Below are 70294 nucleotides of genomic sequence, written 5' to 3'. Positions count from 1 at the left end.
GGTGGTGAGAGGGGACCAGGACTGTCTCCGTGGCGCAATTGGCTAGCGCGATCGGCTGTTAACCGAAAGGTTTGAGGTTCGAGCCCACCAGGTGGTGGTGCGGCACTTTTTTTTCTTTGGGCTGATAGCTTTGAAGATATGTTCTGATGGTGGTTAGAGTGGAGCGCGACTGTCTCCGTGGCGCAATTGGCTAGCGCGATCGGCTGTAAATCGAAAGGTTGGAGGTTCGAGCCCACCCGGGGATGGTGCGGCGCTCTTTTTTCTTTGGGCTGATAGCTTTGAAGATATGTTTTGATGGTGGTGAGAGTGGAGCAGGACTGTCTCCGTGGCACAATTGGCTAGCACGTTCGGCTGGTAACCGAAAAATTGGAGTTTCAAGCCCTCCCGGGAGTGGTGGGTTGCTTTTTTCTTTGCGCTGATAGCTTTGAAGATATGTTCTGATGGTGGCTAAAGTGGTGCAGGACTGTCTCCGTGGCGCAATTGGCTAGCGCGTTCGGCTGTTAACCGAAAGGGTTGAAGTTCGAGCCCACCCGGTGGTGGTGCGGGCTTTTTTTCTATGGTCTGATAGCTTTGAAGATATGTTCTAATGGTGGTGAGAGTGATGCAGGACTGTCTCCGTGGCGCAATTGGCTAGCGCGATCGACTGTTAACCGAAAGGTTGGAGTTTCGAGCCCACCCGGGGACGGTGTGTCGCTTTTTTTTCTTTGCGCTGATAGCTTTGAAAACATGTTCTGATGGTGGTGAGAGTGGAGCAGGACTGTCTCCGTGGCGCAATTGGCTAGCGCGATCGGCTGTTAACAGAAAGGATGGAGGTTCGAGCCCACCTGGGGGTGGTGGGTTGCTTTTTTCTTTGCGCTGATAGCTTTGAAGATATGTTCTGATGGTGGCTAAAGTGGTGCAGGACTGTCTCCGTGGCGCAATTGGCTAGCGCGTTCGGCTGTTAAACGAAAGGGTTGAGGTTCGAGCCCACCCGGTGGTGGTGCGTGCTTTTTTTCTATGGTCTGATAGCTTTGAAGATATGTTCTGATGGTGGTGAGAGTGATGCAGGACTGTCTCCGTGGCGCAATTGGCTAGCGCGATCGACTGTTAACCGAAAGGTTGGAGGTGCGAGCCCACCCGGTGGTGGTGTGGCACTTTTTTTCTTTGGGCTGATAGCTTTGAAGATATGTTCTGATGGTGGTGAGAGTGGAGCAGGACTGTCTCCGTGGCGCAATTGGCTAGCGCGATCGGCTGTTAACCGAAAGGTTGGAGTTTCGAGCCCACCCCGGGACGGTGTGTCGCTTTTTTTTTCTTTGCGCTGATAGCTTTGAAGACATGTTCTGATGGTGGTGAGAGTGGAGCAGGACTGTCTCCGCGGCGCAACTGGCTAGCGTGATCGGCTGTTAACAGAAAGGATGGAGGTTCGAGCCCACCTGGGGGTGGTGCGGCGCTTTTTTTCTTTAGGCTGGTAGCTTTGAAGATATGTTCTGATGTTGGTGAGAGTGGAGCACGACTGTCTCCATGGCGCAATTGGCGAGCGCGATCGGCTGTTAACCGAAAGTTTGGAGGTTCGAGCCCACCCGGGGCCGGTGTGTCGCTTTTTTTTCTTTGCGCTGATAGCTTTGAAGATATGTTCTGATGGTGGTGAATGTGGAGCACGACTGTCTCCGTGGCGCAATTGGCTAGCGCGATCGGCTGTTAGCCGAAAGGTTGGAGGTTCGAGCCCACCCGGTGGTGGTGCGGCGTTTCTTTTTCTTTGGGCTGATAGCTCTGAAGAAATGTTCTGACGGTGGTGAGAGTGGAGCACGACTGTCTCCGTGGCGCAGTTAGCTAGCGCGATTTCCAGTTAACCGAAAAGTTGGAAGTTTGAGCCCACCCGCTGGTGGTGCGGCACTTTTTTTTCTTTGGGCTGATAGCTTCGAAGATATGTTCTGATAGTGGTGAGAGTATAGCAGGACTATCTCCGTGGCGCAATTTGCTAGCGCAATCGGCTGTTAAGCGAAAAATTGGAGTTTCGAGCCCTCCCAGGAGTGGTGTGTCGCGTTTTTCTTTGCGCTGATAGCTTTGAAAATATGTTCTGATGGTGGTGAGACTGGAGCACGACTGTCTCCGTGGCGCAATTGGCTAGCGCGATCTGCTGTTGACCAAAAGGTTGGAGGTTCGAGCCCACCTGGGTGTGGTGCGCGCTTCTTTTTCTTTGGGCTGATAGCTCTGAAGAAATGTTCTGACGGTGGTGAGAGTGGAGCACGACTGTCTCCGTGACGCAATTGGCTAGCGCGTTCGGCAGTTAACCGAAAAGTTGAAGGTTCGAGCCCACCCGGGGCCGGTGTGTCGCTTTGTTTTCTTTGCGCTGATAGATTTGAAGATATGTTCTGATGGTGGTGAATGTGGAGCACGTCTGTCTCCGTGGCGCAATTGGCTAGCGCGATCTGCTGTTTACCGAAAGGTTGGAGTTTTGAGCCCACCCGGTGGTGGTGCGGCGCTTTTTTTTTTGCACTGATAGCTTTGGAGAAATGTTCTCGCGGTGGTGAGATTGGAGCACGACAGTCTCCTTGGCGCAATTGGCTAGCACATTCGGCTGTTAACCGAAAAATTGGAGTTTCGAGCCCTCCCGGGAGTGGTGTGTCGCGTTTTTCTTTGCCCTGATAGCTTTGAAAATATGTTCTGATGGTGGTGAGAGTGGAGCACGACTGTCTCCGTGGCGCAATTTGCTAGGGCGATCGGCTGTTAACCGAAAGGTTGGAGGTTTGAGCCCTCTCGGGAGTGGTGTGTTGCTTTTTTTTCTTTGGGCTGATAGCTTTGAAGATATGTTTTGATGGTGGTGAGAGTGAAGCAGGACTGTCTCCGTGGCACAATTGGCTAGCACGTTCGGCTGTCAACCGAAACATTGGAGGTTCGAGCCCACCCGGTGGTGGTGGGGCGCTTTTTTTTCTTTGCGCTGATAGCTTTGGAGAAAGGTTCTGACGGTGGTGAGATTGGAGCACGACAATCTCCGTGGCGCATTTGGCTAGCACGTTCGGCCGTTAACCGAAAGGTCGGAGGTCCGAGCCCACCCGTGGTGGTGCGGGCTTTTTTTTCTATGGGCTGATTGCTTTGAAGATATGTTCTGATGGTGGTGAAAGAGGAGCAGGACTGTCTCCGTGGCGCAAATGGCTAGGGCGATCGGCTGTTAACCGGAAAGTTGGAAGTTCGAACCCTCCCGGGAGGGGTGTGTTGCTTTTTTCTTTGCACTGATAGCTTTGAAGATATGTTCTGACGGTGGTGAGAGGGGACCAGGACTGTCTCCGTGGCGCAATTGGCTAGCGCGATCGGCTGTTAACCGAAAGGTTTGAGGTTCGAGCCCACCAGGTGGTGGTGCGGCACTTTTTTTTCTTTGGGCTGATAGCTTTGAAGATATGTTCTGATGGTGGTTAGAGTGGAGCGCGACTGTCTCCGTGGCGCAATTGGCTAGCGCGATCGGCTGTAAATCGAAAGGTTGGAGGTTCGAGCCCACCCGGGGATGGTGCGGCGCTCTTTTTTCTTTGGGCTGATAGCTTTGAAGATATGTTTTGATGGTGGTGAGAGTGGAGCAGGACTGTCTCCGTGGCACAATTGGCTAGCACGTTCGGCTGGTAACCGAAAAATTGGAGTTTCAAGCCCTCCCGGGAGTGGTGGGTTGCTTTTTTCTTTGCGCTGATAGCTTTGAAGATATGTTCTGATGGTGGCTAAAGTGGTGCAGGACTGTCTCCGTGGCGCAATTGGCTAGCGCGTTCGGCTGTTAACCGAAAGGGTTGAGGTTCGAGCCCACCCGGTGGTGGTGCGGGCTTTTTTTCTATGGTCTGATAGCTTTGAAGATATGTTCTAATGGTGGTGAGAGTGATGCAGGACTGTCTCCGTGGCGCAATTGGCTAGCGCGATCGACTGTTAACCGAAAGGTTGGAGTTTCGAGCCCACCCGGGGACGGTGTGTCGCTTTTTTTTCTTTGCGCTGATAGCTTTGAAAACATGTTCTGATGGTGGTGAGAGTGGAGCAGGACTGTCTCCGTGGCGCAATTGGCTAGCGCGATCGGCTGTTAACAGAAAGGATGGAGGTTCGAGCCCACCTGGGGGTGGTGGGTTGCTTTTTTCTTTGCGCTGATAGCTTTGAAGATATGTTCTGATGGTGGCTAAAGTGGTGCAGGACTGTCTCCGTGGCGCAATTGGCTAGCGCGTTCGGCTGTTAAACGAAAGGGTTGAGGTTCGAGCCCACCCGGTGGTGGTGCGTGCTTTTTTTCTATGGTCTGATAGCTTTGAAGATATGTTCTGATGGTGGTGAGAGTGATGCAGGACTGTCTCCGTGGCGCAATTGGCTAGCGCGATCGACTGTTAACCGAAAGGTTGGAGGTGCGAGCCCACCCGGTGGTGGTGTGGCACTTTTTTTCTTTGGGCTGATAGCTTTGAAGATATGTTCTGATGGTGGTGAGAGTGGAGCAGGACTGTCTCCGTGGCGCAATTGGCTAGCGCGATCGGCTGTTAACCGAAAGGTTGGAGTTTCGAGCCCACCCCGGGACGGTGTGTCGCTTTTTTTTTCTTTGCGCTGATAGCTTTGAAGACATGTTCTGATGGTGGTGAGAGTGGAGCAGGACTGTCTCCGCGGCGCAACTGGCTAGCGTGATCGGCTGTTAACAGAAAGGATGGAGGTTCGAGCCCACCTGGGGGTGGTGCGGCGCTTTTTTTCTTTAGGCTGGTAGCTTTGAAGATATGTTCTGATGTTGGTGAGAGTGGAGCACGACTGTCTCCATGGCGCAATTGGCGAGCGCGATCGGCTGTTAACCGAAAGTTTGGAGGTTCGAGCCCACCCGGGGCCGGTGTGTCGCTTTTTTTTCTTTGCGCTGATAGCTTTGAAGATATGTTCTGATGGTGGTGAATGTGGAGCACGACTGTCTCCGTGGCGCAATTGGCTAGCGCGATCGGCTGTTAGCCGAAAGGTTGGAGGTTCGAGCCCACCCGGTGGTGGTGCGGCGTTTCTTTTTCTTTGGGCTGATAGCTCTGAAGAAATGTTCTGACGGTGGTGAGAGTGGAGCACGACTGTCTCCGTGGCGCAGTTAGCTAGCGCGATTTCCAGTTAACCGAAAAGTTGGAAGTTTGAGCCCACCCGCTGGTGGTGCGGCACTTTTTTTTCTTTGGGCTGATAGCTTTGAAGATATGTTCTGATAGTGGTGAGAGTATAGCAGGACTATCTCCGTGGCGCAATTTGCTAGCGCAATCGGCTGTTAAGCGAAAAATTGGAGTTTCGAGCCCTCCCAGGAGTGGTGTGTCGCGTTTTTCTTTGCGCTGATAGCTTTGAAAATATGTTCTGATGGTGGTGAGACTGGAGCACGACTGTCTCCGTGGCGCAATTGGCTAGCGCGATCTGCTGTTGACCAAAAGGTTGGAGGTTCGAGCCCACCTGGGTGTGGTGCGCGCTTCTTTTTCTTTGGGCTGATAGCTCTGAAGAAATGTTCTGACGGTGGTGAGAGTGGAGCACGACTGTCTCCGTGACGCAATTGGCTAGCGCGTTCGGCAGTTAACCGAAAAGTTGAAGGTTCGAGCCCACCTGGTGGTGGTGCGGCACTTTTTTTAGGCCGATAGCTTTGAAGATATGTTCTGATGGTGGTGAGAGCATAGCAGGACTGTCTCCAAGGCGCTATTGGCTAGCGCGATCGGCTGTTAACCGAGAGGTTGGAGGTTTGAGCCTACCAGGGGACGGTGTGTCGCTTTTTTTTTTCTTATCGCTAATAGCTTTGAAGATATGTTCTGATGCTGTTGAGAGTGAAGCACGACTGTCTCCGCGGCGCAATCGGCTAGCGCGATCGGCTGTTAATCGAAAGGTTGGAGGTTCGAGCCCACCCGGAGATGGTGCGGCGCTCTTTTTTCTTTGGGCTGGTAGCTTTGAAGATATGCTTTGATGGTGGTGAGAGTGGAGCAAGACTGTCTCCGTGGCGCAATTGGCTAGCTCGATCAGCTATTAACCGAAAGGTTGGAGGTTTGAGCCCACCCGGGGACGGTGTGTCGCTTTTTTTTCTTTTCGCTGATAGCTTTGAAGATATGTTTTGATGGTGTTGAGAGTGGAGCACGACTGTCTTCGTAGCGCAATTGGCTAACGCGATCTGCTGTTGACCGAAAGGTTGGAGGTTCGAGCCCACCCGGTGCTGGTGCGGCGCTTCTTTTTCTTTGCACTGCTAGCTTTGGAGAAATGTTCTCGTGGTGGTGAGATTGGAGCACGACTGTCTCCTTGGCTCAATGGGCTAGCACATTCGGCTGTTAACCGAAAAATTGGAGTTTCGAGCCCTCCCGGGAGTGGTGTGTCGCGTTTTTCTTTGCGCTGATAGCTTTGAAAGTATGTTCTGATGGTGGTGAGACTGGAGCACGACTGTCTCCGTGGCGCAATTGGCTAGCGCGATCTGCTGTTGACCGAAAGGTTGGAGGTTCGAGCCCACCCGGTGGCGGTGCGGCGCTTCTTTTTCTTTGGGCTGTTAGCTCTGAAGAAATGTTCTGACGGTGGTGATAGTGGAGCACGATTGTCTCTGTGGCGCAATTGGCTAGCGCGTTCGGCAGTTAACCGAAAAGTTGGAGGTTCGAGCCCACCTGGTGGTGGTGGTGCGGCACTTTTTTTGGCCAATAGCTTTGAAGATATCTTCTGATGGTGGTGAGAGTATAGCAGGACTGTCTCCGTGGAGCAATTTGCTAGCGCGATCGGCTGTTAACCGAAAAGTTGGAGGTTCGTGCCCTCTCGGGAGTGGTGTGTTGCTTTTTTTTCTTTGGGCTGATAGCTCTGAAGAAATGTTCTGACGGTGGTGAGATTGGAGCACGACTGTCTTCGTGGCGCAATTGGCTAGCGCGATCGGCTGTTAACCGAAAGGTTGGAGGTTCGAGCCCACCCGGTGGTGGTGCGGCGCTTTTTTTTCTTTGGGCTGATAGCTCTGAAGAAATGTTCTGACGGTGGTGAGAGTGGAGCACGACTGTCTCCGTGGCGCAATTGGCTAGCAAGTTCAGCTGGTAACCGAAAATTTGGAGTTTCGAGCCCTCCCGAGAGTGGTGTGTTGCTTTTTTCTTTGCGCTGATAGCTTTGAAGATAGGTTCTGATGGTGGTGAGAGTGGAGCACAACTGTCTCCGCGGCGCAATCGGCTACCGCGATCGGCTGTTAATCGAAAGGTTGGAGGTTTGAGCCGACCCGGGGATGGTGCGGCGCTCTTTTTTCTTTGGGCTGATAGCTTTGAAGATATGCTTTGGTGGTGGTGAGAGTGGAGCAGGACTGTCTCCGTGGCGATATTGGCTAGAGCGATCGGCTGTTAACCGAACGGTTGGAGGTTCGAGCCCACCCGGTGGCGGTGCGGCGCTTTTTTTCTTCTGGCTGATAGCTTTGAAGATATGTTCTGATCGTGGTGAGAGTGGAGCAGGACTGTCTCCGTGGCGCAATTGGCCAGCGCGACCGGCTGCTAACTGAAAAGTTGGAGTTTCGAGCCCACCCGGGGACGGTGTGTCGCTTTTTTTCTTTGCGCTGATAGCTTTGAAGATATGTTCTGATGGTGGTGAGAGTAGAGCACGACTGTCTCCGTGGCGCAATTGGCTAGCGCGATCGGCTGTTAATCAAAAGGTAGGAGGTTCGAGCCCACCCGGGGATGGTGTGTTGCTTTTTTTTCTTTGAGCTGATAGCTTTGAAGATATGTTTTGACGGTGGTGAGAATGGAGCAGGATTGTCTTCGTGGCGCAATTGGCTAGCGCGATCGGCTGTTAACCGAAAGGTTGGAGGTTCGAGCCCACCCGGTGGTGGTGCGGCGCTTTTTTTTCTTTGGGCTGATAGCTCTGAAGAAATGTTCTGACGGTGGTGAGAGTGGAGCACGACTGTCTCCGTGGCGCAATTGGCTAGCACGTTCAGCTGGTAACCGAAAATTTGGAGTTTCGAGCCCTCCCGGGAGTGGTGTGTTGCTTTTTTCTTTGCGCTGATAGCTTTGAAGATAGGTTCTGATGGTGGTGAGAGTGGAGCACAACTGTCTCCGCGGCGCAATTGGCTAGCGCGATCGGCTGTTAATCGAAAGGTTGGAGGTTTGAGCCGACCCGGGGATGGTGCGGCGCTCTTTTTTCTTTGGGCTGATAGCTTTGAAGATATGCTTTGGTGGTGGTGAGAGTGGAGCAGGACTGTCTCCGTGGCGCAATTGGCTAGAGCGATCGGCTGTTAACCGAACGGTTGGAGGTTCGAGCCCACCCGGTGGCGGTGCGGCGCTTTTTTTCTTTGGGCTGATAGCTTTGAAGATATGTTCTGATCGTGGTGAGAGTGGAGCAGGACTGTCTCCGTGGCGCAATTGGCCAGCGCGGCCAGCTGCTAACTGAAAAGTTGGAGTTTCGAGCCCACCCGGGGACGGTGTGTCGCTTTTTTTTCTTTGCGCTGATAGCTTTGAAGCTATGTTCTGATGGTGGTGAGAGTAGAGCACGACTGTCTCCGTGGCGCAATTGGCTAGCGCGATCGGCTGTTAATCAAAAGGTAGGAGGTTCGAGCCCACCCGGTGGTGGTGCGGCACTTTTTTTAGGCCGATAGCTTTGAAGATATGTTCTGATGGTGGTGAGAGCATAGCAGGACTGTCTCCAAGGCGCTATTGGCTAGCGCGATCGGCTGTTAACCGAGAGGTTGGAGGTTTGAGCCTACCAGGGGACGGTGTGTCGCTTTTTTTTTCTTATCGCTAATAGCTTTGAAGATATGTTCTGATGCTGTTGAGAGTGAAGCACGACTGTCTCCGCGGCGCAATCGGCTAGCGCGATCGGCTGTTAATCGAAAGGTTGGAGGTTCGAGCCCACCCGGGGATGGTGCGGCGCTCTTTTTTCTTTGGGCTGGTAGCTTTGAAGATATGCTTTGATGGTGGTGAGAGTGGAGCAAGACTGTCTCCGTGGCGCAATTGGCTAGCTCGATCAGCTATTAACCGAAAGGTTGGAGGTTTGAGCCCACCCGGGGACGGTGTGTCGCTTTTTTTTCTTTTCGCTGATAGCTTTGAAGATATGTTCTGATGGTGTTGAGAGTGGAGCACGACTGTCTTCGTAGCGCAATTGGCTAACGCGATCTGCTGTTGACCGAAAGGTTGGAGGTTCGAGCCCACCCGGTGCTGGTGCGGCGCTTCTTTTTCTTTGCACTGCTAGCTTTAGAGAAATGTTCTCGTGGTGGTGAGATTGGAGCACGACTGTCTCCTTGGCTCAATGGGCTAGCACATTCGGCTGTTAACCGAAAAATTGGAGTTTCGAGCCCTCCCGGGAGTGGTGTGTCGCGTTTTTCTTTGCGCTGATAGCTTTGAAAGTATGTTCTGATGGTGGCGAGACTGGAGCACGACTGTCTCCGTTGCGCAATTGGCTAGCGCGATCTGCTGTTGACCGAAAGGTTGGAGGTTCGAGCCCACCCGGTGGCGGTGCGGCGCTTCTTTTTCTTTGGGCTGTTAGCTCTGAAGAAATGTTCTGACGGTGGTGATAGTGGAGCACGATTGTCTCTGTGGCGCAATTGGCTAGCGCGTTCGGCAGTTAACCGAAAAGTTGGAGGTTCGAGCCCACCTGGTGGTGGTGGTGCGGCACTTTTTTGGCCAATAGCTTTGAAGATATCTTCTGATGGTGGTGAGAGTATAGCAGGACTGTCTCCGTGGAGCAATTTGCTAGCGCGATCGGCTGTTAACCGAAAAGTTGGAGGTTCGTGCCCTCTCGGGAGTGGTGTGTTGCTTTTTTTTCTTTGGGCTGATAGCTCTGAAGAAATGTTCTGACGGTGGTGAGATTGGAGCACGACTGTCTTCGTGGCGCAATTGGCTAGCGCGATCGGCTGTTAACCGAAAGGTTGGAGGTTCGAGCCCACCCGGTGGTGGTGCGGCGCTTTTTTTTCTTTGGGCTGATAGCTCTGAAGAAATGTTCTGACGGTGGTGAGAGTGGAGCACGACTCTCTCCGTCGCGCAATTGGCTAGCACGTTCAGCTGGTAACCGAAAATTTGGAGTTTCGAGCCCTCCCGAGAGTGGTGTGTTGCTTTTTTCTTTGCGCTGATAGCTTTGAAGATAGGTTCTGATGGTGGTGAGAGTGGAGCACAACTGTCTCCGCGGCGCAATCGGCTACCGCGATCGGCTGTTAATCGAAAGGTTGGAGGTTTGAGCCGACCCGGGGATGGTGCGGCGCTCTTTTTTCTTTGGGCTGATAGCTTTGAAGATATGCTTTGGTGGTGGTGAGAGTGGAGCAGGACTGTCTCCGTGGCGATATTGGCTAGAGCGATCGGCTGTTAACCGAACGGTTGGAGGTTCGAGCCCACCCGGTGGCGGTGCGGCGCTTTTTTTCTTCTGGCTGATAGCTTTGAAGATATGTTCTGATCGTGGTGAGAGTGGAGCAGGACTGTCTCCGTGGCGCAATTGGCCAGCGCGACCGGCTGCTAAATGAAAAGTTGGAGTTTCGAGCCCACCCGGGGACGGTGTGTCGCTTTTTTCTTTGCGCTGATAGCTTTGAAGATATGTTCTGATGGTGGTGAGAGTAGAGAACGACTGTCTCCGTGGCGCAATTGGCTAGCGCGATCGGCTGTTAATCAAAAGGTAGGAGGTTCGAGCCCACCCGGGGATAGTGTGTTGCTTTTTTTTCTTTGAGCTGATAGCTTTGAAGATATGTTTTGACGGTGGTGAGAATGGAGCAGGACTGTCTTCGTGGCGCAATTGGCTAGCGCGATCGGCTGTTAACCGAAAGGTTGGAGGTTCGAGCCCTCTCGGGAGTGGTGTGTTGCTTTTTTTTCTTTGGGCTGATAGCTCTGAAGAAATGTTCTGACGGTGGTGAGAGTGGAGCACGACTGTCTCCGTGGCGCAATTGGCTAGCACGTTCGGCTTGTAACCGAAAAACTGGAGTTTCGAGCCCTACCGGGAGTGGTGTGTTGCTTTTTTCTTTGAGCTGATAGCTTTGAAATTATGTTCTGGTGGTGGTAAGAGTGGAGCACGACTGTCTCCGTGGCGCAATTGGTTAGCGCGATCGGCTGTTAATCGAAAGGTTGGAGGTTCGAGCCCACCCGGGGATGGTGCGGCGCTCTTTTTTGTTTGAGCTGATAGCTTTGAAGATATGTTTTGATGGTGGTGAGAGTGGAGCAGGACTGTCTCCGTGGCACAATTGGCTAGCACGTTCGGCTGTCAACCGAAAAATTGGAGTTTCGAGCCCACCCGGTGGTGGTGGGGCGCTTTTTTTTCTTTGCGCTGATAGCTTTGGAGAAAGGTTCTGAAAGTGGTGAGATTGGAGCACGACATTCTCCGTGGCGCATTTGGCTAGCACGTTCGGCCGTTAACCGAACGGTCGGAGGTTCGAGCCCTCCCGGGAGGGGTGTGTTGCTTTTTTCTTTGCGCTGATAGCTTTGAAGATATGTTCTGATGGTGCTGAGAGTGGAGCAGGACTGTCTCGGTGGCGCAATTGGCTAGCGTGATCGACTGTTAACCGAAAAGTTGGAGTTTCGAGCCCACCCGGTGTTGGTGCGGCGCTTTTTTTTCTTTGGGCTGATAGCTTTGAAGATATGTTCTGATGGTGGTGAGAGTATAGCAGGACTGTCTCCATGGTGCTATTGGCTAGCGCGATCGGCTGTTAACCGAGAGGTTGGAGGTTTGAGCCTACCCGGGGACGGTGTGTCGCTTTTTTTTTCTTTTCGCTAATAGCTTTGAAGATATGTTCTGATGCTGATGAGAGTGGAGAACGACTGTCTCCGTGGCGCAGTTGGCTAGCCCGCTCTGCTGTTGACCGACAGGTTGGAGGTTCGAGCCCACCCGGTGGTGGTGCGGTGCTTCTTCTTCAATAGGCTGATAGCTCTGAAGTAATGTTCTGACGGTGGTGAGAGTGGAGCACGACTGTCTCCGTGGCACAATTGGCTAGCGCGATTTGCAGTTAACCGAAAAGTTGGAGGTTCGAGCCCACCCGGTGGTGGTGCGGCACGTTTTTTTCTTTGGGCTCATAGCTTTGAAGATATGTGCTGATGGTGGTGAGAGAGGAAAAGGACTGTCTCCGTGGCGCAAGTGGCTAGTGCAATCGGCTGTTAACCGAAAGGTTGGAGGTTGGAGCCCTCCCGGGAGTGGTGTGTTGCGTTTTTCTTTGCGCTGATAGCTTTGAAGATATGTTGTGATGGTGGTGAGAATAGAGCACGACTGTCTCCGTGGCGCAATTGGCTAGCGCGATCGGTTGTTTACCGAAAGGTTGGAGGTTTGAGCCCACCCGGTGGTGGTGCGGCGCTTTTTTTCCTTTGCGCTGATAGCTCTCAAGAAATGTTCTGACGGGGGTGAGAGTGGAGCACTACTGTCTCCGTGGCGCAATTGGCTAGCGCAATCGGCTGTTAACCGGAAGGTTGGAGGTTCGAGCCCTCCCGGGAGTGGCGTGTTGCTTTTTTTCTTTGGGCTGATAGCTTTGAAGATATGTTCTGATGGTGGCTAGAGTGGTGCAGGACTGTCTCCGTGGCGCAATTGGCTAGCGCGTTCGGCCGTTAGCTGAAAGGGTTGAGGTTCGGGCCCACCCGGTGGTGGTGCGGGCTTTTTTTCTATGGTCTGATAGCTTTGAAGATATGTTCTGATGGTTGTGAGAGTAGAGCACGACTGTCTCCGTGGTGCAATTGGCTAGCGCGATCGGCTGTTTACTGAAAGGTTGGAGGTTCGAGCCCACCCGGTGGTGGTGCAGCGCTTTTTTTCTTTGGGCTGATAGCTTTGAAGATATGTTCTCATGGTGGTGAGAGCGGAGCAGGACTGTCTCCGTGGCGCAATTGGCTAGCGCGATCGGCTGTTAACCGAAAGGTTGGAGGTTCGAGCCCTCCCGGGAGTGGTGTGTTGCTTTTTTCTTTGCGCTGATAGCTTCGAAGATATGTTCTGATGGTGGTGAGAGTGGAGCACAACTGTCTCCGTGGCGCAATTGGCTAGCGCAACCGGCTGTTAATCGAAAGGTTGGAGGTTCGAGCCCACCCGGGGATGGTGCGGCGCTCTTTTTTCTTTGGGCTGATAGCTTTGAAGATATGCTTTGATGGTGGTGAGAGTAGAGTAAGACTGTCTCCGTGGCGCAATTGGCTAGCGCGATCGGCTATAACCCAAATGGTCGGAGGTTTGAGCCCACCCGGGGACGGTGTGTCGCTTTTTTTTCTTTTCGCTGATAGCTTTGAAGATAAGTTCTGATGGTGTTGAGAGTGGAGCACGACTGTCTCCGTCGCGCAATTGGCTAACGCGATCTGCTGTTGACCGAAAGGTTGGAGGTTCGAGCCCACCCGTTAGTGGTGCGGCGCTTCTTTATCTTTGCACTGATAGCTTTGGAGAAATGTTCTCGCGGTGGTGAGATTGGAGCACGACTGTCTCCTTGGCGCAATTGGCTAGCACATTCGACTTTTAACCGAAAAATTGGAGTTTCGAGCCCTCCCGGGAGTGGTGTGTCGCGTTTTTCTTTGCGCTGATAGCGTTGAAAATATGTTCTGATGGTGGTGAGACTGGAGCACGACTGTCTCCGTGGCGCAATTGGCTAGCGCAATCTGCTGTTGACCGAAAGGTTGGAGGTTCGAGCCCACCTGGTAGTGGTGCGGCGCTTCTTTTTCTTTGGGCTGATAGCCCTGAAGAAATGTTCTGACGGTGGTGACAGTGGAGCACGACTGTCTCCGTGGCGCAATTGGCTAGCGCGTTCGGCAGTTAACCGAAAAGTTGGAGGTTCGAGCCCACCTGGTAGTGGTGCGGCGCTTTTTTTTCTTTGCGCTGATAGCTTTGAAGATATGATCTTATGGGGGTGAGAGTGGAGCACGACTGTCTCCGGTGCGCAATTGGCTAGCGCGATCGGCTGTTAACAGAAAGGGTGGAGGTTCGAGCCCACCCGGAGGTGGTGCGGCGCTTTTTTTTCTTTGGGCTGATAGCTTTGAAGATATGTTCTGATGTTGGTGAGAGTGGAGCACGACTGTCTCCATGGCGTAATTGGCGAGTGCGATCGGCTGTTAACCGAAAGGTTGGAGGTTCGAGCCCACCGTGTGGTAGTGCGGCGCTTTTTTTTCTTTGGGCTGATAGCTCTGAAGAAATGTTCTGACGGTGGTGAGAGTGGAGCACGACTGTCTCCGTGGCGCTGTTGGCTAGCGCGATTTGCAGTTAACTGAAAAGTTGGAGGTTCGAGCCCACCCGGTGGTGGTGCGGCACTTTTTTGGGCTGATAGCTTTGAAGATATGTTCTGATGGGGGTGAGAGTATAGCAGGACTGTCTCCGTGGCGCAATTTGCTAGCGTGATCGGCTGTTAAGCGAAAGGTTGGAGGTGTGAGCCCTCCTGGGAGTGGTGTGTTGCTTTTTTCTTTGCGCTGATAACTTTGCAGACATGTTCTCACGGTGGTGAGATCTGAGCACGACTGTCTCCATGGCGCAATCGGCTAGCACGTTGGGCTGTCAACCGAAAAATTGTAGGTTTGAGCTCTCCCGGGAGTGGTGTGTTGCTTTTTCTTTGCGCTGACAGCTTTGAAGATATGTTCTACAGGTGGTGAGAGTGGAGCACGACTGTCTCCGTGACCAAATTGGCTAGCGCGATCGGCTGTTTATTGAAATGTTGGAGGTTCGAGCCCACCCGGTGGTGGTGCAGCGCTTTTTTTCTTTGGGCTGATAGCTTTGCAGATATGTTCTCATGGTGGTGAGAGTGGAGCAGGACTGTCTCCTAGCGCATTAGGGTAGCGCGATCGGCTGTTAACCGAAAGGTTGGAGGTTCGAGCCCACCCGGTGGTGGTGCGGCGCTTTTTTCTTTTTGGGCTGATAGCTCTGAAGAAATGTTCTGACGGTGGTGAGAGTGGAGCACGACTGTCTCCGTGGCGCAATTGGCTAGCGCGATCGGCTGTTAACCAAAAGGTTTGAGGTTCGAGCCCACCCGGTGGTGGTGCGACTCTTTTTTTCCTTTGGGCTGATAGCTCTGAAGAAATGTTCTGACGGTGGTGAGAGTGGAGCACGACTGTCTCCGTGGCGCAATTGGCTAGCGCAATCGGCTGTTAACCGAAAGGTTGGAGGTTCGAGCCCTCCCGGGAGTGGTGTGTTGCTTTTTTCATTGCACTGATAGCTTTGAAGATATGTTCTGTTGGTGGTGAGAGTGGATCACGACTCTCTTCGTGGCGCAATTGGCTAGCGCGATCGGCTGTTAACCAACTGGTTGGAGGTTCGAGCCCACCCGGTAGTGGTGCGGCGCTTTTTTTCCTTTTGGCTGATAGCTCTCAAGAAATGTTCTGACGGGGGTGAGAGTGGAGCACGACTGTCTCCGTGGCGCAATTGGCTAGCGCAATCGGCTGTTAACCGAAAGGTTGGAGGTTCGAGCCCTCCCGGGAGTGGCGTGTTGCTTTTTTTGGGGCTGATAGCTTTGAAGATATGTTCTGATGGTAGATAGAGTGGTGCAGGACTGTCTCCGTGACGCAATTGGCTAGCGCGTTCGGCCGTTAACCGAAAGGCTTGAGGTTCGAGCCCACCCGGTGGTGGTGCGGCGCTTTTTTTCTTTGGGCTGATAGCTTTGAAGATATGTTCTGATGGTGGTGAGAGTGGAGCAGGACTGTCTCCGTGGCGCAATTGGCTAGCGCGATCGGCTGTTAACCGAAAGGATGGAGGCTCGAGCCCACCCGGGGGTGGTGCGGCGCTTTTTTTCTTTAGGCTGATAGCTTTGAAGATATGTTCTGATGTTGGTGAGAGTGGAGCACGACTGTCTCCATGGCGCCATTGGCGAGCGCGATCGGCTGTTAACCGAAAGGTTGGAGGTTCGAGCCCACCCGGGAGGGGTGTGTTGCTTTTTTCTTTGCGCTGATAGCTTTGAAGATATGTTCTGATGGTGGTGAGAGTATAGCAGGACTGTCTCCATGGCGCTATTGGCTAGCGCGATCGGCTGTTAACCGAGAGGTTGGAGGTTTGAGTCTACCCGGGGACGGTGTGTCGCTTTTTTTTTCTTTTCGCTAATAGCTTTGAAGATATGTTCTGATGCTGGTGAGAGTGGAGCACGACTGTCTCCCTGGCACAATTGGCTAGCGCGATCTGCTGTTGACCGAAAGGTTGGAGGTTCGAGCCCTCCCGGGAGGGCTTGTTGCTTTTTTCTTTGCGCTGATAGCTTTGAAGTTATGTTGTGATGGTGGTGAGAGTAGAGCACGACTGTCTCCGTGGCGCGATTGGCTAGCGCGATCGGCTGTTTACCGAAAGGTTGGAGGTTCGAGCCCACCCGGTGGTGGTGCGGCGCTTTTTTTCCTTTGGGCTGATAGCTCTGAAGAAATGTTCTGACGGTGGTGAGGTCTTAGCACGACTGTCACCGTGGCGCAATTGGCTAGCGCAATCGGCTTTTAACCGAAAGGTTGGAGGTTCGAGCCCTCCCGGGAGTGGTGTGTTGCTTTTTTTTCTTTGGGCTGATAGCTTTGAAGATATGTTCTGATGGTGGCTAGAGTGGAGCAGGACTGTCTCCGTGGCGCAATTGGCTAGCGCGTTCGGCCGTTAACTGAAAGGGTTGAGGTTCGAGCCCACCCGGTGGTGGTGCGGGCTTTTTTTCTATGGTCTGATAGCTTTGAAGGTATGTTCTGATGGTGGTGAGAGTAGAGCACGACTGTCTCCGTGGCGCAATTGGCTAGCGCGATCGGCTGTTTACTGAAAGGTTGGAGGTTCGAGCCCACCCGGTGGTGGTGCAGCGCTCTTTTTCTTTGGGCTGATAGCTTTGAAGATATGTTCTCATGGTGGTGAGAGTGGAACAGGACTGTCTCCGCGGCGCAATTGGCTAGCGCGATCGGCTGTTAACCGAAAGGTTGGAGGTTCGAGCCCTCCCGGGAGTGGAGTGTTGCTTTTTTCTTTGCGCTGATAGCTTCGAAGATATGTTCTGATGGTGGTGAGAGTGGAGCACAACTGTCTCCGTGGCGCAATTGGCTAGCGCAACCGGCTGTTAATCGAAAGGTTGGAGGTTCGAGCCCACCCGGGGATGGTGCGGCGCTCTTTTTTCTTTGGGCTGATAGCTTTGAAGATATGCTTTGATGGTGGTGAGAGTGGAGTAAGACTGTCTCCGTGGCGCAATTGGCTAGCGCGATCGGCTATAACCCGAAAGGTCAGAGGTTTGAGTCTACCCGGGGACGGTGTGTCGCTTTTTTTTTCTTTTCGCTGATAGCTTTGAAGATAAGTTCTGATGGTGTTGAGAGTGGAGCACGACTGTCTCCGTCGCGCAATTGGCTAACGCGATCTGCTGTTGACCGAAAGGTTGGAGGTTCGAGCCCACCCGGTAGTGGTGCGGCGCTTCTTTATCTTTGCACTGATAGCTTAGGACAAATGTTCTCGCGGTGGTGAGATTGGAGCACGACTGTCTCCTAGGCGCAATTGGCTAGCACATTCGACTTTTAACCGAAAAATTGGAGTTTCGAGCCCACCCGGTGGTGGTGCAGCGCTTTTTTTCTTTGGACTGATAGCTTTGAAGATATGATCTCATGGTGGTGAGAGTGGAGCAGGACTGTCTCCGTAGCGCAGTAGGGTAGCGCGATCGGCTGTTAACCGAAAGGTTGGAGGTTCGAGCCCACCCGGTGGTGGTGCGGCGCTTTTTTCTTTTTGGGCTGATAGCTCTGAAGAAATGTTCTGACGGTGGTGAGAGTGGAGCACGACTGTCTCCGTGGCGCAATTGGCTAGCGCGATCGGCTGTTAACAAAAAAGGTTTGAGGTTCGAGCCCACCCGGTGTTGGTGCGGCTCTTTTTTTCCTTTAGGCTGATAGCTCTGAAGAAATGTTCTGACGGTGGTGAGAGTGGAGCACGACTGTCTCCGTGGCGCAATTGGCTAGCGCAATCGGCTGTTAACCGAAAGGTTGGAGGTTCGAGCCATCCCGGGAGTGGTGTGGGGCTTTTTTCTTTGCGCTGACAGCTTTGAAGATATGTTCTAATGGTGGTGAGAGCGGAGCAGGACTGTCTCCGTGGCGCAATTGGCTAGCGCGATCGGCTGTTAACCGAAAGGTTGGAGGTTCGAGCCCTCCCGGGAGTGGTGTGTTGCTTGTTTCATTGCACTGATAGCTTTGAAGATATGTTCTGTTGGTGGTGAGAGTGGATCACGACTCTCTTCGTGGCGCAATTGGCTAGCGCGATCGGCTGTTAACCAACTGGTTGGAGGTTCGAGCCCACACGGTAGTGGTGCGGCGCTTTTTTTCCTTTTGGCTGATAGCTCTCAAGAAATGTTCTGACGGAGGTGAGAGTGGAGCACGACTGTCTCCGTGGCGCAATTGGCTAGCGCAATCGGCTGTTAACCGAAAGGTTGGAGGTTCGAGCCCTCCCGGGAGTGGCGTGTTGCTTTTTTTGGGGGCTGATAGCTTTGAAGATATGTTCTGATGGTAGATAGAGTGGTGCAGGACTGTCTCCGTGACGCAATTGGCTAGCGCGTTCGGCCGTTAACCGAAAGGCTTGAGGTTCGAGCCCACCCGGTGGTGGTGCGGGCTTTTTTTCTATGGTCTGATAGCTTTGAAGTTATGTTCTGATGGTGGTGAGAGTGATGCAGGACTGTCTCCGTGGCGCAATGGGCTAGCGCGATCGACTGTTAACCGAAAGGTTGGAGGTTCGAGCACACCCGGTGGTGGTGCGGCGCTTTTTTTCTTTGGGCTGATAGCTTTGAAGATATGCTCTGATGGTGGTGAGAGTGGAGCAGGACTGTCTCCGTGGCGCAATTGGCGAGTGCGATCGGCTGTTAACCGAAAGGTTGGAGGTTCGAGCCCACCGTGTCGTAGTGCGGCGCTTTTTTTTCTTTGGGCTGATAGCTCTGAAGAAATGTTCTGACGGTGGTGAGAGTGGAGCACGACTGTCTCCGTGGCGCTGTTGGCTAGCGCGATTTGCAGTTAACTGAAAAGTTGGAGGTTCGAGCCCACCCGGTGGTGGTGCGGCACTTTTTTGGGCTGATAGCTTTGAAGATATGTTCTGATGGGGGTGAGAGTATAGCAGGACTGTCTCCGTGGCGCAATTTGCTAGCGTGATCGGCTGTTAAGCGAAAGGTTGGAGGTGTGAGCCCTCCTGGGAGTGGTGTGTTGCTTTTTTCTTTGCGCTGATAACTTTGCAGACATGTTCTCACGGTGGTGAGATCTGAGCACGACTGTCTCCATGGCGCAATCGGCTAGCACGTTGGGCTGTCAACCGAAAAATTGTAGGTTTGAGCTCTCCCGGGAGTGGTGTGTTGCTTTTTCTTTGCGCTGACAGCTTTGAAGATATGTTCTACAGGTGGTGAGAGTGGAGCACGACTGTCTCCGTGACCAAATTGGCTAGCGCGATCGGCTGTTTATTGAAATGTTGGAGGTTCGAGCCCACCCGGTGGTGGTGCAGCGCTTTTTTTCTTTGGGCTGATAGCTTTGCAGATATGTTCTCATGGTGGTGAGAGTGGAGCAGGACTGTCTCCTAGCGCATTAGGGTAGCGCGATCGGCTGTTAACCGAAAGGTTGGAGGTTCGAGCCCACCCGGTGGTGGTGCGGCGCTTTTTTCTTTTTGGGCTGATAGCTCTGAAGAAATGTTCTGACGGTGGTGAGAGTGGAGCACGACTGTCTCCGTGGCGCAATTGGCTAGCGCGATCGGCTGTTAACCAAAAGGTTTGAGGTTCGAGCCCACCCGGTGGTGGTGCGACTCTTTTTTTCCTTTGGGCTGATAGCTCTGAAGAAATGTTCTGACGGTGGTGAGAGTGGAGCACGACTGTCTCCGTGGCGCAATTGGCTAGCGCAATCGGCTGTTAACCGAAAGGTTGGAGGTTCGAGCCCTCCCGGGAGTGGTGTGTTGCTTTTTTCATTGCACTGATAGCTTTGAAGATATGTTCTGTTGGTGGTGAGAGTGGATCACGACTCTCTTCGTGGCGCAATTGGCTAGCGCGATCGGCTGTTAACCAACTGGTTGGAGGTTCGAGCCCACCCGGTAGTGGTGCGGCGCTTTTTTTCCTTTTGGCTGATAGCTCTCAAGAAATGTTCTGACGGGGGTGAGAGTGGAGCACGACTGTCTCCGTGGCGCAATTGGCTAGCGCAATCGGCTGTTAACCGAAAGGTTGGAGGTTCGAGCCCTCCCGGGAGTGGCGTGTTGCTTTTTTTGGGGCTGATAGCTTTGAAGATATGTTCTGATGGTAGATAGAGTGGTGCAGGACTGTCTCCGTGACGCAATTGGCTAGCGCGTTCGGCCGTTAACCGAAAGGCTTGAGGTTCGAGCCCACCCGGTGGTGGTGCGGCGCTTTTTTTCTTTGGGCTGATAGCTTTGAAGATATGTTCTGATGGTGGTGAGAGTGGAGCAGGACTGTCTCCGTGGCGCAATTGGCTAGCGCGATCGGCTGTTAACCGAAAGGATGGAGGCTCGAGCCCACCCGGGGGTGGTGCGGCGCTTTTTTTCTTTAGGCTGATAGCTTTGAAGATATGTTCTGATGTTGGTGAGAGTGGAGCACGACTGTCTCCATGGCGCCATTGGCGAGCGCGATCGGCTGTTAACCGAAAGGTTGGAGGTTCGAGCCCACCCGGGAGGGGTGTGTTGCTTTTTCTTTGCGCTGATAGCTTTGAAGATATGTTCTGATGGTGGATAGAGTGGTGCAGGACTGTCTCCGTGACGCAATTGGCTAGCGCGTTCGGCCGTTAACCGAAAGGCTTGAGGTTCGAGCCCACCCGGTGGTGGTGCGGGCTTTTTTTCTATGGTCTGATAGCTTTGAAGTTATGTTCTGATGGTGGTGAGAGTGATGCAGGACTGTCTCCGTGGCGCAATGGGCTAGCGCGATCGACTGTTAACCGAAAGGTTGGAGGTTCGAGCACACCCGGTGGTGGTGCGGCGCTTTTTTTCTTTGGGCTGATAGCTTTGAAGATATGTTCTGATGGTGGTGAGAGTGGAGCAGGACTGTCTCCGTGGCGCAATTGGCTAGCGCGATCGGCTGTTAACCGAAAGGATGGAGGTTCGAGCCCACCCGGGGGTGGTGCGGCACTTTTTTTCTTTGAGCTGATAGCGTTGAAGATATGTTCTGATGGTGGTGAGAGTGGAGCAGGACTGTCACCGTGGCGCAATTGGCTTGCGCGATCGGCTGTTAACCGAAAGGTTGGAGTTTCGAGCCCACCCGGTGGTGGTGGGGCGCTTTTTTTTTCTTTGCGCTGATAGCTTTGAAGATATGTTCTTATGGGGGTGAGAGTGGAGCACGACTGTCTCCGGTGCGCAAGTGGCTAGCGCGATCGGCGGTTAACAGAAAGGATGGAGGTTCGAGCCCACCCGGAGGTGGTGCGGCGCTTTTTTTACTTTGGGCTGATAGCTTTGAAGATATGTTCTGATGTTGGTGAGAGTGGAGCACGACTGTCTCCATGGCGTAATTGGCGAGTGCGATCGGCTGTTAACCGAAAGGTTGGAGGTTCGAGCCCACCGCGTGGTAGTGCGGCGCTTTTTTTTCTTTGGGCTGATAGTTCTGAAGAAATGTTCTGACGGTGGTGAGAGTGGAGCACGACTGTCTCCGTGGCGCTGTTGGCTAGCGCGATTTGCAGTTAACTGAAAAGTTGGAGGTTCGAGCCCACCCGGTGGTGGTGCGGCACTTTTTTTTGGGCTGATAGCTTTGAAGATATGTTCTGATGGGGGTGAGAGTATAGCAGGACTGTCTCCGTGGCGCAATTTGCTAGCGTGATCGGCTGTTAAGCGAAAGGTTGGAGGTGTGAGCCCTCCTGGGAGTGGTGTGTTGCTTTTTTCTTTGCGCTGATAACTTTGCAGACATGTTCTCACGGTGGTGAGATCTGAGCACGACTGTCTCCATGGCGCAATCGGCTAGCACGTTGGGCTGTCAACCGAAAAATTGTAGGTTTGAGCTCTCCCGGGAGTGGTGTGTTGCTTTTTCTTTGCGCTGACAGCTTTGAAGATATGTTCTAATGGTGGTGAGAGTGGAGCACGACTGTCTCCGTGACCAAATTGGCTAGCGCGATCGGCTGTTTATTGAAATGTTGGAGGTTCGAGCCCACCCGGTGGTGGTGCAGCGCTTTTTTTCTTTGGGCTGATAGCTTTGCAGATATGTTCTCATGGTGGTGAGAGTGGAGCAGGACTGTCTCCGTAGCGCAGTAGGGTAGCGCGATCGGCTGTTAACCGAAAGGTGGGAGGTTCGAGCCATCCCGGGAGTGGTGTGGTGCTTTTTTCTTTGCGCTGACAGCTTTGAAGATATGTTCTAATGGTGGTGAGAGTGGAGCACGACTGTCTCCGTGACCCAATGGGCTAGCGCGATCGGCTGTTAACCAAAAGGTTTGAGGTTCGAGCCCACCCGGTGGTGGTGCGACTCTTTTTTTCCTTTGGGCTGATAGCTCTGAAGAAATGTTCTGACGGTGGTGAGAGTGGAGCACGACTGTCTCCGTGGCGCAATTGGCTAGCGCAATCGGCTGTTAACCGAAAGGTTGGAGGTTCGAGCCCTCCCGGGAGTGGTGTGTTGCTTTTTTCATTGCACTGATAGCTTTGAAGATATGTTCTGTTGGTGGTGAGAGTGGATCACGACTCTCTTCGTGGCGCAATTGGCTAGCGCGATCGGCTGTTAACCAACTGGTTGGAGGTTCGAGCCCACCCGGTAGTGGTGCGGCGCTTTTTTTCCTTTTGGCTGATAGCTCTCAAGAAATGTTCTGACGGGGGTGAGAGTGGAGCACGACTGTCTCCGTGGCGCAATTGGCTAGCGCAATCGGCTGTTAACCGAAAGGTTGGAGGTTCGAGCCCTCCCGGGAGTGGCGTGTTGCTTTTTTTGGGGCTGATAGCTTTGAAGATATGTTCTGATGGTAGATAGAGTGGTGCAGGACTGTCTCCGTGACGCAATTGGCTAGCGCGTTCGGCCGTTAACCGAAAGGCTTGAGGTTCGAGCCCACCCGGTGGTGGTGCGGCGCTTTTTTTCTTTGGGCTGATAGCTTTGAAGATATGTTCTGATGGTGGTGAGAGTGGAGCAGGACTGTCTCCGTGGCGCTATTGGCTAGCGCGATCGGCTGTTAACCGAAAGGATGGAGGCTCGAGCCCACCCGGGGGTGGTGCGGCGCTTTTTTTCTTTAGGCTGATAGCTTTGAAGATATGTTCTGATGTTGGTGAGAGTGGAGCACGACTGTCTCCATGGCGCCATTGGCGAGCGCGATCGGCTGTTAACCGAAAGGTTGGAGGTTCGAGCCCACCCGGGAGGGGTGTGTTGCTTTTTTCTTTGCGCTGATAGCTTTGAAGATATGTTCTGATGGTGGTGAGAGTATAGCAGGACTGTCTCCATGGCGCTATTGGCTAGCGCGATCGGCTGTTAACCGAGAGGTTGGAGGTTTGAGTCTACCCGGGGACGGTGTGTCGCTTTTTTTTTCTTTTCGCTAATAGCTTTGAAGATATGTTCTGATGCTGGTGAGAGTGGAGCACGACTGTCTCCCTGGCACAATTGGCTAGCGCGATCTGCTGTTGACCGAAAGGTTGGAGGTTCGAGCCCTCCCGGGAGGGCTTGTTGCTTTTTTCTTTGCACTGATAGCTTTGAAGTTATGTTGTGATGGTGGTGAGAGTAGAGCACGACTGTCTCCGTGGCGCGATTGGCTAGCGCGATCGGCTGTTTACCGAAAGGTTGGAGGTTCGAGCCCACCCGGTGGTGGTGCGGCGCTTTTTTTCCTTTGGGCTGATAGCTCTGAAGAAATGTTCTGACGGTGGTGAGGTCTTAGCACGACTGTCACCGTGGCGCAATTGGCTAGCGCAATCGGCTTTTAACCGAAAGGTTGGAGGTTCGAGCCCTCCCGGGAGTGGTGTGTTGCTTTTTTTTCTTTGGGCTGATAGCTTTGAAGATATGTTCTGATGGTGGCTAGAGTGGAGCAGGACTGTCTCCGTGGCGCAATTGGCTAGCGCGTTCGGCCGTTAACTGAAAGGGTTGAGGTTCGAGCCCACCCGGTGGTGGTGCGGGCTTTTTTTCTATGGTCTGATAGCTTTGAAGGTATGTTCTGATGGTGGTGAGAGTAGAGCACGACTGTCTCCGTGGCGCAATTGGCTAGCGCGATCGGCTGTTTACTGAAAGGTTGGAGGTTCGAGCCCACCCGGTGGTGGTGCAGCGCTCTTTTTCTTTGGGCTGATAGCTTTGAAGATATGTTCTCATGGTGGTGAGAGCGGAACAGGACTGTCTCCGTGGCGCAATGGGCTAGCGCGATCGGCTGTTAACCGAAAGGTTGGAGGTTCGAGCCCTCCCGGGAGTGGTGTGTTGCTTTTTTCTTTGCGCTGATAGCTTCGAAGATATGTTCTGATGGTGGTGAGAGTGGAGCACAACTGTCTCCGTGGCGCAATTGGCTAGCGCAACCGGCTGTTAATCGAAAGGTTGGAGGTTCGAGCCCACCCGGGGATGGTGCGGCGCTCTTTTTTCTTTGGGCTGATAGCTTTGAAGATATGCTTTGATGGTGGTGAGAGTGGAGTAAGACTGTCTCCGTGGCGCAATTGGCTAGCGCGATCGGCTATAACCCGAAAGGTCAGAGGTTTGAGTCTACCCGGGGACGGTGTGTCGCTTTTTTTTCTTTTCGCTGATAGCTTTGAAGATAAGTTCTGATGGTGTTGAGAGTGGAGCACGACTGTCTCCGTCGCGCAATTGGCTAACGCGATCTGCTGTTGACCGAAAGGTTGGAGGTTCGAGCCCACCCGGTAGTGGTGCGGCGCTTCTTTATCTTTGCACTGATAGCTTTGGAGAAATGTTCTCGCGGTGGTGAGATTGGAGCACGACTGTCTCCTAGGCGCAATTGGCTAGCACATTCGACTTTTAACCGAAAAATTGGAGTTTCGAGCCCACCCGGTGGTGGTGCAGCGCTTTTTTTCTTTGGACTGATAGCTTTGAAGATATGATCTCATGGTGGTGAGAGTGGAGCAGGACTGTCTCCGTAGCGCAGTAGGGTAGCGCGATCGGCTGTTAACCGAAAGGTTGGAGGTTCGAGCCCACCCGGTGGTGGTGCGGCGCTTTTTTCTTTTTGGGCTGATAGCTCTGAAGAAATGTTCTGACGGTGGTGAGAGTGGAGCACGACTGTCTCCGTGGCGCAATTGGCTAGCGCGATCGGCTGTTAACAAAAAAGGTTTGAGGTTCGAGCCCACCCGGTGTTGGTGCGGCTCTTTTTTTCCTTTGGGCTGATAGCTCTGAAGAAATGTTCTGACGGTGGTGAGAGTGGAGCACGACTGTCTCCGTGGCGCAATTGGCTAGCGCAATCGGCTGTTAACCGAAAGGTTGGAGGTTCGAGCCATCCCGGGAGTGGTGTGGGGCTTTTTTCTTTGCGCTGACAGCTTTGAAGATATGTTCTAATGGTGGTGAGAGCGGAGCAGGACTGTCTCCGTGGCGCAATTGGCTAGCGCGATCGGCTGTTAACCGAAAGGTTGGAGGTTCGAGCCCTCCCGGGAGTGGTGTGTTGCTTGTTTCATTGCACTGATAGCTTTGAAGATATGTTCTGTTGGTGGTGAGAGTGGATCACGACTCTCTTCGTGGCGCAATTGGCTAGCGCGATCGGCTGTTAACCAACTGGTTGGAGGTTCGAGCCCACCCGGTAGTGGTGCGGCGCTTTTTTTCCTTTTGGCTGATAGCTCTCAAGAAATGTTCTGACGGAGGTGAGAGTGGAGCACGACTGTCTCCGTGGCGCAATTGGCTAGCGCAATCGGCTGTTAACCGAAAGGTTGGAGGTTCGAGCCCTCCCGGGAGTGGCGTGTTGCTTTTTTTGGGGGCTGATAGCTTTGAAGATATGTTCTGATGGTGGATAGAGTGGTGCAGGACTGTCTCCGTGACGCAATTGGCTAGCGCGTTCGGCCGTTAACCGAAAGGCTTGAGGTTCGAGCCCACCCGGTGGTGGTGCGGGCTTTTTTTCTATGGTCTGATAGCTTTGAAGTTATGTTCTGATGGTGGTGAGAGTGATGCAGGACTGTCTCCGTGGCGCAATGGGCTAGCGCGATCGACTGTTAACCGAAAGGTTGGAGGTTCGAGCACACCCGGTGGTGGTGCGGCGCTTTTTTTCTTTGGGCTGATAGCTTTGAAGATATGTTCTGATGGTGGTGAGAGTGAAGCAGGACTGTCTCCGTGGCGCAATTGGCTAGCGCGATCGGCTGTTAACCGAAAGGATGGAGGTTCGAGCCCACCCGGGGGTGGTGCGGCACTTTTTTTCTTTGAGCTGATAGCGTTGAAGATATGTTCTGATGGTGGTGAGAGTGGAGCAGGACTGTCACCGTGGCGCAATTGGCTTGCGCGATCGGCTGTTAACCGAAAGGTTGGAGTTTCGAGCCCACCCGGTGGTGGTGGGGCGCTTTTTTTTCTTTGCGCTGATAGCTTTGAAGATATGTTCTTATGGGGGTGAGAGTGGAGCACGACTGTCTCCGGTGCGCAATTGGCTAGCGCGATCGGCTGTTAACAGAAAGGATGGAGGTTCGAGCCCACCCGGAGGTGGTGCGGCGCTTTTTTTACTTTGGGCTGATAGCTTTGAAGATATGTTCTGATGTTGGTGAGAGTGGAGCACGACTGTCTCCATGGCGTAATTGGCGAGTGCGATCGGCTGTTAACCGAAAGGTTGGAGGTTCGAGCCCACCGCGTGGTAGTGCGGCGCTTTTTTTTCTTTGGGCTGATAGCTCTGAAGAAATGTTCTGACGGTGGTGAGAGTGGAGCACGACTGTCTCCGTGGCGCTGTTGGCTAGCGGAATTTGCAGTTAACTGAAAAGTTGGAGGTTCGAGCCCACCCGGTGGTGGTGCGGCACTTTTTTTTTGGGCTGATAGCTTTGAAGATATGTTCTGATGGTGGTGAGAGTATAGCAGGACTGTCTCCGTGGCGCAATTTGCTAGCGTGATCGGCTGTTAAGCGAAAGGTTGGAGGTTTGAGCCCTCCTGGGAAAGGAGTGTTGCTTTTTTCTTTGCGCTGATAACTTTGCAGACATGTTCTCACGGTGGTGAGATCTGAGCACGACTGTCTCCATGGCGCATTTGGCTAGCACGTTGGGCTGTTAACCGAAAAATTGTAGGTTTGAGTTCTACCGGGAGTGGTGTGTTGCTTTTTTCTTTGCGCTGACAGCTTCGAAGATATGTTCTAATGGTGGTCAGATTGGAGCACGACTGTCTCCGTGACCAAATTGGCTAGCGCGATCGGCTGTTTACCGAAAGGTTGGAGGTTCGAGCCCACCCGGTGGTGGTGCAGCGCTTTTTTTCTTTGGGCTGATAGCTTTGAAGATATGTTCTCATGGTGGTGAGAGTGGAGCAGGACTGTCTCCGTAGCGCAGTAGGGTAGCGCGATCGGCTGTTAACCGAAAGGTTGGAGGTTCGAGCCATCCCGGGAGTGGTGTGGTGCTTTTTTCTTTGCGCTGACAGCTTTGAAGATATGTTCTAATGGTGGTGAGAGTGGAGCACGACTGTCTCCGTGACCCAATTGGCTAGCGCGATCGGCTGTTTACCGAAAGCTTGAAGGTTTTAGCCCACCCGGTGGTGGTGCAGAGCTTTTTTTCTTTGGGCTGATAGCTTTGAAGATATGTTCTCATGGTGGTGAGAGTGGAGCAGGACTGTCTCCGTAGCGCAATAGGGTAGCGCGATCGGCTGTTAACCGAAAGGTTGGAGGTTCGAGCCCACCCGGTGGCGGTGCGGCGTTTTTTTTCTTTGGGCTGATAGCTCTAAAGAAATGTTCTGACGGTGGTGAGAGTGGAGCACGACTGTCTCCGTGGCGCAATTGGCTAGCGCGATCGGCTGTTAACCGAAAGGTTGGAGGTTCGATCGGTTAACAGCCGATCACGCTAGCCAATTGCGCAACGGAGACAGTCCTGCTCCACTCTTACCACCATCAGAACATATCTTCAAAGCTATCAGCCCAAAGAAAAAAAAGCGCCGCACTACCAACGGGTGGGCTCGAACCTCCAACCTTTCGGTTAACAGCCGATCGCGCTCGCCAATTGCGCCATGGAGACAGTCGTGCTCCACTCTCACTAACATCAGAACATATCTTCAAAGCTATCAGCCCAAAGAAAAAAAAGCGGCGCACCACCCCCGGGTGGGCTCGAACCTCCATACTTTCTGTTAACAGCCGATCGCGCTAGCCAATTGCGCCACGGAGACAGTCGTGCCCCACTCTCACCACCATCAGAACATATCTTCAAAGCTATCAGCGCAAAGAAAAAAAAGCGACACACCGTCCCCGGGAGGGCTCGAAACTCCGACCTTTCGGTTAACAGCCGATCGCGCTAGCCAATTGCGCCACGGAGACAGTCCTGCTCCACTCTCACCACAATCAGAACATATCTTTAAAGCTATCAGCCCAAAGAAAAAAAGCAACACACCATTCCCGGGAGGGCTCGAACCTCCAACCTTTCGGTTAACAGCCGATTGTGCTAGCCAATCGCGCCACGGAGACAGTCGTGCTCCACTCGCACCACCATCAGAATATTACTTCGGAGCTATCAGCCCAAAGAAAAAAAAGCGCCGCACCACCACCGGGTGGGCTCGAACCTCCAACCTTTCGGTTAACAGCCGATCGCGCTAGCCAATGGCGCCACGGAGACAGTCGTGCTCCACGCTCACCACCGTCAGAACATTTCTTCAGAGCTATCAGCCCAAAGAAAAAAAAGCGCCGCACCAACACCTGGTGGGCTCGAACCTCCAAACTTTACGTTAACAGCGGATCGCGCTAGCCAATTGGGAAACGGAGACAGTCGTGCTCCACTCTCACCACCATTAGAACATATCTTCAAAGCTATCAGCGCAAAGAAAAAAGCAACACACCACTCCCGGGAGGGCTCAAACCTCCAAATTTTCGGTAACAGCCGATCGCGCTAGCCATTTGCGGCACGGAGACAGTCGTGCTCCACTTTCACCACCATCAGAACATATCTTCAAAGCTATCAGCCCAAAGAAAAAAAGCGCCGCACCACCCCCGGGTGGGCTCCAACCTCCAACCTTTCGGCTAACAGCTGATCGCGCTAGCCAATTGCGCCACGGAGACAGTCACGCTCTACTTTCACCACCATCAGAACATATCTTCAAATCTATCACCGCAAAGAAAAAAAGCGACACACCGTCCCCGGGTGGGCACGAAACTCCAACCTTTCGGTAGACAGCCGATCACGCTAGCCAATTGCGCCACGGAGACAGTCATGCTCCACTCTCACCACCATCAGAACATATCTTCAAAGCTATCAGCCCAAAGAAAAAAAAAGCGCCGCACTACCACCGGGTGGGCTGTAACCTCCAACTTTTCGGTTAACAGCCGATCGCGCTCGCCAATTGCGCCATGGAGACAGTCGTGCTCCACTCTCACCAACATCAGAACACATCTTCAAAGCTATCAGCCCAAAGAAAAAAAAGCGCCGCACCACCCCCGGCTGGGCTCGAACCTCCATCCTTTCTGTTAACATCCGATCGCGACAGCCAATTGCGTCACGGAGACAGTCGTGCTCCACTCTCACCACCATTAGAACATATCTTCAAAGCAACCAGCGCAAAGAAAAAAAAGCGACACACCGTCCTCAGGTGGGCTCGAAACTCCAACTTTTCGGTTAACAGCCGATCGCGCTAGCCAATTGCGCCACGGAGACAGTCCTGCTCTACTCTCACCACCATCAGAACATATCTTCAAAGCTATCAGCTCAAAGAAAAAAAAGCGCCGCACCACTACCGGGTGGGCTTGAAACTCCAAGCTTTGAGTTAACAGCCGATCGCGCTAGCCAATTGCGCCACGGAGACAGTCCTGCTCCACTCTCACCACCATCAGAACATATCTTCAAAGCTATCAGCTCAAAGAAAAAAAAGCGCCGCGCCACCACCTGGTGGGCTCGAAACTCCAAGCTTTCGGTTAACAGCCGATCGCGCTAGCCAATAGCGCCACGGAGACAGTCCTGCTCCACTCTCACCACCATCAGAACATATCTTCAAAGCTATCAGCCCAAAGAAAAAAACCGCCGCACCACCACCGGGTGGGCTCGAACCTCCAACCTTTCGGTTAACAGTCGATCGCGCTAGCCAACTGCGCCACGGAGAAAGTCGTGCTTCACTCTCACCACCATCAGTACATATCTTCAAAGCTATCGGCCCATAGAAAAAAGCCCACACCACCACCGGGTGTGCTCGAACCTTTAACCTTTCGGTTAACGGCCGAACGCGCTAGCCAATTGCGCCACGGAGACTGTCCTGCGCCACTCTAGCCAACATCAGAACATTACTTTAGAGCTATCAGCCCAAAGAAAAAAAAGCAACACACCACTCCCGGGAGGGCTCGAACCTCCAACCTTTCGGTTAACAGCCGATAGCGCTAGCCAATTGCGCCACAGAGACAGTCGTGCTCCACTCTCACCACCGTCAGAACATTTCTTCGGAGCTATCAGCCCAAAGAAAAAAAAGCGCCGCACCACCACCGGGTGGGCTCGAACCTCCAACCTTTCGGTTAACAGCCGATCGCGCTAGCCAATTGCGCCACGGAGACAGTCCTGCTCCACTCTCACCACCATCAGAACATATCTTCAAAGCTATCAGCCCAAAAAAACACCGCACCACCACCGGGTGGGCTCGAACCTCCAACCTTTCGGTTAACAGTCGATCTCGCTAGCCAATTGCGCCACGGAGACAGTCCTGCTTCACTCTCACCACCATCAGAACATATCTTCAAAGCTATCAGCCCATAGAAAAAAGCCCGCACCACCACCGGGTGTGCTCGAACCTCCAACCTTTCGGTTAACGGCCGAACGCGCTAGCCAATGGCGCCACGGAGACAGTCGTGCTCCACGCTCACCACCGTCAGAACATTTCTTCAGAGCTATCAGCCCAAAGAAAAAAAAGCGCCGCACCAACACCTGGTGGGCTCGAACCTCCAAACTTTATGTTAACAGCGGATCGCGCTAGCCAATTGGGAAACGGAGACAGTCGTGCTCCACTCTCACCACCATTAGAACATATCTTCAAAGCTATCAGCGCAAAGAAAAAAGCAACACACCACTCCCGGGAGGGCTCAAACCTCCAAATTTTCGGTAACAGCCGATCGCGCTAGCCATTTGCGCCACGGAGACAGTCGTGCTCCACTTTCACCACCATCAGAACATATCTTCAAAGCTATCAGCCTAAAGAAAAAAAGCGCCGCACCACCCCCGGGTGGGCTCCAACCTCCAACCTTTCGGCTAACAGCTGATCGCGCTAGCCAATTGCGCCAAGGAGACAGTCACGCTTTACTTTCACCACCATCAGAACATATCTTTAAAGCTATCACCGCAAAAAAAAAAGCGACACACCGTCCCCGGGTGGGCACGAAACTCCAAGCTTTCGGTAGACAGCCGATCACGCTAGCCAATTGCGCCACGGAGACAGTCATGCTCCACTCTCACCACCATCAGAACATATCTTCAAAGCTATCAGCCCAAAGAAAAAAAAAGCGCCGCACTACCCCCGGGTGGGCTCTAACCTCCAACCTTTCGGTTAACAGCCGATCGCGCTCGCCAATTGCGCCATGGAGACAGTCGTGCTCCACTCTCACCAACATCAGAACATATCTTCAAAGCTATCAGCCCAAAGAAAAAAAAGCGCCGCACCACCCCCGGCTGGGCTCGAACCTCCATCCTTTCTGTTAACATCCGATCGCGATAGCCAATTGCGTCACGGAGACAGTCGTGCTCCACTCTCACCACCATTAGAACATATCTTCAAAGCAACCAGCGCAAAGAAAAAAAAAGCGACACACCGTCCTCGGGTGGGCTCGAAACTCCAACTTTTCGGTTAACAGCCGATCGCGCTAGCCAATTGCGCCACGGAGACAGTCCTGCTCTACTCTCACCACCATCAGAACATATCTTCAAAGCTATCAGCCCAAAGAAAAAAAAAGCGCCGCACTACCCCCGGGTGGGCTCTAACCTCCAACCTTTCGGTTAACAGCCGATCGCGCTCGCCAATTGCGCCATGGAGACAGTCGTGCTCCACTCTCACCAACATCAGAACATATCTTCAAAGCTATCAGCCCAAAGAAAAAAAAGCGCCGCACCACCCCCGGCTGGGCTCGAACCTCCATCCTTTCTGTTAACATCCGATCGCGATAGCCAATTGCGCCACGGAGACAGTCCTGCTCCACTCTAGCCAACATCAGAACATATCTTTAAAGCTATCAGCCCAAAGAAAAAAAAGCAACACACCACTCCCGGGAGGGCTCGAACCTCCAACCTTTCGGTTAACAGCCGTTTGCGCTAGCCAATTGCGCCACGGAGACAGTCGTGCTCCACTCTCACCACCATCACAACATTTCTTCGGAGCTATCAGCCCAAAGAAAAAAAAGCGCCACACCACCACCGGCTGGGCTCGAACCTCCAACCTTTCGGTTAACAGCCGATCGCGCTAGCCAATGGCGCCACGGAGACAGTCGTGCTCCACGCTCACCACAGTCAGAACATTTCTTCAGAGCTATCAGCCCAAAGAAAAAAAAGCGCCGCACCAACACCTGGTGGGCTCGAACCTCCAAACTTTACGTTAACAGCGGATCGCGCTAGCCAATTGGGCCACGGAGACAGTCGTGCTCCACTCTCACCACCATTAGAATATATCTTCAAAGCTATCAGCGCAAAGAAAAAAGCAACGAACACTCCCGGGAGGGCTCAAACCTCCAAATTTTCGGTTCACAGCCGAACGTGCTGGCCAATTGCGCCACGGAGGCAGTCGTGCTCAGATCTGGCCACTGTGAGAACATGTCTCTGAAGTTATCAGCGCAAAGAAAAAAGCAACACACCACTCCCAGGAGGGCTCGAACCTCCAACCTTTACGTTAACAGCGGATCGCGCTAGCCAATTGGGCCACGGAGACAGTCGTACTCCACTCTCACCACCATTAGAACATATCTTCAAAGCTATCAGCGCAAAGAAAAAAGCAACACACCACTCCCGGGAGGGTTCAAACCTCCAATTTTTCGGTTAGCAGCCGAACGTGCAAGCCAATTGCGCCACGGAGACAGTCGTGCTCAGATCTGACCACCGTGAAAACATGTCTCTAAAGTTATCAGCGCAAAGAAAAAAGCAACACACCACTCCCAGGAGGGCTCCAACCTCCATCCTTTCGCTTAACAGCCGATCGCGCTAGCAAATTGCGCCACGGAGACAGTCGTGCTCCACGCTCACCACCGTCAGAACATTTCTTCAGAGCTATCAGCCCAAAGAAAAAAAAGCGCCGCACCAACACCTGGTGGGCTCGAACCTCCAAACTTTCGGTTAACAGCCGATCGCGTTAGCCAATTGCGCCACGGAGACAGTCCTGCTCCACTCTCACCACCATCAGAACATATCTTCAAAGCTATCAGCCCAAAAAAAAAAAAACACCGCACCACCACCGGGTGGGCTCGAACCTCCAACCTTTCGGTTAACAGTCGATCGCGCTAGCCAATTGCGCCACGGAGACAGTCCTGCTTCACTCTCACCACCATCAGAACATATCTTCAAAGCTATCAGCCCATAGAAAAAAGCCCGCACCACCACCGGGTGTGCTCGAACCTCCAACCTTTCGGTTAACGGCCGAACGCGCTAGCCAATGGCGCCACGGAGACAGTCGTGCTCCACGCTCACCACCGTCAGAACATTTCTTCAGAGCTATCAGCCCAAAGAAAAAAAAGCGCCGCACCAACACCTGGTGGGCTCGAACCTCCAAACTTTACGTTAACAGCGGATCGCGCTAGCCAATTGGGAAACGGAGACAGTCGTGCTCCACTCTCACCACCATTAGAACATATCTTCAAAGCTATCAGCGCAAAGAAAAAAGCGCCGCACCACCCCCGGGTGGGCTCCAACCTCCAACCTTTCGGCTAACAGCTGATCGCGCTAGCCAATTGCGCCACGGAGACAGTCACGCTCTACTTTCACCACCATCAGAACATATCTTTAAAGCTATCACCGCAAAGAAAAAAAGCGACACACCGTCCCCGGGTGGGCACGAAACTCCAAGCTTTCGGTAGACAGCCGATCACGCTAGCCAATTGCGCCACGGAGACAGTCATGCTCCACTCTCACCACCATCAGAACATATCTTCAAATCTATCAGCCCAAAGAAAAAAAAAGCGCCGCACTACCACCGGGTGGGCTCTAACCTCCAACCTTTCGGTTAACAGCCGATCGCGCTCGCCAATTGCGCCATGGAGACAGTCGTGCTCCACTCTCACCAACATCAGAACATATTTCCAGTGGACACGGGATCGGTGCTTCTGTACAAGCACTGAATCGCTTCCCTTTTGCAATGCAGGTTCAGCTGGCATTCCTCGTGCCCTTCTTATCAAGTGCATCCTTAGGCGTGATATGCGCCCCTTCATTACCCTCGACGCTGGAACATCTAGGCGTCGGCGCGTCTGACGTGGTGATCTTTTCGCCTCGTGATTTCGCGCCCATGCCTACCCTGCCTATTCTTGATGGACTCGTCTTCAAGCAACCCCCCGGATCGACAGCAGCATCAACTTCAACCAAGTGTTTAAGAAGCCAGCGCAGCCCAAACCAATTCAGTGGACACGGGATCGGTGCTTCTGTACAAGCACTGAATCGCTTCCCTTTTGCAATGCAGGTTCAGCTGGCATTCCTCGTGCCCTTCTTATCAAGTGCATCCTTAGGCGTGATATGCGCTCCTTCATTACCCTCGACGCTGGAACATCTAGGCGTCGGCGCGTCTGACGTGGTGATCTTTTCGCCTCGTGATTTCGCGCCCATGCCTACCCTGCCTATTCTTGATGAACTCGTCTTCAAGCAACCCCCCGGATCGACAGCAGCATCAACTTCAACCAAGTGTTTAAGAAGCCAGCGCAGCCCAAACCAATTCAGTGGACACGGGATCGGTGCTTCTGTACAAGCACTGAATCGCTTCCCTTTTGCAATGCAGGTGTGTGCAAACGTTTCTTTATATTCAATTCAGTTTATTCCGACATCACAGGAGACATTACAAAAGTCACAACAGTGATGCTGTGGGGCGAAAGCAAAAAGCCATTAAGGCTTGACGAAGGCTTTCGCACCATTTGACAACATAGCAACAGCAACAGCAGCATGAGATCATCAGTTATTATACAATATCAAAACATGTACTTCAAGGTCATGCCGATTTGCATTTTATTAACACGTTGAAAAACATTTACAGAACGGAGCAGTATAAATGGTTTATTGTAAGAAACTGTTTAAGGTTAGTGGCAGTAAGTAGCTCATCATCTGGCGACCATAGTTAGTACGTGTGTAAGGAATTTTCCAGTCATCGGTAGCTCGTGTGCTATAGGGGCAGGTATAGGGTGTCAAACGCGCTAAATCAGTAAGAAAAGAGTCGTGATTCTTTAAGGAAGTACGATATCGCTTCATTAAAATTGTATTGTATATCTCAGGCATTGGTTGTAAATTAAGGGCTTCGAAAATGGGTTTGGAATGTTCATCGCGAGGAACACCTGTAATTATGCGCACAGCCTTTTTCTGCAAAGAAAAGCAACCTCCAAACTTTCGTCCAAACCTCCAAATATGCAAAGAAAAATAACAACCTCTGCTTAATACTGGTCCCGTGTCCACGGGTGTTGTGTGAAGTGTTTTGTGAATGTTTTTTCATACCTTTTTTGCTGCTACGCGCTGGCGATGTTGAGAGCAACCCCGGGCCCCCTACCAAGCGTTCGGACACGCTCGGTGACATAGCATCCCTACCCGCAGATCCCGCGGAACAGATGAGGGTCATTTTCCAAATGCTCAAAGATGTTCACACCCGCTCACTGGAAAGTTCGAAGGTACAGACCGAATTAGCAGCTGATGTTAAAGCAAATAAATCTGGACAGAAATCCATCGAAACCAAGATCACTGCTATTCAGAACCGGCTTGAAGTACTGGAGGAAAATTATAAAAAACTAGAAGAACTTACCCAGGAAGTTAGTAGCATCCATACTCAGACAGATCAGCTTTCCGCTCAGGTATGCTCATTGCAAACACGCGTGCAGGATCACGATGACAGACTGCGACGCAACAACCTCATTTTCTACGGCATCCCAGATTCTGAAGAAACCTGGGCAATGACAGAGGAAAAAGTTATTTCCACTCTCAATTGCCACCTTTCTTCTCCCCTTTCCTCTGATGCCATTGAACGCGCGCATCGCTTGGGTACCTTCAGCCAGGGCAAATGTCGCCCAATCATAGTTAAATGCCTATCCTATAAAACAAAAGATGCGTTACTCGCGACACATATACACCTAAAGAAACATAACATCACTGTAGCAGAGGATTTTTCACCCGCTACACGTGCAGCTCGGAAAAAACTACTTGATTTTGCCAAGAGTCAACCAGGCCCCGTCAAGCATAAACTCAGCTACAACAAGCTGCTTCTGAACCAAAAATGCTACATGTACGACCCAAACAGTGATGCAATCATCAACATTCCAAATCGTAGTACACGAACCATTGCCCCGCCTGCAACTTCCAAGCCCTAGGAAAGCGCGAGGGGCAGTGGTCATGTGACTGTAGCTTCCATATCGGTCCTGTTTACTAATATCAGAAGTGTTCTTAACAAGTATAACTCTCTATCATCAGCGATCGACACATGCTCCGCTAAAATTATCGCGTTAACTGAAACTTGGCTCTGCGGGCAAGTGTGCGACTCCGAGATATTTTTAAACGCTCATCGCTTCTCACTTTTTCGTCGCGACCGTGGCACACAGAGAGGCGGTGGCGTACTTCTGGCTATTTCCAGCGATATCCCATCATCATCTGTACACGTTCATACTAATCTAGAAATGATATGGGCTGTGGTAACGCTTAGTCACCAGAGTGTAGTCATCGGGGTATGCTACCGCCCACCCTCACCCTCGCCTACATTCAGTAGCGAACTTCAAGATGCCATAAACGTTGTTAGTACGCGTTTCCCTACATCGCCGTTGCTCTTGCTGGGTGATTTCAATTTTCCCAACATAACCTGGAATTCCCATTCCCCTTTAATATTTCCGCTTTCGTCCCAAGCTCGCGAATTTTTAGACGTTTGCTCGGTATTTTCCTTACAGCAAATGTGTACACAAGCAACCAGAATAGTAGCTCACGCTGCAAACACATTAGACTTAATTCTAACAAACAGTTACGATATAATATCGCCCATAACGTACCTTCCGGGTCTTAGCGATCATTTGCTTCTACATGTTTCCATTAACTTAGCCCACCCGAAAACAAAGAAAAAGAAGAAAATCATTCGTGACTATAACAGAGGTGACTTTGAGGCAATCAACAATGACCTTTCTACCTACACTGATCTTTTTCTTGACGGTTTTGACGATCGCAGTGTACAAACTAATTGGAATATGTTTTCAGATAAAATAATTCAACTCACTGAACAGTACATCCCACACCGCAGTGTAACCAACAACTCAAATGCACCCTGGTACAACAGCCATATCCGGCGTTTGTCAAACAGGAAAAAGCGTTTCTTTCGCGCCGCAAAACTTTCGCCTTCTAATGAACGTTGGGCTTTATATGCAACAGCGTCTACGTTGTACATTCAAGCCCTTCGAGATGCAAAAAAACATTTTCATTCCTATGTACTACCTTCCATGTTAACCACAAATGTTAAGAAATTCTGGCGAACTTTTAATCCCTCAACCGATGACGCTATCACACTGACCGATTCCTCTGGCGACCCCATTTCATCTGATATTTGTGCCTCAGTTTTTAACCGTACATTTGCTGAGAACTTTTCTGCCCATTCTGCTGTTAATAACCCCACAACAAACAGCCATACCTTTGAAAGTATGCCACCTATACTAATCAGTACACTTGGTGTTCTTGAGCTCATTGGTGGACTTAGCCTTCATTCAGCTCCCGGCTGTGATAATATTAGTAACAAGTTCTTGAAAAACACTTCGGCCTACGCTGCGTTAATCTTAACTAAACTTTTTCAACAGTCTCTTGATCAGTCCATTCTTCCAAATGAGTGGAAAATTGGGAAGGTCATTCCAATTCTCAAGTCTGGAAGCAAGACATCTCCACTTAACTATCGCCCCATTTCCTTAACCAGCACATGTTGTAAAATGTTTGAGCATATTATTTTCACTAACCTTGTCGGTTTTCTAGAATCCAACTCTTTTTTCTGTTCAGCACAACACGGTTTTAGAAAACATTACTCATGTGAAACTCAGCTAATAACCTTTACTCATGCGCTACATCAAGTACTAGATCGATCATCGATCATTGACTGCATATTTTTAGATTTTTCTAAGGCATTCGACAAGGTTTGTCATAAATTGCTACTGCTTAAACTAGACACGCTTAATATTGGTATTAATTTACTGAAATGGATTGAGTGCTTCCTTTTAAACCGCTCACAATTTGTTTCTTTTAATGGCTTTAACTCAGAGTTTACAGATGTCTATTCGGGAGTTCCTCAAGGTTCAGTCCTTGGGCCTTTATTATTCCTAATTTATATTAATGATCTTCCTTCCGTTGTTAACTCTAATATTCTCCTATTCGCGGATGACTGTGTTGTTTTTAGAGAGATAACGAACTCTAATGATGTTGCCTCACTTCAGTCTGATCTTGGCGCAATCGCAGACTAGTGCAGTGAATGGCTAATGCAACTAAATATTAATAAATGTAAAGTCATGCGTGTTTCCAGAAAATCTTCCCGTCCACCACCATACCACATTGATAACATTCATTTAGAATCAGTAACTTCATATAAATACCTCCGTGTTTACATTACTGCAAACCTAAACTGGTCTGCTCATATCGAGCACTTAATTAACAAAGCTAACCGCATGTTAGGCTATCTTCGTCGAAACTTTTATCACGTTCCTTCCTCCTTGAAACTCCTGCTCTATAAAACACTTATCCGATCGAAATTAGAGTATGCTACATCGGTGTGGGATCCCACCCATATCAACTTAATTACTGCTCTAGAGATGGTTCAGAACAACTCTGTACGTTTCATTCGCGCTAATTACAGTCGCACCGCCAGCATAACTTCTATGAAATCAGACCTTTCCCTCCCATCATTATCACTGCGCAGAAAAGTGTCACGCATTGCCTTGTTTCATAAAATGTATCATCATCCTGATCTGCGCGATCGACTCATCCCTCAACCATCTTATGTATCCCATCGCACTGATCGTCGTCACAAAGTTGGATTCGCTTCATGTAATACTGAGTACTTTTATCAATCATTTCTACCACGAACCTCTCGCGATTGGAATGGCCTTCCCGCTGACATTGTAAACATTAAACACTGTAAACATTTTCGCAATTCTGTAGCTAATATTGTATACTCAGGCTCTTTCTAACTTATAGTGCGTCTCTATTGTACTTGCATATTTTGTTCCTTTTATTTTGTTACCTTTTTGTGCTTTTACCACTCCCCCTCTGTAATGCCTCTGGCCCTGAGGGGTATAATAAAATGAAATGAAATGAAATGAAATATCTTCAAAGCTAGCAGCCCGAAGAAAAAAAAGCGCCGCACCACCCCCGGCTGGGCTCGAACCTCCATCCTTTCTGTTAACATCCGATCGCGATAGCCAATTGCGTCACGGAGACAGTCGTGCTCCACTCTCACCACCATTAGAACATATCTTCAAAGCAACCAGCGCAAAGAAAAAAAAAGCGACACACCGTCCTCGGGTGGGCTCGAAACTCCAACTTTTCGGTTAACAGCCGATCGCACTAGCCAATTGCGCCACGGAGACAGTCCTGCTCTACTCTCACCACCATCAGAACATATCTTCAAAGCTATCAGCTCAAAGAAAAAAAAGCGCCGCACCACTACCGGGTGGGCTCGAAACTCCAACCTTTCGGTTAACAGTCGATCGTGCTAGCCAATTGCGCCACGCAGACAGTTCTGCTTCACTCTCACCACCATCAGAACATATCTTCAAAGCTATCAGCCCATAGAAAAAAGCCGGCACCACCACCGGGTGTGCTCGAACCTCCAACCTTTCGGTTAACGGCCGAACTCGCTAGCCAATTGCGCCACGGAGACAGTCCTGCTCCACTCTAGCCACCATCAGAACATATCTTTAAAGCTATCAGCCCAAAGAAAAAAAAGCAAGACACCACTCCCGGGAGGGCTCGAACCTCCAACCTTTCGGTTAACAGCCGATTGCGCTAGCCAATTGCGCCACGGAGACAGTCGTGCTCCACTCTCACCACCATCAGAACATTTCTTCGGAGCTATCAGCCCAAAGAAAAAAAAGCGCCACACCACCACCGGGTGGGCTCGAACCTCCAACCTTTCGGTTAACAGCCGATCGCGCTAGCCAATGGCGCCACGGAGACAGTCGTGGTCCACGCTCACCACAGTCAGAACATTTCTTCAGAGCTATCAGCCCAAAGAAAAAAAAGCGCCGCACCAACACCTGGTGGGCTCGAACCTCCAAACTTTACGTTAACAGCGGATCGCGCTAGCCAATTAGGCCACGGAGACAGTCGTGCTCCACTCTCACCACCATTAGAACATATCTTCAAAGCTATCAGCGCAAAGAAAAAAGCAACGAACACTCCCGGGAGGGCTCAAACCTCCAAATTTTCGGTTCACAGCCGAACGTGCTGGCCAATTGCGCCACGGAGGCAGTCGTGCTCAGATCTGGCCACTGTGAGAACATGTCTCTAAAGTTATCAGCGCAAAGAAAAAAGCAACACACCACTCCCAGGAGGGCTCGAACCTCCAACCTTTACGTTAACAGCGGATCGCGCTAGCCAATTGGGCCACGGAGACAGTCGTACTCCACTCTCACCACCATTAGAACATATCTTCAAAGCTATCAGCGCAAAGAAAAAAGCAACACACCACTCCCGGGAGGGCTCAAACCTCCAAATTTTCGGTTAACAGCCGAACGTGCAAGCCAATTGCGCCACGGAGACAGTCGTGCTCAGATCTGACCACCGTGAAAACATGTCTCTAAAGTTATCAGCGCAAAGAAAAAAGCAACACACCACTCCCAGGAGGGCTCGAACCTCCAACCTTTCGCTTAACAGCCGATCGCGCTAGCAAATTGCGCCACGGAGCCAGTCCTGCTATACTCTCACCATCATCAGAACATATCTTCAAAGCTATCAGCCCAAAGAAAAAAAAGTGCCGCACCACAACCGGGTGGGCTCGAACCTCCAACCTTTCGGTTAACAGCCGATCACGCTAGCCAATTGCGCCACGGAGACATTCATGCTCCACTCTCACCGCCATCAGAACATATCTTCAAAGCTATCAGCCCATAGAAAAAAGCCCGCACCACCACCGGGTGTGCTCGAACCTCCAACCTGTCGGTTAACGGCCGAACGCGCTAGCCAATTGCGCCACGGAGACAGTCCTGCTCCACTCTAGCCACCATCAGAACATATCTTTAAAGCTATCAGCCCAAAGAAATAAAAGCAACACACCACTCCCGGGAGGGCTCGAAACTCCAACCTATCGGTTAACAGCCGATCGCGCTAGCCAATTGCGCCACGGAGACAGTCCTGCTCCACTCTCACCACCATCAGAACATATCTTCAAAGCTATCAGCCCAAAGAAAAAAAAAGCGCCGCACTACCACCGGGTGGGCTCTAACCTCCAACCTTTCGGTTAACAGCCGATCGCGCTCGCCAATTGCGCCATGGAGACAGTCGTGCTCCACTCTCACCAACATCAGAACATATCTTCAAAGCTATCAGCCCAAAGAAAAAAAAGCGCCGCACCACCCCCGGCTGGGCTCGAACCTCCATCCTTTCTGTTAACAGCCGATCGCGATAGCCAATTGCGTCACGGAGACAGTCGTGCTCCACTCTCACCACCATTAGAACATATCTTCAAAGCAATCAGCGCAAAGAAAAAAAAAGGGACACACCGTCCTCGGGTGGGCTCGAAACTCCAACTTTTCGGTTAACAGCCGATCGCGCTAGCCAGTTGCGCCACGGAGACAGTCCTTCTCTACTCTCACCACCATCAGAACATATCTTCAAAGCTATCAGCTCAAAGAAAAAAAAGCGCCGCACCACTACCGGGTGGGCTCGAAACTCCAAGCTTTGAGTTAACAGCCGATCGCGCTAGCCAATTGCGCCACGGAGACAGTCCTGCTCCACTCTCACCACCATCAGAACATATCTTCAAAGCTATCAGCCCAAAAAAAAGCACCGCACCACCACCGGGTGGGCTCGAACCTCCAACCTTTCGGTTAACAGTCGATCGCGCTAGCCAATTGCGCCACGGAGACAGTCCTGCTTCACTCTCACCACCATCAGAACATATCTTCAAAGCTATCAGCCCATAGAAAAAAGCCCGCACCACCACCGGGTGTGCTCGAAACTCCAAGCTTTGAGTTAACAGCCGATCGCGCTAGCCAACTGCGCCACGGAGACAGTCGTGCTCCACTCTCACCACCGCCAGGACATTTCTTCAGAGCTATCAGCCCAAAAAAAAGAAGCGCCGCACCACCCCCAGGTGGGCTCGAACCTCCAACCTTTCAGTCAACAGCAGATCGCGCTAGCCATTTGCGCCACAGAGACAGACGTGCTCCACTCTCACCACCATCAGAACATATCTTCAAAGCTATCAGCGAAAAGAAAAAAAAGCGACACACCGTCCCCGGGTGGGCTCAAACCTCCAACCTCTCGGTTAACAGCCGATCGCGCTAGCCAAAAAATCGCCACGGAGACAGTCCTGCTATACTCTCACCACCATCAGAACATATCTTCAAAGCTATCAGTCCAAAGAAAAAAAGCGCCGCACCACTCCGGGTGGGCTTGAACCTCCAACCTTTCGGCTAACAGCCGATCGCGCTAGCCAATTGCGCCACGGAGACAGTCGTGCTCCACTTTCACCACCATCAGAACATATCTTCAAAGGTATCACCGCAAAGAAAAAAAAGCGACACACTGTCCCCGGGTGGACTCGAAACTCCAAGCTTTCGGTTAACAGCCGATCACGCTAGCCAATTGCGCCACGGAGACAGTCATGCTCCACTCTCACCGCCATCAGAACATATCTTCAAAGCTATCAGCCCATAGGAAAAAGCCCGCACCACCACCGGGTGTGGTCGAACCTCCAACCTGTCGGTTAACGGCCGAACGCGCTAGCCAATTGCGCCACGGAGACAGTCCTGCTCCACTCTAGCCACCATCAGAACATATCTTCAAAGCTATCAGCCCAAAGAAAAAAAAAGCGCCGCACTACCACCGGGTGGGCTCTAACCTCCAACCTTTCGGTTAACAGCCGATCGCGCTCGCCAATTGCGCCATGGAGACAGTCGTGCTCCACTCTCACCAACATCAGAACATATCTTCAAAGCTATCAGCCCAAAGAAAAAAAAGCGCCGCACCAACCCCGGCTGGGCTCGAACCTCCATCCTTTCTGTTAACAGCCGATCGCGATAGCCAATTGCGTCACGGAGACAGTCGTGCTCCACTCTCACCACCATTAGAACATATCTTCAAAGCAATCAGCGCAAAGAAAAAAAAAGCCACACACCGTCCTCGGGTGGGCTCGAAACTCCAACTTTTCGGTTAACAGCCGATCGCGCTAGCCAATTGCGCCACGGAGACAGTCCTGCTCTACTCTCACCACCATCAGAACATATCTTCAAAGCTATCAGCTCAAAGAAAAAAAAGCGCCGCACCACTACCGGGTGGGCTCGAAACTCCAAGCTTTGAGTTAACAGCCGATCGCGCTAGCCAATTGCGCCACGAAGACAGTCCTGCTCCACTCTCACCACCATCAGAACATATCTTCAAAGCTATCAGCCCAAAAAAAAAGCACCGCACCACCACCGGGTGGGCTCGAACCTCCAACCTTTCGGTTAACAGTCGATCGCGCTAGCCAATTGCGCCACGGAGACAGTCCTGCTTCACTCTCACCACCATCAGAACATATCTTCAAAGCTATCAGCCCATAGAAAAAAGCCCGCACCACCACCGGGTGTGCTCGAACCTCCAACCTTACGGTTAACGGCCGAACGCGCTAGCCAATTGCGCCACGGAGACAGTCCTGCTCCACTCTAGCCACCATCTGAACATATCTTTAAAGCTATCAGCCCAAAGAAAAAAAAGCAACACACCACTCCCGGGAGGGCTCGAACCTCCAACCTTTCCATTAACAGCCGATTGCGCTAGCCAATTGCGCCACGGAGACAGTCGTGCTCCACTCTCACCACCATCAGAACATTTCTTCGGAGCTATCAGCCCAAAGAAAAAAAAGCGCCGCACCACCACCGGGTGGGCTCGAACCTCCAACCTTTCGGTTAACAGCCGATCGCGCTAGCCAATGGCGCCACGGAGACAGTCGTGCTCCACTTTCACCACCATCAGAACATATCTTCAAAGCTATCAGCCCAAAGAAAAAAAGCGCCGCACCACCCCCGGGTGGGCTCCAACCTCCAACCTTTCGGCTAACAGCTGATCTCGCTAGCCAATTGCGCCACGGAGACAGTCACGCTCTACTTTCACCACCATCAGAACATATCTTTAAAGCTATCACCGCAAAGAAAAAAAGCGACACACCGTCCCCGGGTGGGCACGAAACTCCAAGCTTTCGGTAGACAGCCGATCACGCTAGCCAATTGCGCCACGGAGACAGTCATGCTCCACTCTCACCACCATCAGAACATATCTTCAAAGCTATCAGCCCAAAGAAAAAAAAAGCGCCGCACTACCACCGGGTGGGCTCTAACCTCCAACCTTTCGGTTAAAAGCCCATCGCGCTCGCCAATTGCGCCATGGAGACAGTCGTGCTCCACTCTCACCAACATCAGAACATATCTTCAAAGCTATCAGCCCAAAGAAAAAAAAGCGCCGCACCACCCCCGGCTGGGCTCGAACCTCCATCCTTTCTGTTAACATCCGATCGCGATAGCCAATTGCGTCACAGAGACAGTCGTGCTCCACTCTCACCACCATTAGAACATATCTTCAAAGCAACCAGCGTAAAGAAAAAAAAGCGACACACCGTCCTCGGGTGGGCTTGAAACTCCAACTTTTCGGTTAACAGCCGATCGCGCTAGCCAATTGCGCCACGGAGACAGTCCTGCTCTACTCTCACCACCATCAGAACATATCTTCAAAGCTATCAGCCCATAGAAAAAAGCCCGCACCACCACCGGGTGTGCTCGAACCTCCAACCTTTCGGTTAACGGCCGAACGCGCTAGCCAATTGCGCCACGGAGACAGTCCTGCTCCACTCTAGCCACCATCAGAACATATCTTTAAAGCTATCAGCCCAAAGAAAAAAAAGCAAGACACCACTCCCGGGAGGGCTCGAACCTCCAACCTTTCGGTTAACAGCCGATTGCGCTAGCCAATTGCGCCACGGAGACAGTCGTGCTCCACTCTATCCACCATCAGAACATTTCTTCGGAGCTATCAGCCCAAAGAAAAAAAAAGCGCCGCACCACCACCGGGTGGGCTCGAACCTCCAACCTTTCGGTTAACAGCCGATCGCGCTAGCCAATGGCGCCACGGAGACAGTCGTGCTCCACGCTCACCACAGTCAGAACATTTCTTCAGAGCTATCAGCCCAAAGAAAAAAAAGCGCCGCACCAACACCTGGTGGGCTCGAACCTCCAAACTTTACGTTAACAGCGGATCGCGCTAGCCAATTGGGCCACGGAGACAGTCGTGCTCCACTCTCACCACCATTAGAACATATCTTCAAAGCTATCAGCGCAAAGAAAAAAGCAACACACCACTCCCAGGAGGGCTCGAACCTCCAACCTTTACGTTAACAGCGGATCGCGCTAGCCAATTGGGCCACGGAGACAGTCGTACTCCACTCTCACCACCATTAGAACATATCTTCAAAGCTATCAGCGCAAAGAAAAAAGCAACACACCACTCCCGGGAGGGCTCAAACCTCCAATTTTTCGGTTAACAGCCGAACGTGCAAGCCAATTGCGCCACGGAGACAGTCGTGCTCAAATCTGACCACCGTGAAAACATGTCTCTAAAGTTATCAGCGCAAAGAAAAAAGCAACACACCACTCCCAGGAGGGCTCGAACCTCCAACCTTTCGCTTAACAGCCGATCGCGCTAGCAAATTGCGCCACGGAGCCAGTCCTGCTATACTCTCACCACCATCAGAACATATCTTCAAAGCTATCAGCCCAAAGAAAAAAAAGTGCCGCACCACAACCGGGTGGGCTCGAACCTCCAACTTTTCGGTTAACTGCAGATCGCGCTAGCCAACTGCGCCACGGAGACAGTCGTGCTCCACTCTCACCACCGCCAGGACATTTCTTCAGAGCTATCAGCCCAAAAAAAAGAAGCGCCGCACCACCCCTAGGTGGGCTCGAACCTCCAACCTTTCAGTCAACAGCAGATCGCGCTAGCCATTTGCGCCACAGAGACAGTCGTTCTCCACTCTCACCACCATCAGAACATATCTTCAAAGCTATCAGCGAAAAGAAAAAAAAGCGACACACCGTCCCCGGGTAGGCTCAAACCTCCAACCTCTCGGTTAACAGCCGATCGCGCTAGCCAATTGCGCCACGGAGACATTCCTGCTATACTCTCACCACCATCAGAACATATCTTCAAAGCTATCAGTCCAAAGAAAAAAAGCGCCGCACCACTTCGGGTGGGCTCGAAACTCCAACCTTTCGGTCAACAGCAGATCGCGCTAGCCAATTGCGCCATGGAGACAGTCGTGCTCCACTTTCACCACCATCAGAACATATCTTCAAAGCTATCACCGCAAAGAAAAAAAAGCGACACACTGTCCCCGGGTGGGCTCGAAACTCCAAGCTTTCGGTTAACAGCCGATCACGCTAGCCAATTGCGCCACGGAGACATTCATGCTCCACTCTCACCGCCATCAGAACATATCTTCAAAGCTATCAGCCCATAGAAAAAAGCCCGCACCACCACCGGGTGTGCTCGAACCTCCAACCTGTCGGTTAACGGCCGAACGCGCTAGCCAATTGCGCCACGGAGACAGTCCTGCTCCACTCTAGCCACCATCAGAACATATCTTTAAAGCTATCAGCCCAAAGAAAAAAAAGCAACACACCACTCCCGGGAGGGCTCGAAACTCCAACCTTTCGGTTAACAGCCGATCGCGCTAGCCAATTGCGCCACGGAGACAGTCCTGCTCCACTCTCACCACCATCAGAACATATCTTCAAAGCTATCAGCCCAAAGAAAAAAAAGCGCCGCACTACCACCGGGTGGGCTCTAACCTCCAACCTTTCGGTTAACAGCCGATCGCGCTCGCCAATTGCGCCATGGAGACAGTCGTGCTCCACTCTCACCAACATCAGAACATATCTTCAAAGCTATCAGCCCAAAAAAAAAAGCGCCGCACCACCCCCGGCTGGGCTCGAACCTCCATCCTTTCTGTTAACAGCCGATCGCGATAGCCAATTGCGTCACGGAGACAGTCGTGCTCCACTCTCACCACCATTAGAACATATCTTCAAAGCAATCAGCGCAAAGAAAAAAAAAGGGACACACCGTCCTCGGGTGGGCTCGAAACTCCAACTTTTCGGTTAACAGCCGATCGCGCTAGCCAATTGCGCCACGGAGACAGTCCTGCTCTACTCTCACCACCATCAGAACATATCTTCAAAGCTATCAGCTCAAAGAAAAAAAAGCGCCGCACCACTACCGGGTGGGCTCGAAACTCCAAGCTTTGAGTTAACAGCCGATCGCGCTAGCCAATTGCGCCACGGAGACAGTCCTGCTCCACTCTCACCACCATCAGAACATATCTTCAAAGCTATCAGCCCAAAAAATAGCACCGCATCACCACCGGGTGGGCTCGAACCTCCAACCTTTCGGTTAACAGTCGATCGCGCTAGCCAATTGCGCCACGGAGACAGTCCTGCTTCACTCTCACCACCATCAGAACATATCTTCAAAGCTATCAGCCCATAGAAAAAAGCCCGCACCACCACCGGGTGTGCTCGAAACTCCAAGCTTTGAGTTAACAGCCGATCACGCTAGCCAATTGCGCCACGGAGACAGTCATGCTCCACTCTCACCGCCATCAGAACATATCTTCAAAGCTATCAGCCCATAGGAAAAAGCCCGCACCACCACCGGGTGTGCTCGAACCTCCAACCTGTCGGTTAACGGCCGAACGCGCTAGCCAATTGCGCCACGGAGACAGTCCTGCTCCACTCTAGCCACCATCAGAACATATCTTTAAAGCTATCAGCCCAAAGAAAAAAAAAGCAACACACCACTCCCGGGAGGGCTCGAAACTCCAACCTTTCGGTTAACAGCCGATCGCGCTAGCCAATTGCGCCACGGAGACAGTCCTGCTCCACTCTCACCACCATCAGAACATATCTTCAAAGCTATCAGCCCAAAGAAAAAAAAGCGCCGCACTACCACCGGGTGGGCTCTTACCTCCAACCTTTCGGTTAACAGCCGATCGCGCTCGCCAATTGCGCCATGGAGACAGTCGTGCTCCACTCTCACCAACATCAGAACATATCTTCAAAGCTATCAGCCCAAAGAAAAAAAAGCGCTGCACCACCCCCGGCTGGGCTCGAACCTCCATCCTTTCTGTTAACAGCCGATCGCGATAGCCAATTGCGTCACGGAGACAGTCGTGCTCCACTCTCACCACCATTAGAACATATCTTCAAAGCAATCAGCGCAAAGAAAGAAAAAGCGACACACCGTTCTCGGGTGGGCTCGAAACTCCAACTTTTTGGTTAACAGCCGATCGCGCTAGCCAATTGCGCCACGGAGACAGTCCTGCTCTACTCTCACCACCATCAGAACATATCTTCAAAGCTATCAGCTCAAAGAAAAAAAAGCACCGCACCACTACCGGGTGGGCTCGAAACTCCAAGCTTTGAGTTAACAGCCGATCGCGCTAGCCAATTGCGCCACGGAGACAGTCCTGCTCCACTCTCACCACCATCAGAACATATCTTCAAAGCTATCAGCCCAAAAAAAAAGCACCGCACCACCACCGGGTGGGCTCGGACCTCCAACCTTTCGGTTAACAGTCGATCGCGCTAGCCAATTGCGCCACGGAGACAGTCCTGCTTCACTCTCACCACCATCAGAACATATCTTCAAAGCTATTAGCCCATAGAAAAAAGCCCGCACCACCACCGGGTGTGCTCGAACCTCCAACCTTTCGGTTAACGGCCGAACGCGCTAGCCAATTGCGCCACGGAGACAGTCCTGCTCCACTCTAGCCACCATCAGAACATATCTTTAAAGCTATCAGCCCAAACAAAAAAAAGCAACACACCACTCCCGGGAGGGCTCGAACCTCCAACCTTTCGGTTAACAGCCGATTGCGCTGTCCAATTGCGCCACGGAGACAGTCGTGCTCCACTGTCACCACCATCAGCACATTTCTTCGGAGCTATCAGCCCAAAGAAAAAAAGCGCCGCACCACCACCGGGTGGGCTCGAACCTCCAACCTTTCAGTTAACAGCCGATCGCGCTAGCCAATGGCGCCACGGAGACAGTCGTCCTACCGCTGAGGATGGGGCCCTTGCCACCCCTACCTTTGCTTCTGGACTGCTGCTTCTGTTGATGATGACCGCTCCACTGCTTAATTAATCTTTCCTCTTCTTTCCACTTTTCTCCCTTTTTCCCTTCCCCGCAGGCACTGCGCCGTGCTCCCGACCGGGTTGCAGAAATTAGGTGCCTTTTCTCATCTTCTAACCACTACCACCACCACCACAGTCGTGCTCCAGGCTCACCACAGTCAGAACATTTCTTCAGAGCTATCAGCCCAAAGAAAAAAAAGCGCCGCACCAACACCTGGTGGGCTCGAACCTCCAAACTTTACGTTAACAGCGGATCGCGCTAGCCAATTGGGCCACGGACACAGTCGTGCTCCACTCTCACCACCATTAGAACATATCTTCAAAGCTATCAGCGCAAAGAAAAAAGCAACGCAACACTCCCGGGAGGGCTCAAACCTCCAAATTTTCGGTTAACAGCCGAACGTGCTGGCCAATTGCGCCACGGAGACAGTCGTGCTCAGATCTGGCCATTGTGAGAACATGTCTCTAAAGTTATCAGCGCAAAGAAAAAAGCAACACACCACTCCCAGGAGGGCTCGAACCTTCAACCTTTCGGCTAACAGCCGATCGCGATAGCCAATTGCGTCACGGAGACAGTCGTGCTCCACTCTCACCACCATTAGAACATATCTTCTAAGCAATCAGCGCAAAGAAAAAAAAGCGACACACCGTCCCCGGGTGGGCTCGAAACTCCAACTTTTCGGTTAACAGCCGATCCCGCTAGCCAATTGCGCCACGGAGACAGTCCTGCTGTACTCTCACCACCATCAGAACATATCTTCAAAGCTATCAGCTCAAAGAAAAAAAGCGCCGCACCACTACCGGGTGGGCTCGAAACTCCAAGCTTTCAGTTAACAGCCGATCGCGCTAGCCAATTGCGCCACGGAGACAGTCCTGCTCCACTCTCACCACCATCAGAACATATCTTCAAAGCTATCAGCCCAAAGAAAAAAAAAGCGCCGCACTACCACCGGGTGGGCTCGAACCTCCAACCTTTCGGTTAACAGCCGATCGCGCTCGCCAATTGCGCCATGGAGACAGTCGTGCTCCACTCTCACTAACATCAGAACATATCTTCAAAGCTATCAGCTCAAAGAAAAAAAAGCGGCGCACCACCCCCGGGTAGGCTCGAACCTCCATACTTTCTGTTAACAGCCGATCGCGCTAGCCAATTGCGCCACGGAGACAGTCGTGCCCCACTCTCACCACCATCAGAACATATTTTCAAAGCTATCAGCGCAAAGAAAAAAAAAGCGACACACCGTCCCCGGGTGGGCTCGAAAGTCCAACCTTTCGGTTAACAGCCGATCGCGCTAGCCAATTGCGCCACGGAGACAGTCCTGCTCCACTCTCACCAACATCAGAACATATCTTCAAAGCTATCAGCTCAAAGAAAAAAAAGCGCCGCGCCACTACCGGGTGGGCTCGAAACTCCAAGCTTTCGGTTAACAGCCGATCGCGCTAGCCAATTGCGCCACGGAGACAGTCCTGCTCCACTCTCACCACCATCAGAACATATCTTCAAAGCTATCAGCCCAAAGAAAAAAAAGCGCCGCACCACCACCGGGTGGGCTCGAACCTCCAACCTTTCGGTTAACAGTCGATCGCGCTAGCCAACTGCGCCACGGAGACAGTCCTGCTTCACTCTCACCACCATCAGTACATATCTTCAAAGCTATCGGCCCATAGAAAAAAGCCCGCACCACCACCGGGTGTGCTCGAACCTTTAACCTTTCGGTTAACGGCCGAACGCGCTAGCCAATTGCGCCACGGAGACTGTCCTGCTCCACTCTAGCCAACATCAGAACATATCTTTAAAGCTATCAGCCCAAAGAAGAAAAAGCAACACACCACTCCCGGGAGGGCTCGAACCTCCAACCTTTCGGTTAACAGCCGATAGCGCTAGCCAATTGCGCCACAGAGACAGTCGTGCTCCACACTCACCACCGTCAGAACATTTCTTCGGAGCTATCAGCTCAAAGAAAAAAAAGCGCCGCACCACCACCGGGTGGGCTCGAACCTCCAACCTTTCGGTTAACAGCCGATCGTGCTAGCCAATGGCGCCACAGAGAAAGTCGTGCTCCACTCTCACCACCATCAGAACATATCTTCAAAGCTATCAGCGAAAAGAAAAAAAAAAGCGACACACCGTCCCCGGGTGGGCTCAAACCTCCAACCTCTCGGTTAACAGCCGATCGCGCTAGCCAATTGCGCCACGGAGACAGTCCTGCTATACTCTCACCACCATCAGAACATATCTTCAAAGCTATCAGTCCAAAGAAAAAAAGCGCCGCACCACTCCGGGTGGGCGCGAACCTCCAAACTTTCGTCTAACAGCCGATCGCGCTAGCCAATTGCGCCACGGAGACAGTCGTGCTCCACTTTCACCACCATCAGAACATATCTTCAAAGCTATCACCGCAAAGAAAAAAAAGCGACACACTGTCCCCGGGTGGGCTCGAAACTCCAAGCTTTCGGTTAACAGCCGATCACGCTAGCCGATTGCGCCACGGAAACAGTCATGCTCCACTCTCACCACCATCAGAACATATCTTCAAAGCTATCAGCCCAAAGAAAAAAAAAGCGCCGCACTACCACCGGGTGGGCCCTAACCTCCAACCTTTCGGTTAACAGCCGATCGCGCTCGCCAATTGCGCCATGGAGACAGTCGTGCTCCACTCTCACCAACATCAGAACATATCTTCAAAGCAATCAGCGCAAAGAAAAAAAAAGCGACACACCGTCCCCGGGTGGTCCCGAAACTCCAACTTTTCGGTTAACAGCTGATCGCGCTAGCCAATTGCGCCACGGAGACGGTCCTGCTTTACTCTCACCACCATCAGAACATATCTTCAAAGCTATCAGCTCAAAGAAAAAAAAGCGCCGCGCCACTACCGGGTGGGCTCGAAACTCCAAGCTTTCAGTCAACAGCAGATCGCGCTAGCCAATTGCGCCACAGAGACACTCGTGCTCCACTCTCACCACCATCAGAACATATCTTCAAAGCTATCAGTGAAAAGAAAAAAAAGCGACACACCGTCCCCGGGTGGGCTCGAAACTCCAACCTTTCGGTTAACAGCCGATCGCGCTAGCCAATTGCGCCACGGAGACAGTCCTGCTCCACTCTCACCACCATCAGAACATATCTTCAAAGCTATCAGCTCAAAGAAAAAAAAGCGCCGCGCCACTACCGGGTGGGCTCGAAACTCCAAGCTTTCGGTTAACAGCCGATCGCGCTAGCCAATTGCGCCACGGAGACAGTCCTCCTATACTCTCACCACCATCAGAACATACCTTCAAAGCTATCAGTCCAAAGAAAAAAGCGCCGCACCACTCCAGGTGGGCTCGAACCTCCAACCTTTCGTCTAACAGCCGATCGCGCTAGCCAATTGCGCCACGCAGAGAGTGAGGCTCCACTTTCACCACCATCAGAACATATCTTCAAAGCTACCAGCCCAAAGAAAAAAAAGCGGCGCACCACCCCCGGGTGGGCTCAAACCTCCAAACTTTCTGTTAACAGCCGATCGCGCTAGCCAATTGCGCCACGGAGACAGTGAGGCTCCACTTTCACCACGATCAGAACATATCTTCAAAGCTATCAGCGCAAAAAAAAGCGACACACCGTCCCCAGTGGGCTCGAAACTCCAAGCTTTTGGTTAACAGCCGATCACGCTAGCCAATTGCGCAACGGAGACAGTCCTGCTCCACTCTCACCACCATCAGAACATATCTTCAAAGCTATCAGCCCAAAGAAAAAAAAGCGCCGCACTACCACCGGGTGGGCTCGAACCTCCAACCTTTCGGTTAACAGCCGATCGCGCTCGCCAATTGCGCCATGGAGACAGTCGTGCTCCACTCTCACTAACATCAGAACATATCTTCAAAGCTATCAGCCCAAAGAAAAAAAAGCGGCGCACCACCCCCGGGTGGGCTCGAACCTCCATACTTTCTGTTAACAGCCGATCGCGCTAGCCAATTGCGCCACGGAGACAGTCGTGCCCCACTCTCACCACCATCAGAACATATCTTCAAAGCTATCAGCGCAAAGAAAAAAAAGCGACACACCGTCCCCGGGTGGGCTCGAAACTCCAACCTTTCGGTTAACAGCCGATCGCGCTAGCCAATTGCGCCACGGAGACAGTCCTGCTCCACTCTCACCACCATCAGAACATATCTTCAAAGCTATCAGCCCAAAGAAAAAAAGCGCCGCACCACCACCGGGTGGGCTCGAACCTCCAACCTTTCGGTTAACAGTCGATCGCGCTAGCCAACTGCGCCACGGAGACAGTCCTGCTTCACTCTCACCACCATCAGTACATATCTTCAAAGCTATCAGCCCATAGAAAAAAGCCCCCACCACCACTGGGTGTGCTCGAACCTTTAACCATTCGGTTAACGGCCGAACGCGCTAGCCAATTGCGCCACGGAGACTGTCCTGCTCCACTCTAGCCAACATCAGAACATATCTTTAAAGCTATCAGCCCAAAGAAAAAAAAGCAACACACCACTCCCGGGAGGGCTCGAACCTCCAACCTTTCGGTTAACGGCCGAACGCGCTAGCCAATTGCGCCACGGAGACAGTCCTGCTCCACTCTAGCCACCATCAGAACATATCTTTAAATCTATCAGCCCAAAGAAAAAAAAGCAACACACCACTCCCGGGAAGGCTCGAACCTCCAACCTTTCGGTTAACAGCCGATTGCGCTGTCCAATTGCGCCACGGAGACAGTCGTGCTCCACTGTCACCACCATCAGAACATTTCTTCGGAGCTATCAGCCCAAAGAAAAAAAGCGCCGCACCACCACCGGGTGGGCTCGAACCTCCAACCTTTCAGTTAACAGCCGATCGCGCTAGCCAATGGCGCCACGGAGACAGTCGTCCTACCGCTGAGGATGGGGCCCTTGCCACCCCTACCTTTGCTTCTGGACTGCTGCTTCTGTTGATGATGACCGCTCCACTGCTTAATTAATCTTTCCTCTTCTTTCCACTTTTCTCCCTTTTTCCCTTCCCCGCAGGCACTGCGCCGTGCTCCCGACCGGGTTGCAGAAATTAGGTGCCTTTTCTCATCTTCTAACCACTACCACCACCACCACAGTCGTGCTCCACGCTCACCACAGTCAGAACATTTCTTCAGAGCTATCAGCCCAAAGAAAAAAAAGCGCCGCACCAACACCTGGTGGGCTCGAACCTCCAAACTTTACGTTAACAGCGGATCGCGCTAGCCAATTGGGCCACGGAGACAGTCGTGCTCCACTCTCACCACCATTAGAACATATCTTCAAAGCTATCAGCGCAAAGAAAAAAGCAATGCAACACTCCCGGGAGGGCTCAAACCTATAAATTTTCGGTTAACAGCCGAACGTGCTGGCCAATTGCGCCACGGAGACAGTCGTGCTCAGATCTGGCCACTGTGAGAACATGTCTCTAAAGTTATCAGCGCAAAGAAAAAAGCAACACACCACTCCCAGGAGGGCTCGAACCTCCAACCTTTCGGCTAACAGCCGATCGCGATAGCCAATTGCGTCACGGAGACAGTCGTGCTCCACTCTCACCACCATTAGAACATATCTTCTAAGCAATCAGCGCAAAGAAAAAAAAGCGACACACCGTCCCCGGGTGGGCTCGAAACTCCAACTTTTCGGTTAACAGCCGATCCCGCTAGCCAATTGCGCCACGGAGACAGTCCTGCTGTACTCTCACCACCATCAGAACATATCTTCAAAGCTATCAGCTCAAAGAAAAAAAAGCGCCGCACCACTACCGGGTGGGCTCGAAACTCCAAGCTTTCAGTTAACAGCCGATCGCGCTAGCCAATTGCGCCACGGAGACAGTCCTGCTCCACTCTCACCACCATCAGAACATATCTTCAAAGCTATCAGCCCAAAGAAAAAAAAGCGCCGCACTACCACCGGGTGGGCTCGAACCTCCAACCTTTCGGTTAACAGCCGATCGCGCTCGCCAATTGCGCCACGGAGACAGTCCTGCTCCACTCTCACCACCATCAGAACATATCTTCAAAGCTATCAGCTCAAAGAAAAAAAAGCGGCGCACCACCCCCGGGTAGGCTCGAACCTCCATACTTTCTGTTAACAGCCGATCGCGCTAGCCAATTGCGCCACGGAGACAGTCGTGCCCCACTCTCACCACCATCAGAACATATCTTCAAAGCTATCAGCGCAAAGAAAAAAAAAGCGACACACCGTCCAGGGGTGGGCTCGAAAGTCCAACCTTTCGGTTAACAGCCGATCGCGCTAGCCAATTGCGCCACGGAGACAGTCCTGCTCCACTCTCACCAACATCAGAACATATCTTCAAAGCTATCAGCTCAAAGAAAAAAAAGCGCCGCGCCACTACCGGGTGGGCTCGAAACTCCAAGCTTTCGGTTAACAGCCGATCGCGCTAGCCAATTGCGCCACGGAGACAGTCCTGCTCCACTCTCACCACCATCAGAACATATCTTCAAAGCTATCAGCCCAAAGAAAAAAAAGCGCCGCACCACCACCGGGTGGGCTCGAACCTCCAACCTTTCGGTTAACAGTCGATCGCGCTAGCCAACTGCGCCACGGAGACAGTCCTGCTTCACTCTCACCACCATCAGTACATATCTTCAAAGCTATCGGCCCATAGAAAAAAGCCCGCACCACCACCGGGTGTGCTCGAACCTTTAACCTTTCGGTTAACGGCCGAACGCGCTAGCCAATTGCGCCACGGAGACTGTCCTGCTCCACTCTAGCCAACATCAGAACATATCTTTAAAGCTATCAGCCCAAAGAAGAAAAAGCAACACACCACTCCCGGGAGGGCTCGAACCTCCAACCTTTCGGTTAACAGCCGATAGCGCTAGCCAATTGCGCCACAGAGACAGTCGTGCTCCACACTCACCACCGTCAGAACATTTCTTCGGAGCTATCAGCTCAAAGAAAAAAAAGCGCCGCACCACCACCGGGTGGGCTCGAACCTCCAACCTTTCGGTTAACAGCCGATCGTGCTAGCGAATGGCGCCACAGAGACAGTCGTGCTCCACTCTCACCACCATCAGAACATATCTTCAAAGCTATCAGCGAAAAGAAAAAAAAAGCGACACACCGTCCCCGGGTGGGCTCAAACCTCCAACCTCTCGGTTAACAGCCGATCGCGCTAGCCAATTGCGCCACGGAGACAGTCCTGCTATACTCTCACCACCATCAGAACATATCTTCAAAGCTATCAGTCCAAAGAAAAAAAGCGCCGCACCACTCCGGGTGGGCGCGAACCTCCAAACTTTCGTCTAACAGCCGATCGCGCTAGCCAATTGCGCCACGGAGACAGTCGTGCTCCACTTTCACCACCATCAGAACATATCTTCAAAGCTATCACCGCAAAGAAAAAAAAGCGACACACTGTCCCCGGGTGGGCTCGAAACTCCAAGCTTTCGGTTAACAGCCGATCACGCTAGCCGATTGCGCCACGGAAACAGTCATGCTCCACTCTCACCACCATCAGAACATATCTTCAAAGCTATCAGCCCAAAGAAAAAAAAAGCGCCGCACTACCACCGGGTGGGCCCTAACCTCCAACCTTTCGGTTAACAGCCGATCGCGCTCGCCAATTGCGCCATGGAGACAGTCGTGCTCCACTCTCACCAACATCAGAACATATCTTCAAAGCAATCAGCGCAAAGAAAAAAAAAGCGACACACCGTCCCCGGGTGGTCCCGAAACTCCAACTTTTCGGTTAACAGCTGATCGCGCTAGCCAATTGCGCCACGGAGACGGTCCTGCTTTACTCTCACCACCATCAGAACATATCTTCAAAGCTATCAGCTCAAAGAAAAAAAAGCGCCGCGCCACTACCGGGTGGGCTCGAAACTCCAAGCTTTCAGTCAACAGCAGATCGCGCTAGCCAATTGCGCCACAGAGACACTCGTGCTCCACTCTCACCACCATCAGAACATATCTTCAAAGCTATCAGTGAAAAGAAAAAAAAGCGACACACCGTCCCCGGGTGGGCTCGAAACTCCAACCTTTCGGTTAACAGCCGATCGCGCTAGCCAATTGCGCCACGGAGACAGTCCTGCTCCACTCTCACCACCATCAGAACATATCTTCAAAGCTATCAGCTCAAAGAAAAAAAAGCGCCGCGCCACTACCGGGTGGGCTCGAACCTCCAACCTTTCGTCTAACAGCCGATCGCGCTAGCCAATTGCGCCACGCAGAGAGTGAGGCTCCACTTTCACCACCATCAGAACATATCTTCAAAGCTACCAGCCCAAAGAAAAAAAAGCGGCGCACCACCCCCGGGTGGGCTCAAACCTCCAAACTTTCTGTTAACAGCCGATCGCGCTAGCCAATTGCGCCACGGAGACAGTGAGGCTCCACTTTCACCACGATCAGAACATATCTTCAAAGCTATCAGCGCAAAAAAAAGCGACACACCGTCCCCAGTGGGCTGGAAACTCCAAGCTTTTGGTTAACAGCCGATCACGCTAGCCAATTGCGCAACGGAGACAGTCCTGCTCCACTCTAGCCAACATCAGAACATATCTTTAAAGCTATCAGCCCAAAGAAATAAAAGCAACACACCACTCCCGGGAAGGCTCGAACCTCCAACCTTTCGGTTAACAGCCGATTGCGCTGTCCAATTGCGCCACGGAGACAGTCGTGCTCCACTGTCACCACCATCAGAACATTTCTTCGGAGCTATCAGCCCAAAGAAAAAAAGCGCCGCACCACCACCGGGTGGGCTCGAACCTCCAACCTTTCAGTTAACAGCCGATCGCGCTAGCCAATGGCGCCACGGAGACAGTCGTCCTACCGCTGAGGATGGGGCCCTTGCCACCCCTACCTTTGCTTCTGGACTGCTGCTTCTGTTGATGATGACCGCTCCACTGCTTAATTAATCTTTCCTCTTCTTTCCACTTTTCTCCCTTTTTCCCTTCCCCGCAGGCACTGCGCCGTGCTCCCGACCGGGTTGCAGAAATTAGGTGCCTTTTCTCATCTTCTAACTACTACCACCACCACCACAGTCGTGCTCCACGCTCACCACAGTCAGAACATTTCTTCAGAGCTATCAGCCCAAAGAAAAAAAGCGCCGCACCAACACCTGGTGGGCTCGAACCTCCAAACTTTACGTTAACAGCGGATCGCGCTAGCCAATTGGGCCACGGAGACAGTCGTGCTCCACTCTCACCACCATTAGAACATATCTTCAAAGCTATCAGCGCAAAGAAAAAAGCAATGCAACACTCCCGGGAGGGCTCAAACCTATAAATTTTCGGTTAACAGCCGAACGTGCTGGCCAATTGCGCCACGGAGACAGTCGTGCTCAGATCTGGCCACTGTGAGAACATGTCTCTAAAGTTATCAGCGCAAAGAAAAAAGCAACACACCACTCCCAGGAGGGCTCGAACCTCCAACCTTTCGGCTAACAGCCGATCGCGATAGCCAATTGCGTCACGGAGACAGTCGTGCTCCACTCTCACCACCATTAGAACATATCTTCTAAGCTATCAGCGCAAAGAAAAAAAAGCGACACACCGTCCCCGGGTGGGCTCGAAACTCCAACTTTTCGGTTAACAGCCGATCCCGCTAGCCAATTGCGCCACGGAGACAGTCCTGCTCTACTCTCACCACCATCAGAACATATCTTCAAAGCTATCAGCCCATAGAAAAAAGCCCGCACCACCACCGGGTGTGCTCGAAACTCCAAGCTTTGAGTTAACAGCCGATCGCGCTAGCCAACTGCGCCACGGAGACAGTCGTGCTCCACTCTCACCACCGCCAGGACATTTCTTCAGAGCTATCAGCCCAAAAAAAAGAAGCGCCGCACCACCCCCAGGTGGGCTCGAACCTCCAACCTTTCAGTCAACAGCAGATCGCGCTAGCCATTTGCGCCACAGAGACAGACGTGCTCCACTCTCACCACCATCAGAACATATCTTCAAAGCTATCAGCCCAAAGAAAAAAAAGCGCCGCACTACCACCGGGTGGGCTCTTACCTCCAACCTTTCGGTTAACAGCCGATCGCGCTCGCCAATTGCGCCATGGAGACAGTCGTGCTCCACTCTCACCAACATCAGAACATATCTTCAAAGCTATCAGCCCAAAGAAAAAAAAGCGCTGCACCACCCCCGGCTGGGCTCGAACCTCCATCCTTTCTGTTAACAGCCGATCGCGATAGCCAATTGCGTCACGGAGACAGTCGTGCTCCACTCTCACCACCATTAGAACATATCTTCAAAGCAATCAACGCAAAGAAAGAAAAAGCGACACACAGTTCTCGGGTGGGCTCGAAACTCCAACTTTTTGGTTAACAGCCGATCGCGCTAGCCAATTGCGCCACGGAGACAGTCCTGCTCTACTCTCACCACCATCAGAACATATCTTCAAAGCTATCAGCTCAAAGAAAAAAAAGCACCGCACCACTACCGGGTGGGCTCGAAACTCCAAGCTTTGAGTTAACAGCCGATCGCGCTAGCCAATTGCGCCACGGAGACAGTCCTGCTCCACTCTCACCACCATCAGAACATATCTTCAAAGCTATCAGCCCAAAAAAAAGCACCGCACCACCACCGGGTGGGCTCGGACCTCCAACCTTTCGGTTAACAGTCGATCGCGCTAGCCAATTGCGCCACGGAGACAGTCCTGCTTCACTCTCACCACCATCAGAACATATCTTCAAAGCTATTAGCCCATAGAAAAAAGCCCGCACCACCACCGGGTGTGCTCGAACCTCCAACCTTTCGGTTAACGGCCGAACGCGCTAGCCAATTGCGCCACGGAGACAGTCCTGCTCCACTCTAGCCACCATCAGAACATATCTTTAAAGCTATCAGCCCAAAGAAAAAAAAGCAACACACCACTCCCGGGAGGGCTCGAACCTCCAACCTTTCGTTTAACAGCCGATTGCGCTGTCCAATTGCGCCACGGAGACAGTCGTGCTCCACTGTCGCCACCATCAGCACATTTCTTCGGAGCTATCAGCCCAAAGAAAAAAAGCGCCGCACCACCACCGGGTGGGCTCGAACCTCCAACCTTTCAGTTAACAGCCGATCGCGCTAGCCAATGGCGCCACGGAGACAGTCGTCCTACCGCTGAGGATGGGGCCCTTGCCACCCCTACCTTTGCTTCTGGACTGCTGCTTCTGTTGATGATGACCGCTCCACTGCTTAATTAATCTTTCCTCTTCTTTCCACTTTTCTCCCTTTTTCCCTTCCCCGCAGGCACTGCGCCGTGCTCCCGACCGGGTTGCAGAAATTAGGTGCCTTTTCTCATCTTCTAACCACTACCACCACCACCACAGTCGTGCTCCACGCTCACCACAGTCAGAACATTTCTTCAGAGCTATCAGCCCAAAGAAAAAAAAAGCGCCGCACCAACACCTGGTGGGCTCGAACCTCCAAACTTTACGTTAACAGCGGATCGCGCTAGCCAATTGGGCCACGGAGACAGTCGTGCTCCACTCTCACCACCATTAGAACATATCTTCAAAGCTATCAGCGCAAAGAAAAAAGCAACGCAACACTCCCGGGAGGGCTCAAACCTCCAAATTTTCGGTTAACAGCCGAACGTGCTGGCCAATTGCGCCACGGAGACAGTCGTGCTCAGATCTGGCCATTGTGAGAACATGTCTCTAAAGTTATCAGCGCAAAGAAAAAAGCAACACACCACTCCCAGGAGGGCTCGAACCTTCAACCTTTCGGCTAACAGCCGATCGCGATAGCCAATTGCGTCACGGAGACAGTCGTGCTCCACTCTCACCACCATTAGAACATATCTTCTAAGCAATCAGCGCAAAGAAAAAAAAGCGACACACCGTCCCCGGGTGGGCTCGAAACTCCAACTTTTCGGTTAACAGCCGATCCCGCTAGCCAATTGCGCCACGGAGACAGTCCTGCTGTACTCTCACCACCATCAGAACATATCTTCAAAGCTATCAGCTCAAAGAAAAAAAAGCGCCGCACCACTACCGGGTGGGCTCGAAACTCCAAGCTTTCAGTTAACAGCCGATCGCGCTAGCCAATTGCGCCACGGAGACAGTCCTGCTCCACTCTCACCACCATCAGAACATATCTTCAAAGCTATCAGCCCAAAGAAAAAAAAGCGCCGCACTACCACCGGGTGGGCTCGAACCTCCAACCTTTCGGTTAACAGCCGATCGCGCTCGCCAATTGCGCCATGGAGACAGTCGTGCTCCACTCTCACTAACATCAGAACATATCTTCAAAGCTATCAGCTCAAAGAAAAAAAAGCGGCGCACCACCCCCGGGTAGGCTCGAACCTCCATACTTTCTGTTAACAGCCGATCGCGCTAGCCAATTGCGCCACGGAGACAGTCGTGCCCCACTCTCACCACCATCAGAACATATCTTCAAAGCTATCAGCGCAAAGAAAAAAAAAGCGACACACCGTCCCCGGGTGGGCTCGAAAGTCCAACCTTTCGGTTAACAGCCGATCGCGCTAGCCAATTGCGCCACGGAGACAGTCCTGCTCCACTCTCACCAACATCAGAACATATCTTCAAAGCTATCAGCTCAAAGAAAAAAAGCGCCGCGCCACTACCGGGTGGGCTCGAAACTCCAAGCTTTCGGTTAACAGCCGATCGCGCTAGCCAATTGCGCCACCGAGACAGTCCTGCTCCACTCTCACCACCATCAGAACATATCTTAAGCTATCAGCCCAAAGAAAAAAAAGCGCCGCACCACCCCCGGGTGTGCTCGAACCTCCAACCTTTCGGTTAACAGTCGATCGCGCTAGCCAACTGCGCCACGGAGACAGTCCTGCTTCACTCTCACCACCATCAGTACATATCTTCAAAGCTATCGGCCCATAGAAAAAAGCCCGCACCACCACCGGGTGTGCTCGAACCTCCAACCTTTCGGTTAACGGCCGATCGTGCTAGCCAATGGCGCCACAGAGACAGTCGTGCTCCACTCTCACCACCATCAGAACATATCTTCAAAGCTATCAGCGAAAAGAAAAAAAAAGCGACACACCGTCCCCGGGTGGGCTCAAACCTCCAACCTCTCGGTTAACAGCCGATCGCGCTAGCCAATTGCGCCACGGAGACAGTCCTGCTATACTCTCACCACCATCAGAACATATCTTCAAAGCTATCAGTCCAAAGAAAAAAAGCGCCGCACCACTCCGGGTGGGCGCGAACCTCCAAACTTTCGTCTAACAGCCGATCGCGCTAGCCAATTGCGCCACGGAGACAGTCGTGCTCCACTTTCACCACCATCAGAACATATCTTCAAAGCTATCACCGCAAAGAAAAAAAAGCGACACACTGTCCCCGGGTGGGCTCGAAACTCCAAGCTTTCGGTTAACAGCCGATCACGCTAGCCGATTGCGCCACGGAAACAGTCATGCTCCACTCTCACCACCATCAGAACATATCTTCAAAGCTATCAGCCCAAAGAAAAAAAAAGCGCCGCACTACCACCGGGTGGGCCCTAACCTCCAACCTTTCGGTTAACAGCCGATCGCGCTCGCCAATTGCGCCATGGAGACAGTCGTGCTCCACCCTCACCAACATCAGAACATATCTTCAAAGCAATCAGCGCAAAGAAAAAAAAAGCGACACACCGTCCCCGGGTGGTCCCGAAACTCCAACTTTTCGGTTAACAGCTGATCGCGCTAGCCAATTGCGCCACGGAGACGGTCCTGCTTTACTCTCACCACCATCAGAACATATCTTCAAAGCTATCAGCTCAAAGAAAAAAAAGCGCCGCGCCACTACCGGGTGGGCTCGAAACTCCAAGCTTTCAGTCAACAGCAGATCGCGCTAGCCAATTGCGCCACAGAGACACTCGTGCTCCACTCTCACCACCATCAGAACATATCTTCAAAGCTATCAGTGAAAAGAAAAAAAAAGCGACACACCGTCCCCGGGTGGGCCCGAAACTCCAACCTTTCGGTTAACAGCCGATCGCGCTAGCCAATTGCGCCACGGAGACAGTCCTGCTCCACTCTCACCACCATCAGAACATATCTTCAAAGCTATCAGCTCAAAGAAAAAAAAGCGCCGCGCCACTACCGGGTGGGCTCGAAACTCCAAGCTTTCGGTTAACAGCCGATCGCGCTAGCCAATTGCGCCACGGAGACAGTCCTCCTATACTCTCACCACCATCAGAACATACCTTCAAAGCTATCAGTCCAAAGAAAAAAAGCGCCGCACCACTCCAGGTGGGCTCGAACCTCCAACCTTTCGTCTAACAGCCGATCGCGCTAGCCAATTGCGCCACGCAGAGAGTGAGGCTCCACTTTCACCACCATCAGAACATATCTTCAAAGCTACCAGCCCAAAGAAAAAAAAGCGGCGCACCACCCCCGGGTGGGCTCAAACCTCCAAACTTTCTGTTAACAGCCGATCGCGCTAGCCAATTGCGCCACGGAGACAGTGAGGCTCCACTTTCACCACGATCAGAACATATCTTCAAAGCTATCAGCGCAAAAAAAAGCGACACACCGTCCCCAGTGGGCTCGAAACTCCAAGCTTTTGGTTAACAGCCGATCACGCTAGCCAATTGCGCAACGGAGACAGTCCTGCTCCACTCTCACCACCATCAGAACACATCTTCAAAGCTATCAGCCCAAAGAAAAAAAAGCGCCGCACTACCACCGGGTGGGCTCGAACCTCCAACCTTTCGGTTAACAGCCGATCGCGCTCGCCAATTGCGCCATGGAGACAGTCGTGCTCCACTCTCACTAACATCAGAACATATCTTCAAAGCTATCAGCCCAAAGAAAAAAAAGCGGCGCACCACCCCCGGGTGGGCTCGAACCTCCATACTTTCTGTTAACAGCCGATCGCGCTAGCCAATTGCGCCACGGAGACAGTCGTGCCCCACTCTCACCACCATCAGAACATATCTTCAAAGCTATCAGCGCAAAGAAAAAAAAGCGACACACCGTCCCCGGGTGGGCTCGAAACTCCAACCTTTCGGTTAACAGCCGATCGCGCTAGCCAATTGCGCCACGGAGACAGTCCTGCTCCACTCTCACCACCATCAGAACATATCTTCAAAGCTATCAGCCCAAAGAAAAAAAGCGCCGCACCACCACCGGGTGGGCTCGAACCTCCAACCTTTCGGTTAACAGTCGATCGCGCTAGCCAACTGCGCCACGGAGACAGTCCTGCTTCACTCTCACCACCATCAGTACATATCTTCAAAGCTATCAGCCCATAGAAAAAAGCCCCCACCACCACTGGGTGTGCTCGAACCTTTATCCATTCGGTTAACGGCCGAACGCGCTAGCCAATTGCGCCACGGAGACTGTCCTGCTCCACTCTAGCCAACATCAGAACATATCTTTAAAGCTATCAGCCCAAAGAAAAAAAAGCAACACACCACTCCCGGGAGGGCTCGAACCTCCAACCTTTCGGTTAACGGCCGAACGCGCTAGCCAATTGCGCCACGGAGACAGTCCTGCTCCACTCTAGCCACCATCAGAACATATCTTTAAAGCTATCAGCCCAAAGAAAAAAAAGCAACACACCACTCCCGGGAAGGCTCGAACCTCCAACCTTTCGGTTAACAGCCGATTGCGCTGTCCAATTGCGCCACGGAGACAGTCGTGCTCCACTGTCACCACCATCAGAACATTTCTTCGGAGCTATCAGCCCAAAGAAAAAAAGCGCCGCACCACCACCGGGTGGGCTCGAACCTCCAACTTTTCAGTTAACAGCCGATCGCGCTAGCCAATGGCGCCACGGAGACAGTCGTCCTACCGCTGAGGATGGGGCCCTTGCCACCCCTACCTTTGCTTCTGGACTGCTGCTTCTGTTGATGATGACCGCTCCACTGCTTAATTAATCTTTCCTCTTCTTTCCACTTTTCTCCCTTTTTCCCTTCCCCGCAGGCACTGCGCCGTGCTCCCGACCGGGTTGCAGAAATTAGGTGCCTTTTCTCATCTTCTAACCACTACCACCACCACCACAGTCGTGCTCCACGCTCACCGCAGTCAGAACATTTCTTCAGAGCTATCAGCCCAAAGAAAAAAAAGCGCCGCACCAACACCTGGTGGGCTCGAACCTCCAAACTTTACGTTAACAGCGGATCGCGCTAGCCAATTGGGCCACGGAGACAGTCGTGCTCCACTCTCACCACCATTAGAACATATCTTCAAAGCTATCAGCGCAAAGAAAAAAGCAATGCAACACTCCCGGGAGGGCTCAAACCTATAAATTTTCGGTTAACAGCCGAACGTGCTGGCCAATTGCGCCACGGAGACAGTCGTGCTCAGATCTGGCCACTGTGAGAACATGTCTCTAAAGTTATCAGCGCAAAGAAAAAAGCAACACACCACTCCCAGGAGGGCTCGAACCTCCAACCTTTCGGCTAACAGCCGATCGCGATAGCCAATTGCGTCACGGAGACAGTCGTGCTCCACTCTCACCACCATTAGAACATATCTTCTAATCAATCAGCGCAAAGAAAAAAAAGCGACACACCGTCCCCGGGTGGGCTCGAAACTCCAACTTTTCGGTTAACAGCCGATCCCGCTAGCCAATTGCGCCACGGAGACAGTCCTGCTCTACTCTCACCACCATCAGAACATATCTTCAAAGCTATCAGCTCAAAGAAAAAAAAGCGCCGCACCACTACTGGGTGGGCTCGAAACTCCAAGCTTTCAGTTAACAGCCGATCGCGCTAGCCAATTGCGCCACGGAGACAGTCCTGCTCCACTCTCACCACCATCAGAACATCTTCAAAGCTAGCAGCCCAAAGAAAAAAAAGCGCCGCACTACCACCGGGTGGGCTCGAACCTCCAACCTTTCGGTTAACAGCCGATCGCGCTCGCCAATTGCGCCATGGAGACAGTCGTGCTCCACTCTCACTAACATCAGAACATATCTTCAAAGCTATCAGCTCAAAGAAAAAAAAGCGGCGCACCACCCCCGGGTAGGCTCGAACCTCCATACTTTCTGTTAACAGCCGATCGCGCTAGCCAATTGCGCCACGGAGACAGTCGTGCCCCACTCTCACCACCATCAGAACATATCTTCAAAGCTATCAGCGCAAAGAAAAAAAAAGCGACACACCGTCCCCGGGTGGGCTCGAAAGTCCAACCTTTCGGTTAACAGCCGATCGCGCTAGCCAATTGCGCCACGGAGACAGTCCTGCTCCACTCTCACCACCACCAGAACATATCTTCAAAGCTATCAGCTCAAAGAAAAAAAGCGCCGCGCCACTACCGGGTGGGCTCGAAACTCCAAGCTTTCGGTTAACAGCCGATCGCGCTAGCCAATTGCGCCACGGAGACAGTCCTGCTCCACTCTCACCACCATCAGAACATATCTTCAAAGCTATCAGCCCAAAGAAAAAAAAGCGCCGCACCACCACCGGGTGGGCTCGAACCTCCAACCTTTCGGTTAACAGTCGATCGCGCTAGCCAACTGCGCCACGGAGACAGTCCTGCTTCACTCTCACCACCATCAGTACATATCTTCAAAGCTATCAGCCCATAGAAAAAAGCCCGCACCACCACCGGGTGTGCTCGAACCTTTAACCTTTCGGTTAACGGCCGAACGCGCTAGCCAATTGCGCCACGGAGACTGTCCTGCTCCACTCTAGCCAACATCAGAACATATCTTTAAAGCTATCAGCCCAAAGAAGAAAAAGCAACACACCACTCCCGGGAGGGCTCGAACCTCCAACCTTTCGGTTAACAGCCGATAGCGCTAGCCAATTGCGCCACAGAGACAGTCGTGCTCCACACTCACCACCGTCAGAACATTTCTTCGGAGCTATCAGCTCAAAGAAAAAAAAGCGCCGCACCACCACCGGGTGGGCTCGAACCTCCAACCTTTCGGTTAACAGCCGATCGTGCTAGCCAATGGCGCCACAGAGACAGTCGTGCTCCACTCTCACCACCATCAGAACATATCTTCAAAGCTATCAGCGAAAAGAAAAAAAAAGCGACACACCGTCCCCGGGTGGGCTCAAACCTCCAACCTCTCGGTTAACAGCCGATCGCGCTAGCCAATTGCGCCACGGAGACAGTCCTGCTATACTCTCACCACCATCAGAACATATCTTCAAAGCTATCAGTCCAAAGAAAAAAAGCGCCGCACCACTCCGGGTGGGCGCGAACCTCCAAACTTTCGTCTAACAGCCGATCGCGCTAGCCAATTGCGCCACGGAGACAGTCGTGCTCCACTTTCACCACCATCAGAACATATCTTCAAAGCTATCACCGCAAAGAAAAAAAAGCGACACACTGTCCCCGGGTGGGCTCGAAACTCCAAGCTTTCGGTTAACAGCCGATCACGCTAGCCGATTGCGCCACGGAAACAGTCATGTTCCACTCTCACCACCATCAGAACATATCTTCAAAGCTATCAGCCCAAAGAAAAAAAAAAGCGCCGCACTACCACCGGGTGGGCCCTAACCTCCAACCTTTCGGTTAACAGCCGATCGCGCTCGCCAATTGCGCCATGGAGACAGTCGTGCTCCACTCTCACCAACATCAGAACATATCTTCAAAGCAATCAGCGCAAAGAAAAAAAAAAGCGACACACCGTCCCCGGGTGGTCCCGAAACTCCAACTTTTCGGTTAACAGCTGATCGCGCTAGCCAATTGCGCCACGGAGATGTCCTGCTTTACTCTCACCACCATCAGAACATATCTTCAAAGCTATCAGCTCAAAGAAAAAAAAGCGCCGCGCCATTACCGGGTGGGCTCGAAACTCCAAGCTTTCAGTCAACAGCAGATCGCGCTAGCCAATTGCGCCACAGAGACACTCGTGCTCCACTCTTACCACCATCAGAACATATCTTCAAAGCTATCAGTGAAAAGAAAAAAAAACGACACACCATCCCCGGGTGGGCTCGAAACTCCAACCTTTCGGTTAACAGCCGATCGCGCTAGCCAATTGCGCCACGGAGACAGTCCTGCTCCACTCTCACCACCATCAGAACATATCTTCAAAGCTATCAGCTCAAAGAAAAAAAAGCGCCGCGCCACTACCGGGTGGGCTCGAAACTCCAAGCTTTCGGTTAACAGCCGATCGCGCTAGCCAATTGCGCCACGGAGACAGTCCTCCTATACTCTCACCACCATCAGAACATACCTTCAAAGCTATCAGTCCAAAGAAAAAAAGCGCCGCACCACTCCAGGTGGGCTCGAACCTCCAACCTTTCGTCTAACAGCCGATCGCGCTAGCCAATTGCGCCACGCAGAGAGTGAGGCTCCACTTTCACCACCATCAGAACATATCTTCAAAGCTACCAGCCCAAAGAAAAAAAAGCGGCGCACCACCCCCGGGTGGGCTCAAACCTCCAAACTTTCTGTTAACAGCCGATCGCGCTAGCCAATTGCGCCACGGAGACAGTGAGGCTCCACTTTCACCACGATCAGAACATATCTTCAAAGCTATCAGCGCAAAAAAAGCGACACACCGTCCCCAGTGGGCTCGAAACTCCAAGCTTTTGGTTAACAGCCGATCACGCTAGCCAATTGCGCAACGGAGACAGTCCTGCTCCACTCTCACCACCATCAGAACATATCTTCAAAGCTATCAGCCCAAAGAAAAAAAAGCGCCGCACTACCACCGGGTGGGCTCGAACCTCAAACCTTTCGGTTAACAGCCGATCGCGCTCGCCAATTGCGCCATGGAGACAGTCGTGCTCCACTCTCACTAACATCAGAACATATCTTCAAAGCTATCAGCCCAAAGAAAAAAAAGCGGCGCACCACCCCCGGGTGGGCTCGAACCTCCATACTTTCTGTTAACAGCCGATCGCGCTAGCCAATTGCACCACGGAGACAGTCGTGCCCCACTCTCACCACCATCAGAACATATCTTCAAAGCTATCAGCGCAAAGAAAAAAAAGCGACACACCGTCCCCGGGTGGGCTCGAAACTCCAACCTTTCGGTTAACAGCCAATCGCGCTAGCCAATTGCGCCACGGAGACAGTCCTGCTCCACTCTCACCACCATCAGAACATATCTTCAAGGCTATCAGCTCAAAGAAAAAAAGCGCCGCGCCACTACCGGGTGGGCTCGAAACTCCAAGCTTTCGGTTAACAGCCGATCGCGCTAGCCAATTGCGCCACGGAGACAGTCCTGCTCCACTCTCACCACCATCAGAACATATCTTCAAAGCTATCAGCCCAAAGAAAAAAAGCGCCGCACCACCACCGGGTGGGCTCGAACCTCCAACCTTTCGGTTAACAGTCGATCGCGCTAGCCAACTGCGCCACGGAGACAGTCCTGCTTCACTCTCACCACCATCAGTACATATCTTCAAAGCTATCAGCCCATAGAAAAAAGCCCCCACCACCACTGGGTGTGCTCGAACCTTTAACCATTCGGTTAACGGCCGAACGCGCTAGCCAATTGCGCCACGGAGACTGTCCTGCTCCACTCTAGCCAACATCAGAACATATCTTTAAAGCTATCAGCCCAAAGAAAAAAAAGCAACACACCACTCCCGGGAGGGCTCGAACCTCCAACCTTTCGGTTAACAGCCGATAGCGCTAGCCAATTGCGCCACAGAGACAGTCGTGCTCCACTCTCACCACCGTCAGAACATTTCTTCGGAGCTATCAGCCCAAAGAAAAAAAAGCGCCGCACCACCACCGGGTGGGCTCGAACCTCCAACCTTTCGGTTAACAGCCGATCGCGCTAGCCAATGGCGCCACAGAGACAGTCGTGCTCCACTCTCACCACCATCAGAACATATCTTCAAAGCTATCAGCGAAAAGAAAAAAAAGCGACACACCGTCCCCGGGTGGGCTCAAACCTCCAACCTCTCGGTTAACAGCCGATCGCGCTAGCCAATTGCGCCACGGAGACAGTCCTGCTATACTCTCACCACCATCAGAACATATCTTCAAAGCTATCAGTCCAAAGAAAAAAAGCGCCGCACCACTCCGGGTGGGCTCGAACCTCCAACCTTTCGTCTAACAGCCGATCGCGCTAGCCAATTGCGCCACGGAGACAGTCGTGCTCCACTTTCACCACCATCAGAACATATCTTCAAAGCTATCACCGCAAAGAAAAAAAAGCGACACACTGTCCCCGGGTGGGCTCGAAACTCCAAGCTTTCGGTTAACAGCCGATCACGCTAGCC

At 52.1% G+C, this 70294-nt stretch overlaps 1 long non-coding RNA gene and 8 other non-coding genes across 9 annotated transcripts; all 9 read right to left on the bottom strand.

The window, feature by feature from the left end:
- Window positions 1–27978: 27978 nt before the first annotated feature.
- Window positions 27979–28052, bottom strand: TRNAN-GUU (transfer RNA asparagine (anticodon GUU)). Its single transcript has one exon. It is a non-coding gene; the product is annotated as a tRNA-Asn (tRNA).
- A 7243-nt stretch (window positions 28053–35295) lies between these two features.
- Window positions 35296–37330, bottom strand: LOC119167845 (uncharacterized). Its single transcript, XR_005109318.2, has 3 exons — window positions 37115–37330; window positions 35666–35806; window positions 35296–35519 (listed from the first exon to the last, which is right to left on the bottom strand). It is a non-coding gene; the product is annotated as an uncharacterized LOC119167845 (long non-coding RNA).
- Window positions 37331–51381: 14051 nt separating this feature from the next.
- TRNAN-GUU (transfer RNA asparagine (anticodon GUU)) lies at window positions 51382–51455 on the bottom strand. Its single transcript has one exon. It is a non-coding gene; the product is annotated as a tRNA-Asn (tRNA).
- A 2282-nt stretch (window positions 51456–53737) lies between these two features.
- TRNAN-GUU (transfer RNA asparagine (anticodon GUU)) lies at window positions 53738–53814 on the bottom strand. Its single transcript has one exon. It is a non-coding gene; the product is annotated as a tRNA-Asn (tRNA).
- A 2505-nt stretch (window positions 53815–56319) lies between these two features.
- TRNAN-GUU (transfer RNA asparagine (anticodon GUU)) lies at window positions 56320–56393 on the bottom strand. The gene has a single exon. It is a non-coding gene; the product is annotated as a tRNA-Asn (tRNA).
- A 5813-nt stretch (window positions 56394–62206) lies between these two features.
- On the bottom strand, window positions 62207–62280 carry TRNAN-GUU (transfer RNA asparagine (anticodon GUU)). Its single transcript has one exon. It is a non-coding gene; the product is annotated as a tRNA-Asn (tRNA).
- Window positions 62281–64564: 2284 nt separating this feature from the next.
- On the bottom strand, window positions 64565–64641 carry TRNAN-GUU (transfer RNA asparagine (anticodon GUU)). Its single transcript has one exon. It is a non-coding gene; the product is annotated as a tRNA-Asn (tRNA).
- Window positions 64642–67143: 2502 nt separating this feature from the next.
- TRNAN-GUU (transfer RNA asparagine (anticodon GUU)) lies at window positions 67144–67217 on the bottom strand. Its single transcript has one exon. It is a non-coding gene; the product is annotated as a tRNA-Asn (tRNA).
- Window positions 67218–69943: 2726 nt separating this feature from the next.
- TRNAN-GUU (transfer RNA asparagine (anticodon GUU)) lies at window positions 69944–70017 on the bottom strand. The gene has a single exon. It is a non-coding gene; the product is annotated as a tRNA-Asn (tRNA).
- Between the last annotated feature and the right edge of the window lie 277 nt (window positions 70018–70294).

The sequence above is a fragment of the Rhipicephalus microplus genome, unplaced genomic scaffold, assembly GCF_043290135.1.
Source record: "Rhipicephalus microplus isolate Deutch F79 unplaced genomic scaffold, USDA_Rmic scaffold_26, whole genome shotgun sequence".
Classification (NCBI taxonomy): domain Eukaryota; kingdom Metazoa; phylum Arthropoda; class Arachnida; order Ixodida; family Ixodidae; genus Rhipicephalus; species Rhipicephalus microplus.
This window is presented reverse-complemented; position numbering and strand designations above follow the sequence as displayed.